The sequence below is a fragment of the Corvus moneduloides genome, chromosome 19, assembly GCF_009650955.1.
Source record: "Corvus moneduloides isolate bCorMon1 chromosome 19, bCorMon1.pri, whole genome shotgun sequence".
Classification (NCBI taxonomy): Eukaryota; Metazoa; Chordata; class Aves; order Passeriformes; family Corvidae; genus Corvus; species Corvus moneduloides.
This window is the reverse complement of record NC_045494.1, coordinates 5,436,844-5,508,932: the sequence shown is the minus strand read 5'-3', so window position 1 is coordinate 5,508,932 and position 72,089 is coordinate 5,436,844. Positions and strand designations below refer to the sequence as shown.

General features: G+C 41.6%; 1 long non-coding RNA gene across 1 annotated transcript; it reads right to left on the bottom strand.

Annotated features, from left to right (window-relative positions):
* Positions 1-12,172: 12,172 nt before the first annotated feature.
* LOC116453687 lies at positions 12,173-24,270 on the bottom strand. The gene is made up of 3 exons (XR_004243902.1): positions 23,964-24,270; positions 20,336-20,459; positions 12,173-14,540 (listed from the first exon to the last, which is right to left on the bottom strand). It is a non-coding gene; the product is annotated as an uncharacterized LOC116453687 (long non-coding RNA).
* Positions 24,271-72,089: the final 47,819 nt, after the last annotated feature.

The following is a 72,089-nucleotide window of genomic DNA, read 5'->3' as shown; positions in this document are numbered from 1 at the left end:
ATGGTGAACAGCTGCTGTGTAATAACCTGTCTGGTTTCCTCTGTGTCTCACCCTGAAATGGATGTTTAAATTCTTTCTCATTTGTTAGACTTCACTAGTTTTGTTCATCACCCAAAAGCTGGCTCTCCACAGATCTTGCTTGCAGCTGAGCAAAAGGGTACCACACTGCTCTGGAGCTTCATATATTGTTCACAGTCTAGTTTTCATATTTTTGCATCATTTCAAGCAGTGTTAAGAATTTTGAAATAGAACTTTAGAGCCCAAATTTTGCTTGGATACTTAATCCCATCCTCCTGCAGACTGCCCCCATCTTTCACTGCTGTGGGATGTTGCCTGTAATGCCTCTCCCTCATTTCTCTCAGTGCTTATAACCATGTCCTTTCCTTTTGGTCAGTTCCTATGGCCCATCCCTCATGTAATCATTCCAAGGAGAGAAGAATAAATATACTGCCCATCTCTTTGAAGGAAAGAAGTCTAAGCAGAACTGTTTCCATCTCTGGTATTTCTTCTGTTAAACTTTCCACATCCCTTTTGCTTTTCCCAGTTATGGGTAGCGGTGCTATTCTTGTGTGACCAATGTCCATAAAGCCATAGCAAAACAGGTTTTTAATTTTATTTAAACTGGCTTTTATTTTATTTTAGTATTTCTCTGTGTAATTTTATAGATGAAAAAACACAAGGAGGTACAGGATTCATGTTTAGAAAAGCATTGTGTGTCAGTGAGTGCTCTGGCTTTACTCTTTTGACTTAGCAGCTTTATGCAATGGAGGTTGAAACTACCAATACCTGTAAATATAACCCATTTTTATTGACATACAGTGACACCTATTGTTTGATATTATATACATCTGTGCCACTCTTAGCAACTGCATACAGGTATTGAACTATCACAATTTCATAAGGTACAAGCAGGCAAAGTCAAATTATTGATTTAAAGAATTAGGTAATGGCACATGTAGTAATGCCATTGGACAGCTATGCAAAATTAAACCTAATTTGTTTTGTCACAGCCTAATTTACAGATCAGTGTGGGCTGATGCACACAGAGAGGTGTCTCCCGTTTCAGAGTGTCAGCAGATGTTGTTTTGATGTCACACCAGCCACTCTGCATCACCCTCCTGGGGACAGCCAGAGGCTGGCAGCACCCAGCAGGGGATTCTCCCAGGAAATCTGCCTTTGCATTGCCCCACAACTCAGCTGCAGAACATCTGCCCTCTACTGTGGGAGCCCAGAGTGCAGAGAATATTTCTCTGCCTGTTTTGAAGGATTTTACCCCCCTGAACAACACTGTTTTTGACCTCTGTCCTTGGAAAAAACTGCCCACTCTTAGAGAAGAACTAGAAACTACACTGGTGTAAATTAGGTGATAGACTACTATGTAAGATTGTCACAGGGTGAAAAATTTAGAGGTTTTGGGTTTGTTAATGTAGTAAATAGATAAAAGCAAAAGACCATCAAAATGGAGGATTGGTGTTGTTCTCCAAACCTTATTCTTCTACTACTCCATGTTCTGCAGTAAAAGTAGTTTGGGATGACTAGACAAAGAATTCCGCAGTTCCTGGCTGTGTTACTGAATAATTGGTAGGAAAGTGAAAATAATATACATTTTTAGTAACCATTGGTTAATTTACCTTTTAAAAGGCTGTGTAGTCTTGATAATTCAGCTTTCTCCTGCATTCTCTGCTCTGTGCTATGTCTGGGTCATGCTAGTGACTCCATTTCTCTGATAAGACTTAATAAACAACTATCAAGAAGCAGTGAAGGCTGAGAGTCCCATTTGTCTCTTGAATTCCTGGCAAGGACTTTAAAAGATCTCTCCCATCAGGAGAGGCATAATTACAGCACAGTCAGTGTTACTCTGCCATCCCCATTCTGAACCAAGGGAACCTCAATATTGCAGGCACAGGAGATGAGTGGGGAGGGCAAGCAGTGAACAAAGCCCTGCCCATGGATTGCACTGAGCATCTGCTGCAAGGCAGAACCACAAACCAGGGCTGGTTCTTGCCCAGGCCAGCAAAGCTGAACCCTTCCAAGCCAGCCCCAGGAGAGTGTGAGGGCTGCACTATGCCAGGTACCAGTTCCAGGTATCTTCAGAGCAGCTCTTGCACTGGAAAGAGAATTCCAAAGCATCAGGCTGGGGGAGTTAGGAGAGTTACTTTAACTCCTCTCTTATTGCCCTCATTTGATTATCTGTTATTTCTTGCTTCTTTTAATAGAGAATACAGAATTCAAATAGGAAAGGTTATAATATAGCAGTAATGAAATACAGGGACTATCGAGTGTGTCAGACTCTGTGGCTGATTAGACTTTCTGATTCGTGGGCTGGCACTCAAGGGAACAGCAACTGTCTCTTTTACTGCCTTGTCTATGAAAACAGCAGAAGGCTATGTATGCTCATTACTATTTTATGTGATTCTGAACATTAGAAGAGAAGCGTAGAGACCAAAGCTATAGAAAAATATTTTTAATTATTTTAATGGAATACTGTGTTTAATTCTTATATAAGCAAACTCTGGATAAGCAATTAGTCTCAGTAACAATATTTGGTACTGGTAAGTGAAGCAACATAGTTCCCTTCTTTTTAAGCCATAAGCTGTAATACAAGGATGTAGAATTGTAAGAAGCATGGGTAAAGGGAACACATTTCCTATAGACCGTGCTGTGAAAATAGCACTGAAATATGTGCTAAACATTCAGCTCACACTTAAGAGTTCACTGGGGTACATAAATGCTGTCTTCAACAGCCATAGCACATTGCTAAACTGAGGATATAAAGTTGGGCTGCTGTGTAACCCACCAGGCTTTCCATCCTAAGAGTAAATACTGTCTACTTCTCCATGGATCTGTACATAAACAGACTTCCAAATCTCCATTCAGCTGCAAAGGCGGCAGGATGAAATATTCATATTAAAAATCTTGGATTAAAATCTACAGCCTTTCATGTATTGTTCTCTACAGTGATGCAAACTTGCTTCTAATTTCCTACACTCCAGCCTCCCTTTTAAGACCTCTCCACAGAGTAGCACCCAGCTGAAAAATAACAGCAGCTGCATTTCTAAGGGTCTGTGTTGAACTTCTGTGCTTTCCAAAGAAAGAGAAAAATAAATGTTATAGGAACAAGTAACACAGACTTCATAAATAAACAGGTTCTGGAAATTTCACTGTTCCCTCAGTGGAGAGGGAAAAGGAGAGTGTGTAATGAAAGCTCTGAGTCTATGCAGTGTTGGAGGGGCTGGAGATGCAGACAGGCACCAAACCCCAGAGGGACAGATTTTTTTTTTTTTTTTTTTTTTTTTTTTTTTTTTTTTTTTTTAACAAGAGCACTGAAAGATGACTGTTCGAAAAATTGACTGTTCCATGGGTGAAGAACTAAGAGACCTTGTGGTGGCTACAAGGATCTGTGGAGGGGACAAGGAAAATAGCTCTGCTCTCCCACCCCCAGATGCCTGAGAGAGAGGACTCTGGGTTTGCTGCAGGCATAAAAGAAAAGCTGCAAGGTTTTCAAAAAGACCCAAGGGATGTGGCAGCCTGTGTCATACTGAAATTCAGAGGGCACTGTGCTGTTAATTCCCCACACATCCCCTTGAGATTCAAGTCCTCTGTATTTATGTATTGTCTCTGAAGTTGCATCCCTCTAAATGGCAAAAGCTGGGAGTGAGTGATAGTAGGTTCTGAAAACTCAGCGTTAGCAACAAGCAGGCAGCCCCCAATCTGAGTGGAGGGCAGTAATTTATTATCCATTAGGTGCTCTGTCAGTCAAAAAGGACTAACAGAGCAATAAAGTCTGAAGTGATCAGTTGAGCTCATCCCATACCACTAGCTGGCTATCAGAAAGGTCAGGGTGGCAAGATGGATGGTTTCCTCTTCTCCACACACTCCATCTTTCTGTCTGGTGACACATGCAACTCACAATCTCAGCAAGTCAGATATCTCCTGTGTGTGAGGCCAGTTCCAACCCAACTGCGTATTTTACTGTTTCAGAGGAAAGAATACAAAGGTTTTACATTTTGCTGAAACATTTTCAAATTAGGACAATGGGCCCTGTTCTGGTGGTGGTGTAAATAGGCTGCAGCCTCCAATGCCAAACCCATCCTCCTTGCAAGGCTGATCCTCCACAGCTATGCAGGGCTCCAGGCCAGCAGCCAGGTACTGATGCAGGGAAGTTTCAGGGAGACTGTCAGAAGTTTTTCTCTGTTGTTCCACTATAATCAGTGCGCCAGGGCCTAGATAAGAGTCTTCTTACTTAGGACTCAAGGGGTGCAAGCTCGTTTCTTGTCTTTCACCTGATCCATCAACCTGTGGGCTCCTCCAGGGTGAGGCCCTGGTCATCCTTCAGTAAAGATCCTGATATTCTGGATTCATTAAGCCAGACAGAGATTCAGAGACTCCATCCCTGGGAAAGGAGAAAACTTAGATTTTGGTCCAAACCTGTGTCAAGTGTTTCATCCCCCATTTGTTCCAAGTAAAACAGGAGCATTCCTGGAGGCAGCTAGTAATATGTGTTTTGAGAGGCCCCTCTGAAGCAGGTGCAGCTTTCCCAGCCTGCTGCCCTAACACATTAATATTTCCAACAGACTTCCCTAAACTTCAACCAGACAGTCTCGCTCCTGGGTGGCCAAGGAAACACATTTCTCAGTCAGACTTGTAGCTCATCGGAGGGCTCTCTCCAAGCACTGCACACAGCAGCCTGGAGCACACTTGTGATGGGGAATTAATCCACACTCTGACACTCTCCCTGGCTCCATCCCTCCCTCCTCACTCCACATTGCACTGACAGTTGGTACCAGTCTCTGCCTTGCAGCTACAGGCAAAAGTGTAACCAAACTTCCAAGCCCCAGGGAGGGAACTGGAAATGGTCCCAGCATCAGATTCCAGCCCAAAATGCAGTTCTGGTATTCCCCATCCTTACTGTCACTGTAGTATCGTGCCTATGTTTATTTGTCATGTTCTAACAAGCTGAATGTGAACAGCCAGCTCGTTTGTTCTCAGAGGACAGATTAGAGCAGCCAGCCCCCTCCTGGAATAAGTGGAAGTTGAATTATTTATTTCCTTTTCTTCATAAGAAGCTTATAGCATGCTGGATGAAAAGTCAGAAATAATTAAGAAAAATGTTCTGCATTCAAACAGAAGAAGCACTCAGAGAGCAGGTCACAGATGGTCTGAGTGTGGGCTTGGGATGGGAAGGGAATCTCTCCTTGGTGTTGCAGGAATCAGCCTGGAAGGGTGTAGCAATTCTGTGGACGACCGACATTTTGCCTGGAACAATTTCTCCTGTTCACTTTCAGCAGTAAATTTCTGGGTGAGGCTTTTCCCCAGGTGCTGTGGAAGTGTTTCACTGCTGTCATGATGGGCGTTTCAGAGAAGGGATGACATTTGGGGGCTTGGAATATGTTAACCCTTTAATTATGCTGTCAGGTGTGGCTGTTTATTTTTAATATTTATTTAATAATATTTCTGTTATTTTCCACACAGAGGTAAAGTTTGGAAATACTCCTCCTCTTTATAGATGCGACTTTTTCCTTTTTTAAACACCAATGCCTCCCTCAGAGGAGAAATTCTGCCTTTATGAATTTCTATTCATTGGTCCCCCACCTAAAGTTGGAATTCTGAGTAAAAGACAACATTTCCTGACAATGGGAGTTAGAGTTGGTTTATAAGAGATAAACTAACATCCCTTAAAAAAAAACCCAAACAACTGTTGCTCTACTGATACTGAGTTGATTTTACATTGCCCAAATACAGGCTAGATGTGCCAGCTGGGAAGTATTACAAATACTGACAAGTCCTTTAGTTATGATTTTGATAGTACATGGAATAGGATTTTCTGAAAGAAATTTAAGGAAAAAATAAATTTCGGGGACTAAATCATCAGTAATGCCAATTGCTGGAATTCCATGTGGGAATAAAGAGTCCAGCATGCCCACTTCAGTTTCAGAAAGAAATACATTAGTGTAAAGGTGTTTTGAATGAAAAAAGTAATCTCCTTTCCTGTTTCAACACAAACTGAGTCTGGCCCACCTAATCATACTTTTTACTACATGGGTACTCTGTGATTACTCAAAAACAGTTTCTTTAAGTTTAAAGCCAATTGCTGCTCATGTTTAAGTGAAACAGCTCTTTCACATGAGGTATGGCAGAAAATATTCCTCTCGACCTATTACCAAGCCCTTACAGTTTAATTAGAGGCTGTGAGTGCTTGGCGATCATCAGGAAAAGGTAAATATGTGATGATGACTGCCTTGGCTCACCTGCCCCAGGAGTGGCTAGAGTTAAAAGCCTGAGCTGCTGCAGTGGAGAGGGAAAAGCAGGTCTGGGTTTTAACACCTTCCAGGCAACTCTGTGAGTGTCACACAACAGGGACCTATGACCACTGAATTATCCAAAGGTTATTCAATGCCACAGGCAGAGTCCTACAGAATCCTCATCAGGTAAGCAGAGTAAGCACCTACCCTTGGATTTGGCTATTTTTGAGGTTAAAATCCTATTAAAAATACTCGACATACATGTATTTTTCTAGAGCTGAGCAGAATTGAGCTGTTCAAAGAAACAGGGATTTACCAAGCTCCCCAAGATAGCTGGGTACACAGCCTCTACTGAAGCTCCCCAGATGCTAGCCCTAACTTCCTTGGAGTCCTTTAAAAATCCTGGATCTGGTAAAAACTGATTTACAAAGGTTTTTTAGAGTCTTAGGAAATAATAAATCATAGTCTGGATACTTCAAATGGGATCCACTTACAGCTGGGACAGATTCTTCTGTTTTTTCTCTTTCAGGTAAATCCTTCTGTATATATCTCAGGCTCCATAATTTATCATTTGTGAACTCCATAAATTACCATTCTAAAATTCACTGAGTGTTTCCCAGGCAGTGCAATATTCTTTGACCACCTTCCTGTGTATCCTTTTGCTGGTGGGTTTCACAAGTTCTCTTAAAGTAGGTCAGTGAAATGTCCTCTCTGCTGAGTTTTTTTTCCTTTGAATCAACCTCTCTAGAACAGCCTCGAGCTGCATTGTGAAATCCATCCAGGACATAATGTATAGCAGTATATGGGATACAAGATTCATTGACTTAGCTGGGTTTAAAAAACTAATCCTTGTTCCCTAAATCTTTGATGAGACATTATTTTAGCTTGAAATGTTGTGTTGTGTGGCATGTAGTAATTCTTCCTGGGGTATAAAATTTTATTTCTGCTTCAAGCCTGTTTTGGAAACCTTGGCACTTTCAGCTTACTGCAGTCAACTGCCACAGTATGAAAAGTCCTTTGTGATACTGAAAAAGCAAGGTGCCCCAGTGCTGTGTGATGTGAAAACTCAATTAATTACAGGAAGGAGCAATATATGATAATTTCAGAATTAAAATATTATCAGTGCTGGAAGCACAGAGGTAAATCCTCTGCTGAATCCAGTATGCAGAGCAGAGGAGTGACCGACAGATTCAGAGGATTGCTCTAATCCCAGGTTGCTGGGAAATCAGGCCACTGCATAGGTTAGAGGACCCACTGAGAACTGGTGTGACCCCCAGGAGATGGATGCATCAAGCTGCAGGGACACAGTGTGCTTGGAAAACACTGTCAAACACTGTCCCACCCAGTGGAGACCCTCCCATCCAGGAATGTGGGCAGCTCAACAGCAGGAGAGAGCCTGGATATTGTCAAGAACCCATCCTTATTTTATCTGAGCTGGCTCCTAACAGTTGGATCCCCTAATCTGCTTACAGCAGATGATATTTTCCTTACTTTGAAAGTTAAGTTTAAAAGAAATTGTCAGAAGTCTACAAGCTGAATATTTTGGGAACTTTTTAAAGCTAATGCTGTTATAAATGCAAGGTTGGAGATTTGGAGACCTCTCCTTTCTTGTTTTTGTTTCCCACTTAATTGTTCAGCATCACCTATTTTTGATTTGCAGGCAGATGTCCTAAGCTCAAGTACGTGTATTATCCTTATTACCTTAGCACATTCTTGTTTAATTATTTTGAAACATCCTGACCCATTATAGATTAAAAGTCATGAATGAGGTTAATGTATAATTAATGAGAAAGGATGTTCATGGTGACAGCTCAGAATAATGATGAATGAGCTGAACAAGAGATCTGACGAGCTGTCCAAGGTCAAATTGCACATGGGAGTGTTAATGTTGCCTGACACAGCTTTATTTCTTTCCGATTTCCTATTTTCAATGGATTTGTTATTCTTGCAGAGCTGTTAAGCCATTTAAAGGGATGGGAAGGTGTCCTCTGTAAGGACACCTCTAAGTAAGGAGTGCTCCTTGCTGGTAGTCCTTTACACCATCTGCCATGAGGTATCAGATCCAAAATCCACTCTTTTCTCTTGAAAATATCCATTAGATTCAGAGGACAGTTGATCAGAGGGGAGAGGAGGGAAGAAGGTAAGAAAAAACACCTGCAAAAGGCCTTAATTATTGACTCAAAGGAAAAAAACTCATACCCATTTCCATACAGCAAATACTCCATCTACTGGAATAGTTATTTGGTGACAGATTGCAAACAGCATTTTTCTGACTGATTTTTCTCACAATTTTTGTCAATATTTTGGGGTTTCTGATACCATGAGAGTCTTGCTGTTTTCCCCAGAGAAATCATGACCAAAATCCGATGTGGAATAGTAGCTGACTGGTGAGACTAGTATAGAAATTGTACGTTGAAAATCAGAATTCATGGAGCTGAGGTGTCCTGTGATCCAAGGTCCTGTCCTGTGACCCAAATCCCAAGGCTGCAGAACAAACACTGAAAAAAAAAAAAGTTTTACAGCAGCAGCAATTTCTGCCCTTTCTCCTAACTTAAAGGTAGGTTTCTTCACCAGTAGCTTTCCCTGGAAAACAAGGAGGATGGATAGATTGTGCATCAGAATTGAGGGCTGCCTGCTGACTTCAGGGTTTGTTGCTCTGGACTGTGGACCCAGCCTGGTGAGTGCCTTGGAAATGGGCAATTTGTCTCCTTGCCATGTTTTCCACCCAGTCTTAATTTACAGTTACCTGGGGGAGGAAGGAAAGGTTTTCTGTCTCTCCAATCATTTGCCATGTACGTTGCTGCTGCTTAATTTGTTTTCTTTGGTCACTGTTGTCCAAGTTTGTGCTCCTCTCTCAATCATGCATGGAGGTAACTGAGTGCACTCCCCATCTTTCTGCCCTCAGCATTCTGCTCTACCAAAAGGAAATAGCACAAAAATACTGAAGATTTTATTTTTTTTCCTGGACAGTCAAGATTCTGAAAACACTGAGACATTTCAAGCCAATCAGGAACATAACCCAGGGTCTTCCTGAGCTTCCCTCAGCGCTAAAAATGAAAGAGAAATCCCACAAGCTGTAGCCATGTATCAAATGTGATAATGATTGTGTTAAATTGCTAAGAAAAAAAAAATTCCCACAATGTATTAAATGTGCGAATTTAGGAATTGCTTTTGTTTTGTCACATTCATAAGTTTAGTGTTTGCTTAGATGAAGATGTATTTAGCAGAATATTTATCTGCTGGTTTTTGTCCATAAATAGGATTAAGGCAAGCTAGAAACAAGCAATCCGTTTATTTCCCACTGTGCCACCTGCAAAGTGTGGTAAATTACTCTGCACACACTGTATCACTGTGTGATTTTTTTTTTTTTTCAGTTAAAGGTTAAAAAGTATCTGAAAATGGGCAAAAGTAGCAAAATACAGCACAAGCGTGGCATTATGCATGCTGTATACAAAGAGCACCCTGTTCAAGTCAATCAGAGCATGTGAGACCAGCCTCAGGCTGGAACCTTTGCAAAGATTGGGTCCCTCCAAGGCAGGAGAGTGGATCCAGGGTCCTTGTGAGAGGAGGCATCAGTGGGATCACAGCACACCAGACAACTGCCCCAGCCCCTGATTTGTAGTTTAGGAACTTCCTTTGGTAGACAAAGTGTGCCTTCACTTCCATGAATGCTATCCCAGAAAACACCTGCAGTGTTTCATGCTCACACATCCAAGGACAGACCCTGAGTTCAGGTGTTTCTGTTGGAAGCCAGAGGGTCCCTTTACTACCTGGCAGAATAAAGAGGTTCTATAGGCAGATGCAAACTTGGCTGTCTCCTGCAGCTTCACTGGCTCCTGGCTCTGCTGGGGATCCAGGAAATTTTCCTTTGTTTTCTGCCTCAGTGGAGAGCAGAGCATTGATCCCACCCAGCTCTGCAGCCAAGAGGAGGCAAGGGCAGGAAGGAAATGAGTTTACTCTGCTTTCCACAGCACTTTCTGTCACTCTAAAACGTCATAGATACGAAATTTTGCCTGGAATAAAACACAACCATGTCACACATCTGACATCAGGGACTAAGTGTCCAAAATATATTTATTTTCTCCTGCTGGATTTTCCCTTCTGCTTCCTATATTTTCTTTCAGCTGCTAGGTTTGAGATTGACCCAGTATTCAGGTTAGACAAACCTCACATGTTCTTCTTTGAAGGTGTAATTCTTTATTCATGTTTATTGTTTTCCTGCAGTACTGTTTCCATTACCTTTTTTCTCCCTGTTTTTGCCATGAAGCCTGCTGAAGAAAAATCTTAAAAACAAGGAAGACAAGATAAGCAATACCCTCTCTAACAAAAAATATCCGTGAATTCTGGCAACTTTTGAAATGTGAGTTAAAGAGCAAATATTCTTCTTAGTTCTGAACAGAAACCTTCCCACCCATTTGGAAAAGGGCACTACCTCTGACATGACTTATTGTCATTTCTAGATGTCCTTCAGTAATGACTGATCCAACAGCACCCTCCAGGCATAAGACTTTATCTTGATTGGGATGAATTGCCACCAAGCACTTTTTTTTTAGGAGGGAATAAGAGAGCACCTGTCCCACAGGTACAACCCCACCTGGCACTGTGGAAGTTGTGATTGCAAGAACTAATCCTTGTGAGCAGTAACACAAGCGTCTGAAAGGATGAAAAAGCTGCGTTTGGGGTCTGGGTGGGGTTGGTTTTGTTTTCTTTGTTTTGTTTTTTGAAGGGAGTAGAATCAGGGCACCTACATTGGAAACCACAATAAGCAATGTCCCACTTGGAGAGGGTGGCAGCATTTTGGTGTGGGCCACGTGGCCATGTGGTGTGTATTGGTTGCTAACTCATTAATTCTGAGCAGAGTTTCAAAAGCTGGTTTGAAGCCTAAATGGCTGGCCTGTGCCCATCCTTCTCTTCTGTGCTGCCTCGTGGCAGAAAATGTTGAGTTTCACTATTCTTTTTAGCAAGTGAATCTCTCCTTTATTTTTGTGTTAGAATTAAAAAATCCCCATGTAACCAGACCCTGGGTCACTTATCAGTTAAGCCACAGGACACTGCAGGAGCTCTTTGCTGAGAAGGGCTCTGTTCATCCCCTCCCATCATTTCCTCTGCACTTGGTATCCCACAGCCTTTCCCCCTCCATGCAATGTCAGCTCTGAATAATTTTTTCCTGTCCATCTGAGCAAGTTTGAGGTGGGTAAACACTTGTGTTTCTAATTCAGGGGCTGGAAACTGTCACTGTCTCTCCCAGTTCAGTACCTGGAGTGTTAATCCGAGAAGTAATTAACAGGATGGAGTGTGATGCTAATGGAGTGAGCCCTGTGCCAAGGCTTGGAACCACACAGGAGGGAGGGGACCATGATTCTGGCATGTTTTCCTCCTCAGCATATGTGCCAGATCCTGGGCTCTGCCTTGTCAGTAAAAGCCTGGCTTCTAAGTAACACTTCAGGGTATTTTTGTCATTGATGCTGTGAATATTTGCAACAGCCAAAATAATTTGGATAAGCTTGTACTGGTTAGTTACCATGGTCACCTAATAGGCAGTGGCTTTGGGAAGCCTTTGGCCAGGTGTAAGGAAGGTTTTACTGTGCCTTCTGCTGGTAAATATGGATGGAAAACATGTAATGCGGTTTCAAGCAGTATTTATAGTTTTGCAAATAAAATTCCCTTAATCCAGACCAAATGTTAGGATTTCAAGGAGTTGTAACAGAGGTACAGACAAAGCTGGAGTTGCTTGTCAGTGAAATGGCTTCATGTTAGAAAACAAGACCGAATGTTTTCTCTTTCTTCTGATACTCAGTGTTGAGATAAAAGGCTTAATGCCCAAATTAGACAAGTCAAGTATTCTGTTTATGTTTGTCATCCTCAGCATTGACTCACAGAAGCTGTAGAACATGAGCACACATATTTTTGCATTACAATTTATTGAAAACTTTTTTTTTTTTTTTTTTTTTTTTTTTGGCAAGAGAAAAGCTAGAGCCCACTCTCCCAGCAACAGAATCAGCCAACCTTAAGGAGTGGAGGGCAGCTGGAAATGACATTGAAATATCCTGTAGGATGCTGGGAAAGGTAGAAAAGGGGAAATAAACCCATATTGCTTACTGGGGTTGTGGGAATGTTCTCAGTGTCATGTCAAGCCAGAAAGGTAGAAAAATGGAAATAAATCTAAATTCCTGATTGGGGTGGTGGGAAGTTTCTCAGTGTCTTGTCCTGCCTTTAACAATGTTTGGTGCCTTTAGAGGAGGGACAGACCTTGCTGCCTCTCAGTCAGCTTCAGCCAGTTGGTCCCTCTGGTCCTCAGCCTTCTCTGGCTCTGAGCCACCAGCATTTGGGCTCACAGCTGACACAGGGACACCAATGCTTTGGTGGCAGGGCATGAGCACCCAGTTATGTGACTTATGTGACTGCTACATGTGGCCCCTACATAGCCCAAGGGAGCTCACCCTTTACTCTCCAGCTCCCAATCTGATGATGAGCTTTTGAAGTTCATCCTGGAATTTTGACTGCTAAAAGAAACATTTCTCAAATCATCCCCCCTCACGGTTATTCCTTTTTCCATATCTAGTGAACATTCCTGCGCAGTTTGCTTCACAAAAAAAGAAGATATATTTGAAAAGTTCCACTGTTCAGTATGGAAGAAAAACTGTAGCTTGTAAAACAGAGCAGTCATTTTTGGGCCAGCTGTACTTGGTAGTCTGTTCAAGTTGGGGGATGCTGAGCTTGTGGGTAGAGCTTGGCAGAGTGAGGCAGCAAACTCGTTTGTAACACCCTCATTATTGTCCCTGTTCTGTTCTCTCACTAATTTCAGCTATTAAACAAATAAATGAGTGATTATGCCAGATGAGTTTTTTTTGTGTGAGAATATCTTCTCCTAGCACTGCCATCTTTTAGTGGTAATTATGCAGTCATACAGCTGTTGCTTGCAGGCAGGTTTGAAATAATATTTTTATAAGTTGTATAAATCACACCATAAAAATAAATTAAGAGACAAGAGCCTAGTCTGAAGACAACAGAGAAAAAAAAGCTGGGGATATGGATTATGGAATACCTGGAAAGAATACAGTCAGTGCTGACTATAACTGGGCTATGTAGTCACATGATTCCAAAATAGAATCATAGAATGGTTTGGGTTGGAAGGGACCTTAAACTTCATCTGGTTCCACCCCCCTGCCATAGGCAGGGGCACCCTCCACTATCCCACATTGCTCCAAGCCCTGTCCAACCTGGCCTTGGACACTCCCAGGGATGGGGCAGCCACAGCTTCTCTGGCCAACATGTGCCAGGGCCTCCCCACCCTCACAATGGAGATTTTCTTCTGTAAATCTAATCTGAATTTCCCCCCTTTCAATTTGAAAGCATTCCCTCTTGTTCTGTCATTACAGCTCCTGATGAAGAGTCCCACTCCAGTTCCCTGCAGCCCCTTCAGGTACTGGAAGGTGCTCTGAGGTCTCCACACAACCTCCTCTTTTCCAAGCTGAACAGCCTCAACTTTCTCAACTTGTCAAGTCTAAACCAATCAATTAAGGCTCTGGAGCTTAAAAAAGAATTCCACAGATGCTGAAGTGTCCACACCATGGGCAAGTCAAGTATTTTTAATTTCTCTGCTCAGATTCACAGTGAAGAGAGGGGGAAAAATTCCTGCTGCAGAAAGTCAAGTAGATGTGTCATGTTTTGGAAGATAAGAGCAGACCAGCATGAAAGTGCTGAGAAACCCAAGCCCCCAACAGTCCCAAGCTCACGAACTCCACATGCAACACTTTGCTAACACATTGACTCATACACTTGGATGCAGGTCCTTCCCAGCATATGGTCTGAAATGGGTCTCTCCTGTAAATTTCATGGAGTTATTTTCTTTATGGCTTTATTCTTCCAAAGCCCAGTAAAAATGCCTGTTCTGTTTATTCTGGCTATTTAGCCTAGCAATTATGTAATGCTCATGAAACAGAAGCAGCACATAATTTTTATGTTTCATAATATCTCTCCTCTGGAAAAAGCTGGCCACTTAGAGGAATTTTCTTCTCCCAGGATGCTTTTTTGGTGATGACTTTTTGGCAAAACCAAACTGCTGCAGTCTGGCGGGAGTCATTTTGTAACTGATTGACTATTCTGTTTTTGCTTAGGAGCATGCATAGCTTCCATTGCTTCTCTCTTCTGTTTCCCCTTTCTTCTTCCTGAGGTAAATAAGAGATAAATGTCTAATTTTGGCATTTAAAGCTGCCATATTTCAGGACGGTTTGGTTGGTTGGTTTGGTTGGTTTTTTCTTCATGGGCGTTCTCCTTTTCAAGAGATAATTGAAGAGACTACAAGTGAAAAAAGAAAAGAAAAGAATTTTGTGAGAATTTAGCATTCAGAGGTGTGGAAAGTTCATGGAAATTTTCTATTTCCTGGGTTACCATTCAGATATGTTTCCACCATACAGCTGTACTTACAATATCATGATGATTTTGTTTAAAAACCATGGATGTCTCAGTTTGGAGACAACTTTCAGGAGTAAACACCCTGGAATGAGCATTTCCTCTAAAGAGAAGGGGCTTCAATAACTCCCTTTTCTTCTGCCAATGAGAAAAATTGATACCAGCAGGTGAAAGTGAAAAAAAAAAGAGAACTGTTTATTAACAAAAAAATAAAGCAGGAGGGTGCCTACAAGGCACAGAAAAGGATTGAATGAATGCTAGATATGAATTCCTAGAAACTTAACCTACACACACACACACAACCACCCACAGCACAACAAAAAAATCTCAAAAACGCCTGCAGAAGAAAAATACACGGGCTGACCTCCTGGCCCAGAAAACAGAATGGTCACTGGTTCCTTTTGTCTCCGGCAAGGGGAAGAGGATGTTATAAATGAAGTCTGTAATTCATGCTGTTATGTATGAGAAAATGAACTGTAATGAAACTATACAGAGCCAGAGTTTCAACTCCCCCCCCCCACCCCACCAGCCTGGCTGAGAGGAAAATTTTACAACACTGGAGCAGTTGAAAAGGAAGTTCTTTCAGCACAGAAGTAATCAATAGGTGAGTACTCCACCCCAGGTGGGGTTGGATTTTATCACCGGGACATTAACACTATGATGACTTGATCACTATCTTCTGATATCTACATCTCAGCCGATAAGGAATTGGACATTCCGGGAACTCCATTGAGGGTTCCAGGAATCGAAGACAGACAAATTCATGACCGAAGCTGGACGATTCATCAGACCCAGGAAATGCTTTGTGCAGTCCAACTTCGGGACAAGAAAACATCATGAATATGCTAAATTGCAAGAAGAATAGAATTAATTCGGACTCTGCCCAAGAACTGTATAAGAAGGAACCAGCCGAAGCAGCATTTGTGAACTTGGGAGGTCTGATGCGATAGAGATCAGATCTATGCGTGTTCACCCAGCTCCGACCCCGGGCTCGGAGCTGCTTTTCTCGATCGTGGCTTTTGAGACCGATATTTCGGCCGCATAATAAATTTTATTTCTTTATTAATTCTGATTGGGCTATCTCGTTTATCTCAAGGAGTTCACAGAGCAGCATGGAGCAGAGCATGTGGGAAACCTCTGGCGTTGGTTTTCCTCCTCACAGCAGGCGAAACTGGTGGATTTTGATGGATTTCGCTGGCTCAGTCTTTCCCGGGGGTTTGGAGGCTCCCCGGTTCTCTGGCAGGCTCCCCGGGCCAGAGAGAAGGAAAAAACAACAAAACACTGCCGAGAGGATTTGCTGGTGAAAAGCCTCCAGGCCAGCGGAAGGGAAAAAAAACACCAAAAGAAAAACCAACCCCAGAAGCTTCTTGCCTAAATTGGTGAAAATTAACCGAGCAAAGGCAACGAAGTAACAATCCGTGTAGCCGTGGATGGAACCGAACCACGCAGGAGCCATCCTAAAGCTCCAGCAGCCGCTTCTGGGCACAAAGCAGACGGGGAATTAAGTACTGTCATAAAATCACCCCAAGGCAGTGGGACGCTAATAGAGGGATCCAATCCCAGACTTCTCTCTCATTTTCATGTAGACCCACAGCAGTTCCATTGAAGCCAAAGAATTAGTTGAAAGGAAAAAGACAAAGGAAAATTAAGAGAGTTTTTGGTGAGAAAAGTTTTACATCTGAATTTTAAGAAAATATAAATTAAGTGGAGGAAACAGGTGGAAAATTCTGATTATTAGGCTTGTATATGGAAAACAGACATGGATAAAGACAAAGCCTTTATTTGAATGAGTATTGTGGTTACAGGGATAAATATTTATAGGAAAGGTGTGAATTATTTATATGTGTTCCAAGACAGCAGAGTATAATAGCAGCCTTCCCCTGGATTTGTTACCCTGTAAGCTGGGGATTGCATGCACGGTGATACGGTATCTGATATTAGAGGATTTGTGTTTGACATGAGGAGATTGCAGTGGAGGGAGGGAGAAGCCTCATGTTTGAGTTTGTATTTGAAATTTGTGCAAAGGCCAACAAAAGCTCACAGCTCTGAGTAAAGAACATTCAGGGCCACATAAATCATCCATCTTATGTTATTATGCCACAGTGGCAAATTATGCTGGGTTTGTCTCTGCAGTTAGTGCAACAGATGGCAAAGATTTGCACAACCAGTTAAAATTCTTGGCAAAGCACATTTTTTAAATTTGTAGCTGAAGAGTTGTTTGGGATACACTGGAATATTTGTACCAAATGGGGGGGGAAAAAGCCTAACTTTTTTTATAGTCTCTCTTCCACTTAAAAAAATATAATTTTACACATTTGCCTAACAAGCAGCGCTGTTACACCAGCAGGTCCCATTCATGTTTGCACTGTGGTGGAGAAAACTGCCAGCCTCAAATTATCCAGGAAGCTGTTTTGAAAGGGGAAATGCAGAGCAGGGAGAAATTACCCCTCTTAGGGCTATTCAGGAAATTGGTAATAATACAGGCACATTGTATTTGGCTGCACAGAACAGGCTCACTCTGCTCCTCATTTGCAGATTGATGGTTCCCAAATCTGCCACTCTGGGCCCAGCAGGTGTAAAGGAAAGTTAGACCATATTCCTGAAAGTGGATTCACAAGGGGAAAAGTGCGGAGAGGTCTACTCAAACCAAAAACTGGTCTATAGGGTTGCTTCTCATCTTTAATTCATTGTTGTGTTACAGTCATACTCTATACTACAAAGGCTGCAATTATGTTGCAGTTCAGGTAAAAATTACAATGCATTTTCAGTGCATTTTAATACATAATTATCTGTTAGTTAATAAACCTGAACAGTTACCTGTTTAGAGGCCTTTTTACTCCAAAGGAATAATTCTGAATACAGGTACCAGCAAAAGCCAGGTATTACAATAAAACTGTACTCTCCCCCATTCATTCTCTGTTATTCAGTGGGAGAACTGGGGCTAATTTTGAAGTCAGTGCAAATCCCTGTTTAACAGCAGTGCAGTTTCCCAGTGATGTTCCAGGGCTTTTTGCTTTGCTGGTTGATTCCTGCACTGACTCACGTGTGCAGAGTTGTGTGGGACGTGGGTTTGGTCCTGCTCTAATTTGCTGTTTCTTGAGCAGGTTTTGCAGTGAGAACTGTGCTGAGCAGCACATCCAAAAATGGTGTGGAAAGTAATTTTCAGTGCCACAGGTGCCCTGACCTGCCCATATTCAATGCCATGGCTGAGGGCACTGTGGACCCAAACAGGAGAAGCTGGCATGAGGCTCACACAGGAGGTCTCACCAGACATTGAACAGACTCATAGAATCATTGTGGCCAGAAAATAATAGAATTGCAGAATCATTAAGGCTGGGAAAGAATAGAATCATGGAATCTTTAAGGCTGGAAAAGAATAGAATCATGGAATCATTACAGTTGGAAAAGACCTTCAAGATCATCAAGCCCAACCTTTGACCCAATCCAACCAGCACCCACTAAACCACATGGCAAAGGGTTGCACATCACACAGGCTGTTCTCATTTCCTTCCACTGTCAAAAAGAATCAGCCAAAGGGCTGGGGAGGCTCATGCAGCCTTCTCCATGGCCAAGGCCTCACTTGTATGTGAGGTGCTTCCTCCCACTGGTGCCTCAGTCAGGCAACCCTGAAAGAACTGAGAGGACCTGAAAAGTCCCCTGAAACGCTTGAGCCATGCAACAACATCCCAAGCCTGCCAAGGGCCTGGATTGGGGCAGCAGTGGGGCCAGCAGAACTATCAGCCCTTAGGAGGTTTCTCCAAGGAAGATTCTCCTTCATGCTCAGGGTCCTACCAGTGCCCCATGGTCATCCCCTGCTCGGCTGTGGATGAGCAGTGGGGGATGTGCCACAGAGACACTGTCACAAAAATATCAGAATACTTATTTTTTGGTGGAGAAAAAAATGGGCTATTACTCCTCTGAGGGCCATCAAACCTGGCTTCAAGCTAGGGCTATGTGGATAACTCATTTCTCTTTGATTTGGTTTTTATTTTGTCAGTAAAACACTGCACTGAGATAAAACACAACCCAGAGATAAAACAGATGATGTTTGTTCATTTCTATGAACTCACCCTCAGTAAGGACAGAGGCGAGCAGCCCAGCCTCACTCGAGAGAGGGATTTTTCAACACTTTTGATAAATTTTTTACAGAATTTCTCTCCCAGTTCTTCCACACGACTCCTGCATGCAAAGCAGCATTTCGAGCTTCACTGGATGGTGTGCTCTGTCCTGCTCTGTCCAATGAGCCAGCACATGCCTCTGCCCAAAGGGTAGGAAGTCCTTCCTGGCTCAGGCCTGGATTAGCTGAATTTAAGAACCCAATTCCCAATGAAGTCAATGTAACCTCTGTATCAAAAAGATTTTTGGGAGGCTGCATCTGCAGCACACTGCTGAGACAAAAGACAGAAGCTGCTGCCTCATAACATGCTGAAATAAGAGGCAAAATTATTTTTTTTAATATCGTAAATAATTAATTCCAGATTATGTGACTCCATAATCACACAGAGAATTTTCCTGCTTAATATCCCTCCTTCTCACAGAGTCTCCATGAGGGCAGACTGGATGTTTTAACCTTTAGTGGCAGCTGACCATTCTTCCTGGATTTACGTGGTGCTATGCTATTCGCAACTTTTATATCTTTGGCTGTAATAAATGTTGAGCCTTAACTTCCCTTCGCAGATAAGCTGTAGGTGGAAAAAACACTTGCTAATATTTTACTCATTTTGTTTATTGGAACAGCCCTGGATATTTGTTCAGCCTTGTGGATTTCTACCTAATACTTTCCACAACTTTAAACCACTTCTCAGCATTGCTTCTCAGACAAAAGAATTAAGTTTTGGGTTTCCTCAATCATCTATTTGGTTACAAACCAGTGATTTCCATGCTCCTGGTACCACTTTTTAGGTTTATAACATATTCCTTGGATTTTCATCTGACATATTTATTTCAGTGAGTAGCTGTGGCCTTACATAGCCTTGTACTAAATATGCAAATACTTTCCAGCCATATTCTGGCAATATAATTTAGTAGAAAAAAAAAGTATTTTTTAATCTCAACTAGAATTTTATATTCACTTTTAGCAATGAATTAACATGATACTTTTCCTACTATCTAGCTGCAAAATGAAACATTTCACCTTTGCAGTAGAAAATATTCAAAATAATAATTCAGAGTAATGGAAAATAAAATAATTTTAGGCTGGTTACAAGAATCCCTAAAGCTTTCTGGGGCAAATGTGCAACTGGAATTTTCCTCTTTTAGCTGAGAGTTTAAAAACTCTCTGTTGTTTGTATCACAGGATCTCCCAGTGAACTGCCCTCAACAAAAATCCAGCTGCAAAAGGCAGAACAGACACTGCTCATTATCCTCTTCTTCACTTTAACTGTAAGGCTTCTTTTTTTGGTTGTTATTGCCAGAAGCTGGAATAATTTGATTTGATGGCATCACAGGAGTTTCTCAGGTTCATATGGAATCATCTGGGTCTAATATGATCCAGCTCAATTTCCAAGAAAAAAATCTGATCTTCAGACTTTTCTTGTTCCATTTTTATCACCAGCTTGCTGTGTAAGGCATTTTTCAGCAACCTGGCCCATTTTTCCCCTTACCTGATAAAGGAACATCTTGACATGTTCACAAGAACAAGTAGGGGGAGATTAAAAATACCACAAAATGCAAAAACTTACTCAGCTGGATGAGGTTTTTCCAGTATTGTCATGAACTTCTTTATTCACAGCTGATTTCTCTAAGGATATGTATTCCAGTTAATCTGAGATCTTGCCCAAATGTTCAGTGCTGTAATCGAGGTTTCTGTTAGGGACAGGGGAAAAACAAACAAACAAAAAGAAATGTATGCAAAGCAGTTACCTAAATGAGCAGATATTCTGTGACAACACCACTTCTTTGTGATAAAGTAATTTTAGAAAGAAACTATTAAAACTGCATTCTTGTGCAATTCAAGAGATGGAACTGAAAGTAGTTCTCTTATAGGGTCGGCTTCTCTAAATTTGTATTAGTGCTTAAATTGGTCTGATTTTTGGTTGGAAAAGTGGGACATTCTTCCTGTTTTGTGGTTTTTTAACTTTAAAAAGCTGAAAACCATCCTTCTTTCGAGCAACTCATTAAAAAGGTGACAGAAACAAATCATTGTTTTTCTTCGGAATGAGTCAGTTGAGAGAGAAGGACTAAAAAGAAATCCTCAACCCTCTTATCTGCCATAAGGGGGTAACAAGGTCAAATTAACAACATGACACAGGAGGCCCTGGGGAATTAATTCAGGTCAGCACATGTATGACTCCTGGAGATAAAGAGGGCTGAGAAGGATGCAGGGCCACAGCTTTCCCAAAAAAATGAAAGCTTTGGGGGCTGGGAGGTGGCTGCTCTGTTGCCTATCAAAGGTTTCTTTGATGGGCTTCCTTTTAGGAAAAAAGATGCTGCCAGACCACTGGTTTCTTGTGCTGCCTTAATGACTCTGTTTAATTCTCCTGGTAAGCGCTTGAAATGTGAAACTGGGATGGAAAAGAAAGGGAGATAGGTGAACAAGATCAATGACTTTTAATTTTCTCTGATGTGTCTTTGGATAAAAAAATAAATTTCCTGGAACGGAATTTGTTAAAATAGAAATTGATAGTGCTATTTCTCATCCTGTGAGACTTTATTTACTACAAGAGTAGAAAATCTATTTCTTCCTATAATGGCAAGAGTTCCATTTTTAGCCTTTTTTCCTAAATGACCAATACTTGTCTCTTCCTTCATTCCCCCACTCCTCTCCTCCATGATTTGAGTGCATTGAGTGAGTCCAGCCCAGCCGGCAGAAGGGTCTCAGAGGCAATCAACTGCTGGGGATGTCACAGGAGGAGGTGGCTGGGTGAAGTCACTGAGAGCACTCTTTTGAGGAAGGGGCTTTTAGGAGAGCTCTGACCCTTTTCTACTGTCAAATAACCAGCACAGACAGAGGTGTTAGGAAGAATTGAGCTGCAGAGAGAGCCTGCAATTGGATCTGGCTTCTTCTCAGCCCTCAGGACAGGCACCCACAAGGTGCAGAGCCAGAGCTCTCCAGCCATCTCCCACTGCTTGAGGGCAGACCCTGTGCTCTGTAGCCAGGGCTGTGCAGGTAGTTTGTGTTTTCACAGTTGTTCAATCTTCTTGCTGTCCCTTTCTGTCAGCCTTGTTTTGGGCAGGTTGCTAACAAAAATTCCAAGCAGGATTTTAAGAGAGAGCAGGATTTTAAAAGCGGATGTTGACAAGAGAGGAAGCATCCAATTGTTGCAGTGGAATAGAGGGAGGCTGGCCGAAAGAGGAGAAACTCCATTGGGTCTGAGCAATTGATTTCCTGGCTCACAGGTGGCCTCCTCAACTCCTCAAAATAGTCTCGTGATCCTTTGACAGTGTTTCCTACAACAGAAAATTTGCCAAGAGCACCAAGAGCCTCATTAGGCAGGGTTTTTGGTCAGCCAGGGTTGAATTTGGGAGTGTTCAGGACTTCCTGGCAGGAATTGCTCTGTTCTCCTGTCCTGGCAGTAGGGAAAGGGGAATGAGAATAGCTTTGCTCCCCACTGCAGTAGCATGAAATTAATACCACTCACTGCCCTGCTCTCCACTGCATGGAAGCTGAAGCGGCTGAATCCCTCCAGCCAGAGATGGATAAAAAGCTGGAAAACCTTGTCCAGTTATTCCTCAAGCTAAAAAGGAAATAAGTCTGTTGTAAATGGGTAAAATTCTCCAAGATGAGTGCCCAGGAAGGAATAAACTAATAAAAGTGTCTACCCTGAAGAAGAATACTTATAACTTCTGAGGCTGAAGTGCTTTTCATGCTTTAAAGGATGGGGCATTTTGAACAACACTTAAGCTAAATTGTCTGGTTTATAATATGAGATGGTAAATCCCATCCTCCTCACAAATTAAGTCCATGCCCTGAAATATGTGAAGTAGTTAGCTTTTGAGTTGGGTCTTGTTAGGTCAATAATCAAATAATATCTTCATATCTGTTTTTCATGTTTCAGAATAATTATGCTTATAGGTATAAATATTAATTTCTGCTCAATATGTATGCGCTTTGGAATCCCGAGGTGTGAATAACATTATCTAATTGCAGAAGCTATAATATTAATTAAATTCTGTCAGATAATTTTTAACTGGGTGTATTATGAGTCAGATATGTGCCAGCAGGAGGGTTTTCTGCAGAGCTGTGTAATGCTCTTCGAAGTTTCCCTCTGGCCAGGAGGATATCACAATGTACAGCTGCTGGCATAACGGAAGAGAAATAGAAAAGGGCTTTGTGAGGCCAGAAAGGCTTTATAATTACTGTACCAGATATGTTCCGTGTAGTTAATTCTACTTCCCTAGCAACCTGATTAGTATCTTAAAAGCAGTAATTTTCAAAATCATTACAAGTTGACCAACACTGAGATAATAATGTTTATGTTATGATAAATGGGTGCTGTTCTAAAAATGATGTAAAGTGTATTTTGCTTCTTTCTGTCATTACCCAAAATCTCCAGAAAATTTGTACACTGTGGAGAACAGCAAGGAGAACAGTGGACATGACTGTGTGCACCCATTTGCTTCTTAGCAACAGATTAACATGCTAAAGTCAGTTTTGGGAGGGTTTCCTGAAATCATAGGAAATAAAACCTACAGGCTTTACCTACAGGAAAGAGCCACCCCAGCCAGAGTCAGTTCAGTGTGTTGCCACTCTCTGATATTTGACTTATATTGCTGTGCCACTTCCTTTGTATTTATAGAAATATACAACTTAATCATTTGCTAATGAGCAATGCATCTACATAATTAATAGCCCCAGTGTGTGTTTTGTCTCTCTCTTTTCCGAGTCCAGCTTCCCGCATAGAAAAATTTCATGGAGGGATCATACAAATGCAGGCACTTCATAACCTCTGGTTTTGAACTTCTGAGGTTCTTGTCTGAAGCTCCATGGGATCCTCCCCAAACAGAACTCCCAATATGTTCATCCTGGCTGAGTGTTTTAACTCTCAGAACAGCCAGAAGGTGTCTGTGACTTGATAAACACAGCACAGGCCAGGCAGCACATCCCAATCCCACACCACTCCCTGTCTGCTCTGTGCTTGGCAGTCATGCCCACATTTGTTACAGCTGATTCATCTTTAAGTGAGATTCATTGATACATCATTTATCTGCTTTTTCTGCTGGAAGAAACATTAAAGAAAAAAGAGATTCCTGTGCCATATGTAACCCAGAAATAGATTAGTTTAAGACAAGAGTTTTAAGGAGAACATCTGCTAGCCTAGCGTGGTTTTTTTTTTTTCCTTTCTTAAATATGCAAACAACAATGGTTACCTGATTTCAAATCGAGATGCATCATGAGTACCAGGCTGTTCATCCATTCGGACCAGCAGTCACTGTTTAACTCTCTTATTCTGGTCACAAAAGGCTTTGATTTTTTCTTCCCGTGAATTTTTTTGCTCAACTCTATAGTTGCCATACCTGAGTTTTGTCCCCTTTTTACTGTTTGCTGTTTGTGTGTGGTGGCATCCAGCTGGTTAATTGAGCCAGGTCACAGTGTTTCTGATTTCTGACTAAATGCCCCGAACTTTTTAAACAAGGAGTTAGCTGTGAACTAGCAAACATTCTGGCTCCCCCAGGAATATCTTTGTTTGCATGAGAATATATTCATACAGGAACAGCCACTCCCCAACCATTTGTGCAAACAAAACATGTTTTCTTGAATATTCATGAACAACACGGGGCACAAACACGGCTGAACCAAACAGCTGCTCAGAATTCATTAACCCGTTCTGTAAACAGAGTTTGGCAGCATTTGACCAGCTCTAGGTACTGCTGTCTGACAGGAGCACAAACGAGCTGAAATGTTGACAGTAGTAACAGCAGATTAAAAAGTAAAAGTAATCAACGATGCATTTACATGCCCACTACATCTTACTGTGTGTAAAGGCCAATGATGATTATGAGCCTAATTCCACTTTTTTTGCCTCTTCGATGATGAAAAGCACTAACAAAATAACACATCTCATTGGGAGCCTTTTCTCAGGCTACTTTGGCTGTTTCATCTCTTCAAGTATTTCCTTCATTATCTTATTTCCATCCTGCAGTCTTGATTGCTGGAATAAATTTGTTGCTTGAAAATGGTTCCTTTATTAAATATTCTGCTTGATTTCTTGGTCTTTTTCCACCACTGGTGTCCATTGTTTCCAGCAATGAGCAGAATGGTGTCCCAGGACTGGAAGTGGAACAAAAATCACCTTTTTTAGTTTGTGCTGTCTCATCTGTCTCTTGTTCAGCTGCCCAGGATGGTGCTGCTCTGCTCAGAAATGCCAGTATTTCAGCTGGAGAGAAGCAGAATGTGGCTCTTTAACAATGAGCAAAACTTTCCAGGTTGGTGAAGAAAGTGGCAAGGAAAAACAAGTCTATGAGGGCTGTGGTGATTAAAAAGGCAGACAAGTTTTGAAGCGTAAACTGGAAACTATCCTCAATTAATTCTTGAACTGCTGACTTCCTAAACCAATTTAGTCATTCATCCATGAAGCTAAAAGGAGTTAGTTGCTGTTTATGTCTAGGAGAGTTGTGGAAGCTCCTTTTTGTTGGGTTTGTTTTGTTTTGCTTGAATCTGCATGTAATCACTTTGCCTGCTATGGTTTTTTTTGTGTGCAAAAGTGCAAATTAAAAGTGTTTCTGTGATTTCTGGAACTGTAAGTGAAAGTCTCCGAGAGAGAAATTAAATTCATTGCCCTAAATTGAGCAGATCCTAATTTTTCTGGTATTGTACAAACAGAAATAAAATGCAGTGTTGTTACCTGTGGGGTGTGACATGATTCAATTGGTGTGATGCTGACCTAATAATGGCAAGGTCTGTATTTTAATAATTGCACCACAACCAATTTGTCGTGTTGGCTTGTGCAAACTGTGGTTGCCCCATACACAAGAATAGGGAAAGAGAACTGTAATTATTTTTTTGGATTTACATGAAGCTAAATTAATCATATCATTATATGTATTTTCCAAAATAAGTGAAAGACAAGGCACTGTGTGAATCTCACTTGTGACCCTCTGGGGCTTTTTCCTCCCTTTCAATCATGTCATCTGTGCTAAACAGGAAAATTCTTGCTCCATCCTCACTGTCCACTTCCTATGGAGCACCCCCCCTTTTTTGCTATTGCTCAGTTACCCTGTTATGATAGCAAGGCAGATGCAGGTACTAACAAGTTGGAGATTTGTACAAAATAATACAATTAAGTTGCCTCTGCTTGTTCAGTTTGCCACATTAAGTAAACATTCATGAGAATTATTCACAAGAAGGTGGAATACATTTGGGAAAAAAAAGTGCATATTTGCATAATGCAGTGAATTTTTCAGCTTTTGTGCCCTGCTGAATGTAGATGAGATATTCATTTAAGGAGTTTACAATTCTGCATCTATTCTAACATCTGTTTATAATAAATAGCTGTGACTAGTTTGAAACAAGGAAGGTGATCTCCACAGCCCTTGGGCATTAACTGCTGCCAGCAGATACATTTTTAGCCTACCCTGTTTATACTGAAAGAAGATGTTTGCCATGGAAACCTACATGTTACAATAAACCATCACATTCCAAAGGGCAGGGAAGCTTTGCAGTGAGCACCAGGAATGTATCATCCAGTGCTTTTTTTCTAAAATTATCTCTTCTAAATAGGGTTTCTTAATATTTCTGATTGATTTGATGAGGATTGTTCTGATCACTCAGTTTGTGCGGAGAATGGGAACTCCCATCTACAAAGCATTAACTTCCTTTGAATCCTCTTTTCCCTCCAAATTCCAGATTTTTCTGTAAAGGAAAAGCCTGAAAAATATTTTGAAGTAGGTGGATCTGTTTCTCATGGACAGCAAAAATAGTTTTGCTTTTTATTTTGATTTCCCATGAGATGATGTATAATTGAATATTAAAAAATACAAAATCATTGAAATTTTCAATTTGAGAAATGTGGATGTGAGTTGTTTTGGATTTGCCCTTATGTTCTTTTTGCTCTCTTATTGAAAAAAAATCTAGTGAATTTCACATAATTCTCTTTCTTTCCCTTCCACTTCATGTAATGGAAAATCCAACTTCTGGAGGGCATGGGGTGCTTATCAAAAGAATATAATAAAGATTGAAACAATGGGAGCACATTTTTCTTCTTTTTCTTTCCCTCACTTCCCTCCCCACTGCTCATTTTTTGTCTGTAACTGTCTGAGCAAGTCAGTGTTTGGCAGATACCCTGGTGGGTCTCATGTTCTGGTGTCCTGTGGCCATTGCGCAGCCCCACAGCCTATTTTGGGAGCTGCGTAATGGACTCCCACGCTGGAATTCCATCCCCTCCTGCACCCAGATGACTTTTCCTGAGCTGCTTTGCCACAGGACACTCTGACAGGATGTGATGGTGCTGAGCTGAACAGTGTGCAGGAAACCTGCTTTGTGAGAGATGGAACAGGCTGAACCCAGCCGCTCTGAGATCACAGGAACCATGTGTGAGGCACAGACATCCACTGATTATTTCTTATACCCAATCCTCTTTCTGCTGGCTTACACCTCACTTTTGAAGTAGTTTCTTTCAAAAAGTATTTCAGTGCATGGAGGGGGTAAACAGGGCTTTGCTGCAGCCAAAACAGATGAATAAATTAAAGCCATAACTCTTACAGAAAGCAGGTTAATAACCAATGTGGCAGACACTGCTGATGTTAAACCTGCTTTGAAGTCTGTTAAGTAGTTAAACTGGGATTTCACATTAAAAAAAAATGTTATTTACATTTGCACATGCTAGCCCAGCTTTTGTTAACAGCATTGGAAGATTAGATGTAAATGATCTGAGGCCAGTAATATAAATGCAACGGTCTGAAGACATTTCTCAAGGAGGCTATTTCAAGACTGGAGGAAAAAAAACCCATTCAAATTCCCAACCATGTTCCAATCATCCAAAGCATATTTCCAGATGCCAAAACAATCTCAGCCAGCAAAAGTGAAACTCATTTGCTCAAGCTTCCCATTTGCTGAGCTTGCCTAATAAGACACTTGAGACCTAAGTTTACATTTTTACAATGAAAATTAGATGGAATGATGCAAAGCCCTTCTTGATGTCTCTTCCCTTGATGTTTCTGCTTCTCTGATTTGGGGTGGTTTAACTACAACATCTGCATCTTCCTCAAACTCTGGACTGCAGTGCTGTTCTGATTACTGCTTTGGAGGGGGGGGGCGGTTGGAAATAATTCTGGGAAGTATTGGGATTTTAAGAGAATAATGGGTAATGTATGGAATCTATCATGTTGTTTTCCTGTTTCAAATCTTTGACCTGAGTTGGGTATGACAGATGTGGTTGGATTTGTTGTCTGTCCTTTAGGTTAAAACTTCTTCTTAGGCCTGGAGTCAGGTCTTGGATGAAGTATTTGATTTTAGGTGTCTAAGAACTTGGGTTAGGAATTCAGTCCTCACCAGCAGCATGGGATCCACACTGTGCCTGTGTGGACTCATGGACCTCTCCCAGATTGTGGAGGGGGTGTTTTTATTGCAGACAGGCTGATCAGCAGCTGAAAGGGAAGTAGGGTACAGCCTGTTCTCTGGGGATAATTGTGCCAGCAGTTACACTATTTTTCTCCAAAGCCTTATAAAAACATCAATTTATTCTCACAAAGGACAGTCAAGATGAGTGGGGCCTTGGGTCATATTTTGGCATGAAATCACTCTTATTTTAACTCTGGGCAACTTTTAGTGACTTTTCTTTCTCCTACCATGAAAAGCTCAAATAATCATACTTCTACTTAGAATAAGACTTGCTCTATTCTCTTTTGCCTGATCAGTGACCACTTTCTAGATACCCAAAGAAGAGTTTCCATTCTGAAAACAGGTTAGATTTTCTGCAGTATTTCCTGCATTTTAAGGCAAACCAGAAGCTTGACCACTTTTGAACCACACACCAGATTCTTCAATCACGACCAATCTCAAGCAAAAAACAGTACAAACCTAATTTTGCTTTCAATGGGAACAGTAAGGAAAAAAGGATTATTTTACTAAATATAATTCAAATAATAGACATCTTCTGCAAGTGATAATTGAACGTGCTATTAGGAATGCAAATTAAAATGGAGAAATAAGAAAAGATTTTAAAAAGTTAAACTAAGCAAATATTAAAATTAAAAGAGCCAATTGAGGTCCTTATAATCTGGTTTTGAAAGGTTTTCATCAATCAAGCTCTATTGGGCTTCACTGAGAGCCCTGGTCCCCCAGTACTACTGATAATCAAACCACTACTGCTTTTAACTTTTAAGCAACTATCAGATGTTTTTTGGCTGGATCAGATTAAAGAGAAAAGATACCCCGAAGGAATTTGCCTCTCACTGATTTTAGCTTCATTTGAAAAATCTTAGTCTCTTTGTTTACTCTAGCTTTAAATACCTTAAGTCACATCTTCTATTTGCTTTTCTTAAGGTGAAAATTGATATTTGAAGCACCTCAACAAATTAAAATTTCTTATGTGTGAATTTCTGAGGTTTTTAGACTACACTTTTGTTTCTTTTTTTCTCTCTTTTTTTTAGTGCACTTTCATTATCATTGCACCTTTTTCCATTTTGGGGGCTAGGTTGGATTATAGCCCCACTCTATCACTTAAAAAGAGTTTTAAAACCAGAAGACACAGCACAGTTTTCAATAAATACCTTCATTAAAATCCTGAAATGAAAGTTCCTCACATAATTTATGAGGCCTTTGAATAGCATCAGATGAATATCCCAGTGATTGATTCTGGTCACAATCCACATATTAAAGAGTTTTTCAGCACTCTGGAAGTCGTGCAGCCTTTCACAGGGGCTTTGTGCATGCCTGTTCCCTGAGAGGTTCATAAAGTCAGGCCTTTGGGAGCATGGCTGGCCTGAATACCAAGGAGTAGACCACAAAAAATGTGACTGTTTGGGTCAAATTGATTTTGTATTGTACCAGTGTGAATCTGGCTTCAAAAAGGATAGAGGCAAAATAGAGGTATTCTGTCCAAAATTTATTGGAAACACATCTCAAGCCAAATCACAGATCACGTGTCCCTGTCTGAAAACCCAAAGCTGTGTCACTAAACTGGTGTCTGTGCCATGTCCATCAGTCAGTTCCCTAAAAACCAGACTGCCACAGATGGATGCCCATTCCTATAAAGCTCCTTTTTGTTATAGCTCTCGTTTTACCCAAAGTGGTAAAACCTCACTTTGTTAGAGGAAATTTTCTGGAAAGAGGGGATCACTGATCCCCAATGGTTTCAGAGAAAAAGAGCTTGGGATTTTCAACAACTCATACAAATGTTAGTGCCTGGCTCCCAGCCTTGGGCATCATGCTTACTTTGGACTTTTGAAAATGTCAGTCCCAATACGTTTATGCTTCTTCTTTTCCTGTTTGTCAAACTGAAAGTATTTCCACCTTTTAATTGTCAAGATGAGCTCAATCAGATAAATACATGTGGAAATCCTTATTTACTGGACTCTAACTGTATAATGCATCCATAATGTTTTAACAGTTAACATAAAACATAATGGTCACTCAGCTATTTTCGGAAAGCAGTGCATTACAGGAGGGTTGTCCATTTGATTAAATTGAAACATGGTTTAAACATTTATTTGCTGCTGGCTAGAAGGCAGAGCAGCTGGTGTGGAGCATTTTGACATTATCCTTCCACGACTGCTGCAAAGCTCCTGCTGACATTAAACCTCTTGATGCTCAGCAGAGATGACACCACCAGCACTGGTCAAATACCAGGTGACTCCTGGTGTAATTCCATACCAAACTGGGTGGGTGGAACTAAAGCAGTTGGAAAACTAGAGACACCATTAAATGGCAAGGTGGCCTATCCTGCAAAGTAGAGAAATGTCTCTCTGAAATGAGGCTTGAGTCAAGCTCAGTGAGCTTGTAGAAACTGAAAGGACTCCAGTTTAGGCTTTCTGGGATGTGCTGCTGCAGCTGGTGGACGTTTGCAGTGGCATGTAGGAGGTGTCAGCAGAAGTGTCCTGCTAAAAAGTCTCCCTGACAGGACTACGCTTGGAATGACTCCTTCAGGAAAATGGGGAATAGGTTCCCCTGACAGGAACCCACCAGCAGATGTCTGTTGCTCAGTGAGTTGCTGCCTTATGGTCCTTTTATAGTTGGCACTTGGAAGAAGAGATTCACCTGACTTATCTTCAGTGTTTACTGAAAGATGAGGTAAATCTTGACCTAGAAATGCTCTGTCTTTACTTTGACTGGATGGGGCTGGGGACTATTTCCGGTCTTACCATCCAGCTTCAATCAGTTATTTATATTTCAACACTATGAAAAGGTATGGGGAAATTTTAATTTCTACAGCACAGGCCAAAGTAATGTTTCTATAAATAAGTGGACATCAAGGGAAAGCAAATTACGTAGTGAGAGAAACATCATTCTGACTTTCTTCTTTCTTTGATTTGCTGTGACCGTGAGTTAGACTGGAGGGTCCCATAGTTCTTGGAGTCTGGGACTGGGCTCTTACTAGAGCAAAATCCCTGGGAATTGTTTGTCTGGCTCAGGAGAACAGAATATAACTTGCCTGCATAAGCAAAGAAAGAAATTATAACTCATTTGAAATCCTGACACTCAGTGGTGTTTCTCTATGTGGCAGCTGAAATAAGTGGAGGGATCATTAAGCCCCTGCCATGGTGTTGCCATACACAGATCTCTGATTTCTGCCACTTGTATCTCTTGTCACCATTCAAACCCTGAGGTGATTTCTTAGAGGACACTGTTCTTTAGCAGAAATAACAAGAGCACCCCATGGCCTGGGTGCTTGTGGTGCTGCTCCTGAGCACTCCCCTGGGTGTGACTGAGCAGTTGTTTCTGGACCTGTTGCTATTTCTATGCTAAGAAGGAATCTGAGGTTCCAAGACAGATAATCAGATCTATGTTCAGTTTGGTGTGTTTCATGCCAAAGGAGAAGAAAGGGGATATAAATTCATTTTCTGTTCTGCCCACTCTTCACTGATGACACATAACTGACAACTTTCAAAAACTTTCTGACATACAAATGCACACTCATATCTTTCCTGACTGTTCATCCATAGTGGATGATAGTAATGATATCTGAGCCCATTTTAAAACATGTCCTAAGCCATCTTTTTGTCTGTTTTATTTGCTCTTCTTCATTTTAATTTGCAATGAGTCTTGCAGATTCTCATTTTTCCTCCTTGGCACTTCAGTTGCAGTATTTATCAGCTTTAACTAAGTGGAAGCAATATACTGGGTAAAGAGATCCATGAGCTATATTGATCTCCTACTTCTTTCCCTGTCAGTCCTGGGGGATGATGACAAAATTGTAGCAAAATCAAATGGCAATTTACAATTGTCTTTTTAGAGCATCTCCACCTCAGTCTTGTCACATGTAAAATGTCAGTGACATTTTTAAGTGTCCTAAGTGCCAGCTTTGAAGTTCCTCCTTTGAGTTACTTAAATTGAGCATCTCACAAGATGTTTGTATATCAAAAATAAAACCAGCATCAATCTTTCTTCTAAAAATCAGAATTGGAGTCTTCATGAACAGCATCACTGTTCCCTTAACACAGGTTAGATGAGAGGCAGCTGAAAGGAAACCTATCCATGCAAAGGATCTCCATCAAGGACAGTAATTTTAAAAGCAATGGGCATTTGCTGTGAATGTCTTACAGGAAGTTAGAAAAACTGTAGAATTTCTCTATTAATCCATTGCTGACAACAAAGATCCCAACCATTGCTGCTGGTACCAAGAGTAGTTGCTCTGTGACACATCATCATTCCAGGAAATGAACAGAAAGAAAATAAGAGATATGACATCAAATTTTTCTGAAATCAGATTTCCTGGAAGCAACACTGCTTCCTTCAAAAGACAAGAGTTTCCCTGGAAATGAAAAGAGAGCACAGGAGAATGGTATGCATGATTTTTAATTTTTTTTTTTTCTTAGAAGCTAATGGCTCCCTTATAACTATGTACTTTCCCTGTGGCAGATAGTAAAAAATAATTTACTGATTTGACTACTCCTCCTGTAGTTCTTCTTTCCTTCCCATGAGATGGACCTGATCACCGCAGTGATTATACAGAGTTATTTATTTCCTTTAGAGAAAAAAAAAATTGAAATCTTACTAAGCATATTTCTCAGGGGTTTATTTTCCATGTTTCTCACTTTTTTTTTGCTCAGACCCTTTTTATAGATCTGATTTTGTTGTGTTCCTGTGTCAGTCTGAAGCCTGTCATCTGCCACGGCAGCTGGCTAGTTGGTGGAGGCAGCAGATGGACCTGGGTGTGCTCCTGCCAAGGACTGGACGTGTGCACCAGGCTCTAGTGTGGCCCAACCAGCATGGAAAAACAGCTACCTGTGGGGGACTCCTGCATCTGTCCCAACAAGACCTGCCAGGAGTCCTGTGATTTGGAGCAGGGTTTGTGTCAGAGCTCTTTTAATGCACACAAAACCGGAGCAGTGATCCCTGAGCTTGGGGTGATTCACCCCAGCTTATGGTGCACAGAGCTGGGCTCAGAAAGGCACTAAAGGAGAGAGTGCTGAGGGAGCCAGGGCTGGTTTAGAGTGGTTCCAGAAATTCCTTGCTCTCTTACATGGTATGGGAATATGAAAATCCATTTGGATGAGTGGGGAGTTTCAGGAGATGTCCAGGGGAACAGGTGCAAAGGGAAGGTGCTTTATCAGCAGCTGGCACAGGAGGGAGGAAGCAGAGGATGCTGGATCCACTGGTGGGAAGCAGCTTCTCCAGTCACATTCCTGGCATTTTTACATAAACTGGAGCACTTGCCGGCTTGGCTTTCACCTTCATCAACACGACTGTTTCAAACAAATTTTTCCTTCCATAGGGCTTTTCTCTTAAGGAATAAACAAAAGTTGAAGAACTCCTTCTAGAAAATATTTTCACCTCTCCATTTTATTTATCTAGCACTAGCTGTCTGGTCTTTTGTTTCCTGTTACAAATAATCCCTAAAATTTTCTCAGACATTCTGAAACTGCTGCAATAAAGGCATAGCTCCTGCCCTTTGGAAGAGACAAGAACCATTTCTGTCTGCACCTGCTTCTTGCCAATGAAGTTAAAAATGCTTTGGAACCTTTTCCACAATAAAAGTTGAAATGATTGCTCTATTCTGGGTGGTTTTTCCTTGTTGTTCTAGTGCTTTTACTCTCAAAAGCCAAATGGCATTTAGAATGATGAATGTTTTGCTTCCTCTTTCCTTCCCTAAAATACATGGCAATAATGTCTACTGGAGATTTCTGGTATTACCAAAAATGCATTTTCCTGATCAGTTTTACATCCATTTTAAATAGCCCTTCCTGGGATATGTAGGAAATTATCAAATCAAGTGGCTTTCTTTTTGGTTTTCTGTGATGGTACTCAGTCCTGTAAACTGGCATTAATAATTTGTGGTAAAATAGAGTAACTATTGAGATCCATGGAATCCTGCTTTGTGGCACAGTTCATCCCACAGCAACACCATGATTCAAACATTCTTTTGCTCAATTTTACACTTTTTTTGCTGCATACCTTTATGTTTAAGAGATTTAAGTGGTCATTTGGGTCCAAAGAGCGTGGGATGAGTTTCTTTAAACTGTTAATTTCTACTCCCCTTTTATTTTGAAAAGAAATCTCAGATTCTTGGGTATCACTTTTCATTCCTACTTTGCTTATGTCCCATGTCTCTGTAAATCTCCTGTCCTGGCTTTGACTTTAGGTGGATGTAGAGTGACCATTACATCAGCCTGTACTAAAATAAGGGCAAGAGAAATGCACTGAAGTCACATCAATATGTTGTAGCTAATACAAACCACTTACAAAAAACCAAAGTAACCTGAGGGTGCTATTAATTTTAGACTAAAAATGCATCAAGGAATGAAGGCTAATCCATTAAACCAGGATTGTTTTGCCATGATTCTAATGTAAATCACTGTCAGAAAAGTAAATATATTAGCAGCAACTAAGCAGTTTTACCAAGATCAAGCCAAGGTTTGAGAGATGTCCTCGTCATTCTAGTGGGTTTGCAATTGCTTTTCTTATTCCTCATAAAAAATTAATCAGTAGCACTGGAAATAATTCAGTTCTAGACATGAAAAAGCCAACTCCATTTGAGACTCCCCTGATGTCTACACAGAACTCATAGAAAACCCTTGGACTAGGTAATTATGTACAAGAAGAAAAGTAGTAATGAAACAAGAACTAATTTTATTTCTTTCCTGACAGTTATTTTAAGTACTGGAGCAGGTCAACACTACAGGGAGGAGCGTGACTTTTAAGTCAGAAATATCCTTTAAATTTTTGCTGTTTATTATGCATTACCTTTAACTGCTGGAGTGCACCACACACAAAGAGCTGTCCCTGTGAGCCTCTCCCTTCCCCTTTGAAGGTGAGGCCCCCACCTGCCATGGAAGTCTGCACCCACAGCCCCTAAGCTTCACAAGAACAGCTACTCCTTCCCCCTTTTTTTGTCTTTAGGGAGAGATGTTTTCATGAGGAAACCCTTATTTTTAGTATTTTCTTTTATCAGAGTATTTCTAGCAGTTTCCCTTCAATCCTGATGCTGCAGCACATTCAGCCATTGCTGGGACGAGGCTCCAAACAGCCAGAGCCTTTGACTGGGCACAAAGGAAGAGGTTTCCTTGGCAACTGCAACACCAGAAAGGTCCCAAAACAGCACTTCCACCTGCCTGAGATTTCTTTTTAATTTAGGAGTCTGCACATTGGCTTTGCATGGAGAATTGGGTTCTGTCTTTAGGCTTTATTCATAACACAAGTTGCTTATAGGAGTAATGTAATTTTTGCATATGAATTCATTCTTTGGGCTGGCTGGCTTGCTGGGAAGACTGTTGACTTAGGGAGTCACAGAGGATGCTGCAGTGCCGCGTGGTGGGATTTGGGAAGGACATCCAGCACTTAAGCTACAAAAATTAAAGTGCTGCATGGGAGAAAAATATTCTGTCTAGAGAAGAATTCGTTTGTTCCTGTGTCTGTGTTAGAAATTATGAGATCAGGGAAACTGCCAAACCAGCAGAGATCTTTGGAGTTTACTACATTTGTGGAATTTTAAGGTGAAACAGCCAAGAGAAGGCTATGGCATAAGGAAATAAAACCCCAGGTGGTGTGACAATATTAACACAGGGCCAGGATTTAGCCTGTAATTATCCCAATTAACCCAGAGCCTGGGCTGCCACTCCTCAGCCTCACTGCAAAGGTCCCAGAAGGATGGGCACTTCATAAAGGGAGGCCCTCATGCACTTCTGGAGTCACTCACAGCCACTCCAGGCAGTTTTTGGATGGCAGAGGTGAGATCACTGTGGATTTAGCAGAGCTTGTCTCCTTTCACCCCCACACAGGGTGTGCCACCCACATGAGGTCTGCCCAAAGGTCTGGGAGCTGCTTCTCCAGGGAGTAGGATAATAAATCAAACCCTGCTGCTGGTTACTGCGGGGTTGCAGATTGCTATAGAAGCCCTGCTACCCAAAGGGCTGGGAAGAGAAGGGATGTTCCTCCAGCATGGGCAACATGCCAGCAGAGCCCCCTGGTCCCACAGGGCCAGGAAACAGTTTTCCCACTGGGGGAAACTGGGGATGGTCCTCTGGTTTCAACACCCCCATGAGCAACAGAAACATGAACTAAAAGATGCCACAAATGACACAAAGACACCGTGAATGACACAAACTCAAGGATGCCTTGAGTGTTGTAGCACTCTGGGCAGGCTGACTCTGGGCAGCCATTCTATTCCAACACACAAATGCAATTTAAAGCCCAAATATGTTTAATGAGCTCCTAGCACCCAAATATCATCAAAAAGAGCTGCATGTGAAAGGAACTGAGCCTGTGCTCTGTGCCCTGGGTGCTATGGGAATGAATCCTTGAGGAGAAACAGCTGTGCCACATGGGTGACAGATACCCACCCACCGCCCCAATTAACCCCACTTGGACCCTGCCAGCTGGGGGGAATTGAAAAGAGCTGCAGAAAGAAGGGCTTGGGGCAGTTTGAGGTACCCAGGACCTGAACTAAGGGAGAGGAGGTGAAGGAAATAATCCTGAACCTCAAATGTACTTAGAAACACAGCCTGGATGGGTAGAGCTCTGCCCATAGTTATGAGCTAGGCCTAAGGGATTAAGGTGAAGCCTAAAGTGTTTCTTATAAAGACACTTGTTCCTCACAGGTACATCATTGCCTTTTCATACTGTATTTTTAGTTTGATTTTGTAGGACTGTCCTGCCGGGATGGGGCCCCTCAGCTTTGGCTGGGGCTGTTGCTCTGGTGATGCCTGTTTCTGTTCTGTGGTGTTTGTGTGCCCAACAGGGTTACTTTCATGCTGGTGTGGACTAAAGCTTACCAGGATATGCTGAAAGAGTCACCATCATTTTATTCTGCTTTTGGTGTTAGGCTCCTGCTCCACTTTTTTACATTTTGTAAAAGGTCTTTGCTACAGTGAATTGTCTATCCCAAGGCTAGACAAGGCTAATCCTTTCTAGATTGTGTATCACCTTCAGATTTATCAATGTCCAATTTCATAACCAATCATGGGGTTTTTGCTGTTGTCTTATTGGGGTGAGGTTTTCTCCTATGTAAGAAATGTCTTTGTGCAGTACCTGGATATTAGATCTTAAGTGAAGAGATTTTCACTCACTGCTTTTAACATGGGGAAATGAAATCAAAAATCATGTTCTACTGCTTTGACAAAACTGTATTTATTTTATAAATCTCTATCTAATATGGCCTTTTTCATGAAGTGCACCTGGAGAGTGGCTGTTTGTGGTTTTTTAGCTTTATGTATTGCACTCAGAGCAGGCAGGTAACCCCTCCAGCAGCTCTGCTCAGGGCCACAAAGGTGCAGGTGCCAACCAACGCACTGAAGGAGATAACTAAAACTAAGTGGTGTGACTGTCCTTTTACCAGCCCAGTTCCCAGCAGCCAATTAATATTTTCTGAACCTGAGTGAGGAGACTCAGAGTGCAGCCCTGTGCTGAACAAGGAGAAGAAGAAAAATTCTTCCTGGTTGCAGCAGCTCTTTCAATCCCCCTTTGACAGAATTCTTTCAAGGTGACACTCTTTTCTCCCTGGCAGGGATGGGTCCTGCTGAATGGAAGTGTATGTCATGTTGTTCAGAGACTTTGTGACCTTGGTTTTGTTGCTGTTATGGCAATAATTAAAATGTCACTTATTGGTAACTCTTGGCAACATAACTGGGTTTTGGTGACTGAAATAAAGTCAGCTCCAGAAGCAGATTTTCAGACTTCAGGTTTAAGTGTGGGTGGAGGGGAGGAGACATTTCTTCTTTTCCAAGCCTATGCCTGGAAAATGATTCTAATGCCCAGAGGAAGTGCTTTGTCAATAGAGAAAAACAAATGAAAACGTTCTCAGGTGCATCAGGAGTCATAGCTGTGTCTGCTCTCCAAAGCACTGACTTAACCAGCCTTTCCCTTCCTGGTCATCCTCGTAAGAGCATTTCTTGTTTTCATATCGTGCTTCAGTAGAACTTGTGAGTCCTCAGCCTAAATACCAGCATATGTGATCTCCATGTATTAATATCTCCCTCTGGTTTCCATGTCACTAAAATACTGCCAACCTGCTGGGTTGTTTGGTTATATATATGTGTATGAAAGAATAAATCAGGATAATAAACTGAGTGACAGCAGTGTAAGGAGGAAGCAGGGAATGCTCAGCCTGATGGGAGGGTCAGAGACACAGCCCAATAAATAAAGGGGACATGGAAGTGTTCCCGTCAGCAAATCTGTGTGCATGCTGCTGTGTGTTTAGCAGCTGCAGGGTCAGAAGGGGCTCTATGCTACTGCTGCCCTGGCCAGTGTGACAGTCTCCAGCTGGAGGTCCCAGTTCCGTTCCTCTGGCACTTGGGCCCCCAACTCCTCTCTCTTAGAGAAACTGATGGTGCCCTTTGTAAGCTTTCCCTCCTGGGCTCACTGCAGGTACTCTTAGCTGCTTTGTTCTCTTGCTTGGGCAACTTCTGTGGCACAGATCATCCTTCAGACTTTGTAATTTAGATAAAGGGACCATATCATGTTGCTAGATACTTAGGAGCCTTCAAAGGAAGCCACCACAGTAATGGTCACACATCTCAGTACCAAGGGGACCTTCTTCATCATCAGACACAAAAATGATTGGGCAGGAGTAATGAGCACAATGATTTATATATTTTTTTGGGTTTTAATCTTTTTTGTCAGTGTTTGAGCTTTAACTATGATTCTCTCCACTGTGAAGAGCATGTACAAGGATTCTTGTGATAACATTTGCTTTGTATCATGTCCTCTCAGCCCACTTATTAGTGCCGTGCAACAGGGAGGCAGAAATAGCACATTTTTAAACCACAGAGAAAAATTTTGTTGAAATATATAAAGCTCTTGAAAACAAATCAGTTACATGGAAGTAAAAGCCACTAAATCAATGCTGTGCTCCTCTATTTAGTAATTTCTATCTTGTACTGATACAGAGATAAACATGATTTTAAAAGCCAACAGATACATGAACATTGTGGGACAACCCAAAATATCTGTATATGACAAAAAGATAATCAGCAGATCAATAAGCCTGTCTGAAATGGCTGTCTTGCAGCAGTATTGAATTTTATTTTTTGCACCAGTCGTCGTTTTGAAGGGATGATTTTCCAGTAAAGCAGAATCATGTCATGAGCAGTTGCTGGGCCACTGCTTTTTACGGCTGAGGAAGAAGAAACAATCAGAACAGATCTATCTCCTAATTATCAGGGATCTTGATCTGAGTCCAGAGCTTATTCACAGGAGGCCAGCCAGCCTGCCTGAATGGAGAAATTACACATCTCAAATGACCTTGGATCCAAACCATGCTTCCAGCGACCCTGGTCTGCCCTGGCTTCAGCTGCGCCGAGCAGGAGCTGCACCATATGGTGCAGAAGTGCTGTGCAGAGAAGGTGTCAGCTGATGACTAAAAATCACTTTTTAATTCTGTCTCTACACAAGAGGAAAAAGAGGAGAGGGTGGAGTTCTTCAGCTCTGGCTTAATTGTTACACATTCTCCAAATTGGATCTTTTCTTTCCATATCTAGAAGGCATCCAAGGAGCCAGGGGACAGATCAGCACGTGCTGATTGCTGGAGCTCATTAAGAAATGCCTGGGCTGAAGCCATAGGATCTGTCCATGCAATTCCACACCTGAAATGGTGCAGAGCTGATGGAAATTAAAGCAGTGTTGACTTTGAGTCTGCTTTTAACGCTGATACCTAATTTGAATAAATACCAGATGGGATAGAGGCAATTTGTCTAGGTAATTTTGTGGTCCCCACTTGCACAATTCTGTGCTCTGGTAAGGATATGAATGGGAGCATTCAACAGCTGGGATGCTGCCACAGCAAGGAGAGCTCAGGAAACACCAGACAAAGTGGAGAAAGAGGGAGGAAGATGGGTTTGGTACAGCCCGGAGAAGCTTTTGAATGTCTAGGAATAATTAAAATTAATGCAAAAAATATGCATGTAAAAATAAATGCTTTTCTAGAAATTGCACAAGGTGTGAAATTTCAGGTAGTTTTGCAAACACCAAAAGAAGTGGCTGGGAGCTTATGAGGCCTTTGTTTTATAGCAATAGAAATGGAAAAGGGAGTTCAACATAAATTGAGAAAGGACATTTAATTAGTAAAAATCTGACTAGCAACAAATCAGTCCAACTAATGTATTTTAGATTTCCTACTTGGAGACATCAACTATCACTGAAATTTCATTAAACGTGACTAGTTTAATTATTTTGTCCTTAATGAAGAGTGTTAATTAACTTGGCTATGATAAATACACATCTTAATATCATTTGGAATCCCTACAGATCCTAATTATTCTTAAAGACTGAGGTGTAGACCTTGCTATAATAATTATTTTCTAAAGTAAGGATTTCTTCAAGGATACCAGCAATTCCAAAGGTGAGTAGTTTTTTGGTTTTTCTTCTCCTGAAAAAATAGGAGGCAATTTTTGATCAAAATCTGAGGTGAAATTATGAGGGCTCTGAAAATAACCTTGAAGTGTGTATCTTGCTCCTGGCCGTGGGTTCTGCCTATGAATTGAAGCCAAATGAAAATCTGCAAAGGGGGATTGGTTAACCACTAACCATTGTAGAAGCTTTGAATATGTAATCAGGGCATACGTGAGAATAGCATTCCTTACACTTGAAGGGGAAAAGGGAGGAAGTGGCAAACCCTCTGAAGCATCCATCAGGCCTTAATTTGGGACTATTGTCTCGTAATCACCGCGGAGTGAAGACTTTCCTTCAAAATCATTGTGTCTTTTCTGGCAACTTGGAGTTCGTGATCTCCCTGACTGTTGGCTGGATCCATGGCTCTCTTATGACTGAGAGGGGAAAAAAAAGCAAAAGATCTTGCTCTGAAAACTTTTAATCATTTCTCTTTACATTTACTATCTGGAAAACTTTTACTAGAATAAACCTTTTTGCATCCAAATACACGGACTATTGATACTGTTGGTTAATCTGTTCTATGGTTTCCTTTCTTGGCTTCTTGACAAGAAAACATCAATTAGAATAGATGTAATAATGAAGTCAAGGTGTGCTAATTAAAAACTGAGTCAGTATAGGTGTGCGAAGATGTTTCATGGATTTGCTTCGGTCTTTTATTATTGAAATATTTGTGTCAGGACATGTTACTTTGTAATCCTCGACCCTGTCAGCTAGTCAAAAAAAAGCATGCCTGTCTTCTAATTACCAAAATAATTTCCCTTGTGGGTGCAGATGTTCCAGTAAATCTAAGATAAACATTAATGCAATTCAAGCGCAGTTCAAGTTTCTGAAATTTAGTTTGGAATACCAATATGCCATAGTATTAAGTGTTTAAGGAACTGTTGTTACTCAATGACTCAAATATTTCATGGTGGGGTTGGGAGTTTTTTTGGTTTTGTTTTGTTTTTTGTTTGTTTTAGTTTTTCATAGTAAAAAGGAGTGTTTTGCATAAATTTTAGTATCACTACTAAAAACAGTGCTCTGACTACGTTGTGGCCAGGAAATACTCTCTGTCTTCAAATGAGATAATTATAAGCTGAAAATATAAGATGAGTCTGATTTTTTTTCATCAATGATCTTTCACTGGAGCCTCTTAAAATTGCAATAATACAAGGGACATGAAAAGCAAAAAGGATATAAATACCTTGGCTTACAATGGTAATAAGCACAACAGTTTGCTGGAGTAGCAGTAAATCAAATGTACTGTAGCTATGAAAAGCCCATAAGACATTTGGATGTGATCCTGGACTGCTCCTGTAACAGAGGCACTGTGCATACAAATGAGAACCCATCCATATCGTGTTACGGGGAGCACTGCATTATTGAAGCTGGAGGGATGATAATAGGAAGTTGTTTCTGGAAAACTACTGAAGCTGGGATTCCTTCTATTGGCACCAATATAGGGCAATTACATTTGGGACAACATTAATATCAGTTAAATAGAGGAAATTCAATAAGGAAGGAATATGGAATCATTAAGACTATAAATTATATTAAATTCTGCAGAATAGAGGACTGTATATTTGAGCTTCATTTTAATCTGATTTTTCCCCCTCATTATTTATTTCACTTTATGCTTTATTACTCTTAACTTTTTTTCTTTCTGATGGTCTACCTAATGCTTATGACTCCTTCCTCCTGCATGCTAAGCTTAATAAAATTCTTTAAACAAAGAAAACTCTTGGAGCAGACATTCAAAAATCAATGTACTGTATAGAACATAGGGCTGAAAAATGAAGGAAGACGGACAGGCGTGAGGAGAGCTAAGATAGAATTGAGCTGCGGGCTGTGGAATGCGCCTGCAGAGGAGCTCATGGTGGCAGAACAAAGGAGCTCATGGGGGCACAGAGGAGCTCATGGGGGCACAGAGGAGCTCATGGGGGCACAAAGAAGCACGTGGCAGCACAAAGGAGCACATGGGGGCACAGAGGAGCTCATGGGGGCACAAAGGAGCACGTGGCAGCACAAAGGAGCTCATGGGGGCACAAAGGAGCACGTGGCAGCACAGAGGAGCTCATGGGGGCACAAAGGAGCACGTGGCAGCACAAAGGAGCTCATGGGGGCACAAAGAAGCACGTGGCAGCACAAAGGAGCACATGGGGGCACAAAGAAGCACGTGGCAGCACAGAGAGGCTTGTCTCCATGGGACCCTGGGGGGAGGAGGTGTCACACGGCAGACCCTACAGAGAGGAGCCTGCCGGGAGCTGACGGACGACTGAACCGCGAGTGATCACCCCATAAAAGGACATTGAGAAAGGGTGTTGCTGATGTGGCAACATGGGATAGCTCACATAGTGAAGATTGCCATATAAGGAAGTACTGTGCCTTAGAAAAGAGTATAAAACCAGCTCATTCCTTTGAATAAACGATTCTGATTCCCTGCTGGTCTGGGTCTGTGTCTGAGTCGCTACAAAATTGATGGATTTTCTCACCCGAGCATTATGGTGGGACAAGGCTGGGGCTGCCTGTACCTGGACTTGTCTGAACTGCTCCGTAGTGTCCATAGGTTAGATCTAATGGGAAAAACCTATAAAAACAAAAATGGCTCCTACAAAATTTTACTTTGTTTTCTCTCTGATATGATTTTAGAAGTTGTTTTGAAGGTGGAAATTCTCACCCAACCGTAGCTGATTATTTTTTTCAACACATGCAGACATCTAAAACAGCCATTTAAAATTGTTGCAATTGAGTGTTCAATTCATAGATTAGTATGTCAAAAAGTAATTGTTGGAAGATGTTCCTGTTGTATCAGGTAATGTCTAATTTGATTTAGCCACGACACCTCTCTTTTCCTGCAGTGCTGGCTTTCGAATTTTTTTTAGCTTCTCATATTTGGGAAATGCCAGTAGACAAAAGGTTGCACTTTAGAGGGGGCCATGAGAAAATATCAGGTGTAATATTTAGGTGATATATCTGCTGAGGTCTTTAACAGCTTTATTGATTTTTATCTGGTGATATTTCTGTCAGGAAGAGACACCTAATCCAACTTAAAGTGGTGTTATGTATAACCCTGGCAAAAATAATTATAAACTCCTTATCTGCAGTCAGTATATTTATGTACTGTGCTGTGAGTGTGGGTTCCCTTCTCTTCACTACCTTGGAGGGCTCAAATAGTCCTGTGTGCCCCAGAGCCTGCGTGTTATTGGTGTGTTTATGCGCTCTTTATTGTGTTTATGTGCTTCTTAGGGTATCTTCATGTGCTCTTTCCACATATGTGACCCCCTGGTGATTAATGGGAGCCAGGTGCATTAATACCCATAAAACACTAATTCCTAGATGAGTGGAACATCCTGGAATAGGCATCAGAAAGCCAAATCCCCCTCATAAGCTGATTTTATAGACATCCTTATTGATTTCCTCACATTTGGTGGAGTTAGAAGGCATCTGAGAGTGCCCTGAAGCATCCAAGGGGTAGATAAACCCCCCAAATTGTGTCATTTACTTTCAAGAGACTTTTCTTCCGGCTTTCACCAAATTTCTGCTTCTGGCTTCAACTTGTCCAGGCAGGCAGGGAGCAGCAGGATTTCCTCTACATTTTGTTCTCCTGTAGCACTGGTGGGTTTTTTCCTCAATTGTGTTGTTTGCAATTGGTAGATGCAGAGCAAAATCCACCAGTGGGCAAGATCCATGCCCCAGGCTATCTTTTCCTTGTGAACCTGGCCAGTGCCAGCAGGTTTGTGGGGAACAGGTGAGTTGAGTGCCTGTGGGGACACATGGTAGTGCAGGTCAGGATCTTCAGACTTTATTTCTGGAAGTCAGTAAAATGGCAATATCAAATTCATTAATTCCATTCTATCTACCACGCTGGGTTTCTTTGCTCATTATTAGTAGCTGACTGGCTCTTACAACTAGAAGAGCTCTAATTCAGCCTGTGTTGCATCTGACAGAATGCTTTCTTCCAGCTGGGTATTCTTTAACAGAAAGGACAGACTTATCTTTTTTTTTCTTTCCAACTTCATTGGTATTATTTACCTCTTGAAATGCTGTTACTCTCCTAGGTCTCCTTATTTTCATGCCAGAGCTAGTTGGCAAGGATGGATACCTGTCATGACTTAACACACATCAAAATAAATTGAAATGGGAACTTTGCCATTTGTCAGGAATGGGAACTATTGAAGAGAGACATTCTCATCTATAGTTCTAAAAAAAGGGGGGGAGAAGGGAAAGCTCTCACCTGTTAGAGTATGTAAAAAATATTATTAAAAATGTTCAAGTTTCATCCTTTTTTCTGTCCCTGCCGAAGTGGGCTGGAAGGAAAGCTGGCCCTGTGTCAGTGATGGGGTTGGATACAGGCAGAGTTAGGGTACTGCCACCAAATCCTGATGTGTTAGAAATACTGATTTCTCCAGATCAAACCTCCTGTGTATGTGAGGAAAAATAATGAGAGAAATTAAGGGAGAAGCAGTATCATTACTTTGTAATGTCCTTATTTAAATTCCTTTCACAGCTTTTCTAAAAATAAATAAATATTTGAGGGGAACCTTTTGGGCTGTTGTGTGTAAATTCTATATCACTGAGAGGCTTTAGACGTGTTCTGTTAGGGTAATTGTAAGGAGGAGAAACAAAAGTGGTATTAGCACTACCAAATTACTGCATAACTGACATAACCTGAAATACTGTGAGCAAATGTAAGTAAAGCATCCAAATCCTGAAAAAGATGGCAAGTGTACTAAAAAGATGAAAATCTAGAATCTCAGCAGGAAAACTGATGAAGAAGGGAGAGAAACCATAGAATGCCTTGAGTTGAAGGGACCTTAAAGTTCTTCTAACCCCTTGCCATGGGTAGGGACAAGTTTTGACTAGGTAGTGTTTGTCCTAGACAATAAGCCATTTTGGTGAAAAAAACCATTGTATCATTCTTTAGAGAGGCCTGATTTCTGTTACACACAGAAATTGTATAAAAGCATGAAAATACGCATTAATATAACAGGTACACACATACAGTGAGCAAATATCTACTCCAAAAAATGTTACTTTGCTATTTGAATGGGGGTTTTTTTTGCACTGAGTTGTGTGTTGATGAAAACTGGAACATAAATCTAGGGGAAATATGTGACAGAAGGAAAAAAATGCAATGCATTTATCCCATTTATTAGAAACCTGCTAATGATAGTGGATGGTCCTCCCTGAGATGCTCTTGGTAAACTGAAGGAAGTAGCAAAATTTATTTTGTATAAATGAGTTGCAGCTTTGGATTCAGGACCCTTATCCCTCTCTCAGGTATGTGCAGGATACAGTGAGCCACTCCTCACTTAAACCTTTGAGGTTAAAGGCTGAGGGCACTTGAGGCAGACGCTTCCAGTCAAAACTTACTGCGCTTTACATAAAATCCCTGGCTGGATTCCCGGACATCACATTAAATATTTATCAAAGGTGATCTGTCACTGGGGTACCTGTGTGGTTCTAAGGCTGTAAAAGTGCCTCCTTTTGTGTTTAATCCCCCCAGGCCCATGAAGAAGACAAGTGTTATCAGCTTTATTTATCGATGAAGGATCTGCAATGTCCCCTGAGTTGAGTTCCCCTAAAACAGCCCACAAACTAATCTGATTATTGCAACACCAGCACTGCAATGCCCAATATCAAGCACAACCCCAGGCTTGGGTCCAGATCCTCTCCTCAGGATGGAGGGAGATCTCCTGGGGTGATTCACTGCCTACAGGAGGAATGCAGGACCTTGGTGTGGAACTGCTGAGCAATGTCCCCAAACTGTGACCCAGAGGGGGAATGCTGATACCCTGCTAATGGCAGTGAAAGGGTTGAGCGTTTCTCAGAGAAAGGAAACTTTGATTTTGTTCAGTAAGTACCCAGTTTCAAGCCTACCCCAGTGTGCAGCCAGGCTGCTGCTGTGTGCTAGTGGCTTGTGGAACTGAGGGTGTTTTTGCTGAAAAACAGGGCCCTCTTCTGTTAGCTGCCACCAAGACAAGAAATTGTACCTTTGCGCCTCAGCAATTAGATGGAAACATATTCACAAGCACCCAGAAGTCACCCATCACTGGGCAATGACGCACATCTACCCTGATGGATGGCAGTTGTTCTATTATTTATCCATTAGCTGCTCCCAGAATCTAACCTTTTCCCTCAAAATTCAGCGTCAATATTTTTGGTGCGACTGTTTGTTTCGTGAGAAGCTTGAACTGTGCCTATCCCTTTTATGGGATTTGAATTGTTAGTATGAACATCTGAGCTCATTATAACTCTGAAATGTTTCCTTTGTTACCAGTAGTTGAAAAACCTGTGCACAGTGTCAAAAACCAGTAAGTGCTATTTCTGGGATTGTATTTTTTTCACTGCTGTGCCCAACGTGTTCCTGCCTTCACTAATGAAGCTTTTCTTTAATGAACACAATTAGAGCTAGGCAAACAATGCAGAAATATTTTTCCATGAATATTCATTCAGAGTCTTAAATGAGTTCCCTTCAGTTATGTTTGCACCCATTCATTGTCCTCTTTTAGTGAAAATTTCCAAGATTCAATCTTTGATGCTTGAGTAATGAGGGAGGAAATTGAGTTTCGGCTGAGGGGTTACCCTTCTATTGTCCAAGTCATTAATTCCTATGGGGACTCACATTTCTGCAGGAATATCTCGGTGGGGAATTAGTGCTGGACAAGAAATACACATCTGGCCACTGACACAGTAAGTCTGGAGGTAGCACAGAGCCAAAAGCAGGAATTTCTGGAGGAGAAAAGGGAGTGAAGAGGTAGGTTCAAATGGTTACTCCACAAGTAGAGCAACAGCTGCTGGGGATAGGGCTTCTGTGAAGGGGGAGGTTTATGTTTTTTCTTTTTTTTCTTGCTTTCTTTTTTTGTTTTTTAACAGCCATTTCAAAAACTTCAGGTGCTGTCACTGCTGAACAGAACCCTGTTCAATGCAGATATACACACAGCACCTTGAGAAGCAGTACTTCAGATTTCAGCATTTATATAACAAAATAAAATTTAAAACTTCTGAGAAATGCCACTGAATAAGCCCAGACAGCAGAGAAAGATGATGGGTTAATGTCCTGGTTTCAGATGTTTCCCTGAAGAGAAAAACAGCAGCAATTAAATCAATTACAGACTCTTTGCTAAATTCTAACTACATGTAGCAGTGTGGAAGAGAGCAGAGCCTCAGCTTAGGGCTGCAAGGGGGATGTGGAACCTTTCATGTTCACATACTGAGTGTTGGTGCAACATCTCCTGGGGGAGCATCTGCAGTGTCAGATCCTGTCAGACCTGCCTGGCGGTCCATGGGAAGCCCCAGCCCATCTGCAGTGAGTGAGGATGTGTTTGACCAGGGAAGGGGAACTACTGGTGGTGCTCTCATTCTAAAGGGATCCCCAAAAAAGAGATGAACCACTCCTATCATTTCTGGATAACTTTTTTATCCTCTTGTTCTCCTCTTCAAAGCACAAATCACAGTTTCATTGTTAAATTTCCATGAAATTTCAATGAAGAAATGGGTTTTCTTTTAAATTCTCCCTTCCTAACTTCCCCATGACTTTACTGTTCCTAAAGTTTATCCTAGGCTGCTCAGGCTTCCTGACCAAGAAGAGTCTAAACACACTTCATGTCTGTACTGTAAGAGTTCAGTGGTTAAATCAGAAAATGAGTAAATATAATAATCAAGATTAGGTGAAGAGGCTTCCTGGCCAGTTTTACCAGCATGTTTCATAAAGACAATTTTAAAAAGCAAAGCTATCAAACACTTCCAAGGCAAGGGGTCACTGACTGATGCCCAAATCAGCTCCATTTTTGGAGTTTGAGGTTTGGGATAAATGCTGAAAGATGAATGTGAAGACTTAGCCATAAATACAGAGAGCTGTTGTCTTGAGAGCTTTAGGAATTAAAGCTTAAAGCCAAACAACTGATGTATAAGCCAGGTGTGTAAAAGAAGATTATTATGCATTTCATATAGAAATCTCCTGCAAGGTCATTTCAAGTTATAAACCATTTGGGTTTTTCAATTTTACATAGTTTCTTCCAGTCCTTGAGTTCAGAGACATTCAATAAATATGATATAACAAAAAGATCTTTTATTTTGCATGTGTGGTAACTGAAGAGAAATAGAAGAGCCTCTATGGAGCAAATTTTGAGATAGTTTTAGATTGCAAGGTAAACAGCTGCAGAAATCCTCTTACTGCAAAGAAATTATTAAAATGAAAAAGTCCAAATGTATTCAAAGGACACTGCTTAATATCCTGGTGTTTGGTTGTAGTTAAACCAGCCACTTCTTTTTGTTTTGTTCATTATCTAGCTTGGTAGAAGCTTGTAAATCAACAAGACGGTGGCAATCGCTTTTAAACGTTACTTGCATTGCAGCCTTGACACAAGATGGTTTAATGTTAAAAGCTGCTGCACTGTGCTCCCTTGTTCCCTCCTTGGTGAGGTGATTGCAGGGCAACACCTGAATTCTGCTCATGGTGTAATGGTTATGAGAATATACATTCAATGTGGTGAAGGGGGCAGGAGGATCCTGGAAAGCATGGCTTAGTGTCTGGTTTGCTCATATAAATCAAATATTTTTGTTGGGGACACCAGGAAAGGCGGTGGAGCCGCAGCTGGAGAGGGAAGAGGGGTGTTGTAGAAGGGGGGGAGTTGCTGCCTACACCTGCTTGAATGTAATGGAGCACTTATGGTGTTTCTGTTCGTTCCTATTCAAGAGAAGCATTAGGAATGCAAATGATGCCACGTTAAAGTGCAGTGGCTGTGCAGGTTAAAGTGCTCCCCAAGCAAGGCCAGCTGGCAGTGCTGCCAAGGTGTCTCTCCTGTCCCTGCTGTCTCTGACTCCCCCTTACACTGCCAAAGAACGCAGAGAAACTCAAATCTCCCCTGGGCCCTCCTTGCCTTGCTGCCTCAGAACTGGCTGCTAAAATCCTCACAGTTTTGCCTGGTTCATGTTGGATCTGGTTTTTGCAGACATGAGAAGACTCATTACCTCCAGTACTGACTGTGGATCTTGGTTGATTGGTCTTGATGGGAAGGCTGGTGTCTACTTTTGTACAAAAATAAGGCACGAGGGTCCCCTGTGACAAAACTTGGTGCATCAGAAATTCTTTGAGGTTGGTAAGAATGTCTTTGAATTATTTTCAGCTTCCTCTGTGTTAATTCTGTTTCTCTGTGTTAATCCAAATCCCACTGGCTTCTTCAATATCAATAATATTTGGCCTGCTCCAAACGGTTTTCCAAGGTCCAGATTGAATACTTAGATTCATTAGTGTAAAATACTTAATTTTTACATCACATATATCTTCTTTATTTTCTCCCCTCTGGTTCCCATTTCATAATTTTTGTCCTAGAAAGGCTTTCCACTTTGTGTCAGCTCATTGCCAGAGGAACAGTGTTGAAGCCTCCAGTTGAGGAAGTTCAGTAATAAACATTGGGGAGAACAGAAGTGGTTGAGAAAATGCACTTGAGCAGAAAGGGTTTTCCTTGAGACTTGCTTTTAAATAAAAGTTCCAGTAAACTCATTGCTAGATCAGCAGCTGCTCTGAATTATGTTCTGGGAAAAATGACTTTTGAGAGAGTCTTTGTTGCCATAATGAGAAATCTTTTAAGAAACAGACACACGCAGATTGTTTTTCCTATGGGAAATACGTATTTGACTTTGGTAAACTCCAAGGGTTTGTATTTTGTTCATGACAAAAGCAAAAGGACAGGATGGTGTGTGCCCTACTAACACTGGTCCAACAGAGAATTTCACTGGCAGCATGACCACTACAATTCAGAAGCTACAATTACTTTTTCCTGTGCTTTGCTATTTCAGGGTCTGAAGCTGATGATGATGGGCACTTCTGAAAAGCTCCTGTTACCCCTCTCCAGCAGAGTGGTTCCAGACTATTGCTTTTATGAACCCATTGTCACTGGTGCATCGTGCTGGCTGGGTTGTTCTGAAAGGAAATATAATCAGCCAGCCTGGCACAGTGATAGCTGCAAAGACTTGTTCAACAAATCATAAACAACCCATTTCCTGCCTTTGACATGTAGTATCAAAATATGCAAGGCATTAGTAACTAATTACTACTTTTTATCTAAGCCTTCAGCAAAAGGTGTGAGCTGTGTTTGCTGTGTAAATTTAGTATAAAAATATCATGGTAGTTTGTGTAGTTACAAGTCATCACTTGTGTATTCCTCTTTCTAATCCATGAGCATCCTTTGTTACAGGTGTTTGTAAAGCACTGGGTGTATTGTGAGAGCAATGTGAATGATAAATAATACTCACATACAGAAGGATAACAATGCACTATTCAAACCAACAGCTAAATCCCTGAGTTTAGATTATTTCTCTCCCTTTATGCACAAGGACTTGTAACACCAGGCAGTTCAGAAGCTGTATTGCTTCCCTTTCTCCAACAGGTAGAAATATACCAACCTGACTGATGTAAACATTTTTTTCAGGTGTTTCTTGGCAACCTGTGGGGTTTGTGCAGCATCCACGAGAATTTAGGATTTGGGAGGTTGAGCTGAACGACTCAATTTGCACTTTCATGCTAATCAAATCAACTTCATGTGATCTGCAAACAGCAAAGCTGAGCCATGGAAGGTTTCTAGAGCTTCTCTCAGTTGAGATGAAGAATTGCAATTCTGGTTACATGACAAATCTCTTCTGTCTTGGTGACCCTTTTCTCCTCTCCTCCCACTGAGATTTGTGGTGGGAAACCAGCATTTCTGGAAGCTGCAGTCTGGGGGAAGAGCTGGCGTTAATTTACTCCCTGCTCAGTGTCTACTTCTATATGTCTTCTCCTAACAGTGCTCTGAAATTACTGACTTTCACAGTCATTATCACCCAAATTTGGATGCTGCTTAGTTGTGTTGTGTGGAAACCACATAACTCTTTGAAGTGAATTATTTTAGTGCTGTGAATTCTCTTTAGAATGAGACTCATGACCTTTTTTTTCTCACATGATGCCTCTTTGCCCTGCTCCTGTTAAGGGCTAAGAAAGCAACTAAACCAGCAGACCTGTAAAATGATGGCTGGTTTGCAGCATAAATTGCCATTTTTCACCTCAGCACAAAAAGTAGTGGTTTCCATAGCAGTGTTTTTCAGAGTGAATACTGACTGATCTCTCTTCTTTATTTTGAATTGGATTTTTAAATTAATTATGATTGTTTGTTTCTCTGCACTCTGTTTTGTACTTTCCCCATGTAATATTTTAGCAAATTAATTAATTGGTCAACCACAGCTGTTGCCCTTTGTAATGTATTGACCCTCCTAATCACTTCTTACAGAAGTTTGGAATTTGTTCCAAGTGACACCTTTGCCATGCACCCACCCTTTTTTTCTTTCTTTTTCTTTTTTCCCCAAATTGATTCTTTTCACAGTAAGGCTATAGGTCATAGCATAATTTGAAAACTAACTTTCAGAAACTGTATGTTTCAAGTGAGTGTTTAAAATGAAACTTTGAGTGTTTGTGGTTTTCTTTTTTAATTTATACTCAAACATCTGCACTGGCTGCTGCGCTGTTGCTAGTCTGGAATTAACAGCACATCCCCATATGCCCAAGTACTTAGAGACTTTTAAATGTGTTAATATGATTTTTTTTTTCCCTACAAAGTAACAAATTTAAGTTTTCCCAAGTGTGACCTGTTAGGACTTGGAAGTATGTCGTCAGGGGTGGCAGGTAACTTCAGTCTAGTCCAAAGTGTGTCCCTTTTCACATCTGGATAAAGACCAGAACCAAAGCCAGATGTCTGCTGGTGAACACTTCCAGGAAGAAGCCATGCCGGGAAGTCTGTGACCTGCTCCTGGGTGATGTGCAAAACACAACTTCAGCTGCAGATGCTTCTCCTTATTTCCCATTTGCCTTCTGAAGGGTTCATTAGCATGGATTTTTGCAAACCCCATTAGCACACTTCCCTTCCCCCCATTATGTACTGCTCTTTATTCATCATTGTAGCTCTGCAAATATGTGTCAGGGCTGGCAGAGATGCAATGAAGGCACCCTAATTAGCCATTAGTGTTCACTTTTTTTTTTCCCTAGTTTTACCTCAGGTGTCAAAAACCAGAGGCAAGGTTCTTCAGGCTGTAGTTGAGAGCATTCACCATGGGTCAGACTCTGCTGTGCTGCTCCCAGAATGAAGCTTCTCTCAGTCTCTCTAATTAACACAGGCAGATTTACTGGAAAGATAATTTCATAAAATTCAAATGGAGTCACTGGAAGATGCTACAGACAACTCAAGTGGTCTGCCAACAAACAGCATTTTTATTCCAACTAATTATTTTTTAATGATACTATCAGTAATTGGAACTCACTGTACACAGCACACTCCAGATAAAGATCTCAGCAAGTTTTACATAGCAGTAATGTGAAGCCTCACAGAACACTTAACATAAGGGTGAGTGAGTTTCTTTTATAGGCATTTTTAGACACAACTCACAGGCTCATTCTCTACTCCCAAATCCAACGGTGTCAGAGCCATAAGCTGGAGCTTCAACATTGCCTTGGCTCCATGCCCTGATCTCTGATGGCTGTTTTATTTCATCATTTGGTTTGGTTCTCTCAAGATGCTGATGCCCTTGAGTCTCCCAAGGACTCTGATGCCCCAGTTTACTTCTGCGCCTTTCACCTGTGCAAGAAATGGCTGCTGGAGATCCCCCTGCTCTGGCAGCAGCCAATTTGACCCTGATCAAGAAACCACAGACAGGGAAGAAGTCTTTGCATGTAGTGTGCTAGTGATCAATACATCTCTGTTGGGGGTTTTGGAGTTCCTCTTCTGTTTTCTTTTTTCTCTTGAGGAATTTTTCCCATATATGTTGCCAGGGCGACAAATTGCTGGGTGCTTGGGAGAAACAAAAGACCTGGCCACAGAAGGAGGGGTCCAGGGGCTACTCTCTTTCACCTGGGCTCGTGGGCTGTTGTTCTTGGCATTGGGATGGAGAGAGAGGCTGCCATCGTTGTGGAGGGATTTCGTCTGCTGCGGGCTTCTGCTTTCGGCTGCCCTCCTTCTACAGTGAGTGGAGCCTGCTCACTGGAGCGGCTGTTGCACCGGGATCCTAACACCCCACCTTACTAAAAGAGGGCCCTGTTCACCATCTGCTCGGGTGCCTCAGGGAGAAACCCCGGGATTCCCAAGCCCGCCTTTCCCTGCCCCGCTGGGAGCTGGGCTGTGGCCGCCCTGCCCCTGTTGCTGCTTCGAGCTTTCGCTACACTGTGGCCCCGCACGTCCTGCCTGCTGAGACATCCCGGGGTTCCCGCTGCAGCTCCGCAGTTCGATACATCTCATCTGCCACCCGGGATTTCTGCTCGCCCCTGCTGTTCCAGCCTGCTGTTCCCGAGGGTCCGGCCGGACACCGGGATCGGCTGCCCAGGGCTTTGTGAAGCTTCTTTGTTCCATCCCTCCCCGGGATCCCAGGCCACCAGTGCCGCGTGCTCCCCGAGCTCGCTCCGGAGCGCCCCCTGCAGCCGCGGGGGAACCATCGCACCTGCCCTGCTCACCGGGAGCCGCCAGCGCCCCTGCCGGCTGCGAGCGGAACTGCACCCGAGGGGAAAGGGCCTGACAGCCGAAAGGCTGGGACTGGGTTTGTGATTGTTTGCTGTTACTGCCAGAGTTATTGCTGTTTGTTTGACTTGTTATACACATATGGATATATAATAGTAAGGAACTGTTATTCCTATTTCCCATATCTTTGCCTGGAAGCCCCTTGATTTCAAAATTATAATAACTTGGAGGGAAGGGGGTTGAATTCTTCATTTCAAGGGAGGCTCCTGCCTTCTTTGGCAGACACCTGTCTTTCAAACCAAGACAATCTCCTTCACTCAGAAATGAACAAGAACAAAATGAATCGTGATTTTTGCAAATTGTTAAGCTGCTGAAAGAATAAAATGAAACCCAAGCAGTGTAATGTGTGGCTAAACTGATCTGCTCTGAGTGCCAAGTGGTCCAGACCAGCAAGTGGTAGATGTGTCTGGCCCCCCCAGATGTCTGTAATTGTTATTCATAAATATCTCTGCCCCAGCAATAAATCATCCCTCAGTGCTCCAGAGCAGCAGCCTTTATCCTGACAGCTGGGAAAACCTGTCCGCTATAAGCATGTTCATTCATAAAGGCTGCAGGTTTGGGGCCTGCCTTTGTTTCAAAATAGGAATTTTAAAAAAGAATAAGCAGAAACATTCAAAGCTCTGTCATGCTCTGCTAATTGCATTTATGATGAAAGATGATTAGGAAAGCTGAGTTTTTCCTGGTTTGAGGGGAGATAGGACTTGGTTGGGACTGAGGATGGGAGAGATGACTTGTCTGCTTGGAAAACTCTCTGGCTTTGCTCTAGGAAGAGCTTCTTTCCAAGGCATCAGGAAAATTTCTAGAGATAAATTCAACCTGAGTACAGGAGAAAGGCTTGTCCAAGGACATATTTATGTCTCTGGAGATAAGGTTGTGGATAAGAAGATCCTCTGTATGTTACAGTAGGATTAGCTTGGAAAACAGGGACCTGCCATCCCCCTCTTAGTGTTTCCTGTATGAGAAGAAAAAAAAAAAGCCCACAGCTCTGCTCAGTTCTTTCCTTCAGAGATGCCATGACCTTCTCTTCCACTTTTTTATTCAAATCTATGCAAAGTTAGAAGTTGCAGTGCATGAAGTTGCTATTGTCCCTTCCATATAAAATAAGCTGTTCTCATGGTCCTGTCCAGGTCTTAGAATTTAGCTTGCTTTTTTTTTTTTTTTTTTTTTTTAATGGTTAGGCTATCCTTCAAGGCAAGTGGTTCTCTAGCAATGTTTATTTTAGGCAGGGAGAGACATATCTTTCACTACCAGTGTCAAGATATTTTCAGTGTTTGAATTTGTGCATGCAAGAAGAAAGATCCATTTGCCCTGTCCTCTCTACACGTGTTTCGAATTTAGGTTTGTTTTCATCCTTAAGTCATGTTTAAGGCATATCCTTAAGGCACATTTACACAGAAGGAAAAAACAAGTTTGAGATTTTTTTCTGCTCACAGGAAAAAGAGATTCAGAAGTCATTAATTCCAAAAATTAAATCATTTCATTGTAAATCTGTCGCTGCAGTAGGTGGTTTTCCTTGGTTGTTATTTTGTTTATCTGTCTGCACTTGAGAGATAAACCATAGGGAGAGGATTTTAGCAATATGTCATTCTGCTTAACTACTTGTTATCTTTCGTATTGAAAAACAAACCCAAAATACAATAAAGAAGCAAATCAGCTCTTCCAAGAGCAGTCCTTGGTGCTGGTCAAAAAGTTTGCTGAAAGGCAAACACAGGCCTTAGGTTTTAACTTTAATATTTTTCAGATCCTGTACTGCTTAGTATGCAACGCTGAAACTTCATATAGCCTGTTAGCTATTGTTCTCTCATTCTGGTTAGACGTAACAAACCCTCTTTAGGTTTGCACTTCATCGACACCTTGTTGTCCCAAACCCTGAAATACGTAAGCTAAAGCCTCTGAATGGGGGGGCAAACTTGGGGTAATTACTTCATTGACTGAAATTGTAATTGGAGAATTAACCCTGATATGCAAATGGACCAAACTTATAAAAGTGTGAAAAACCTGTGACCAAGCATCCATCTTGGGTGTAGCCTCTTGACTGTTCAAGGTGTACCTTTGAAGGTCCTTCAATAAATAACTGCTTTTATTCTCTTAATCTTGTCTAGCCTCTGTTTTCAGGTAGCCACTTCAAGGCATCATGGCCACACACTAATCACAGGAGGGAGAAATTCTGAATCAAGAGCAACATTTTAAGGCTGGAAAGAATTGCTTTTGTCTTCCATCCCTGTTCAAGCTGAAAACAAGGGATTGAAGCTCATTACTGGTTAGTCAGAAAGGTAAACCATAGTGGAAAAATCAATGCAAATCATGGTGGTTCCTCTGTACATGTGACTGTTGAGGGACTGGATGCACCCTGACCCGGGGGTGAGACAGCAGAAACTCTCAGAAACTGTTTTCTTTATGATTCTTGCTGCTTTGGTGTGCATTGCCAAGTGGAATAGGTGGTGAGGCACAGTACCCAGCAATGATTCCTTTTTTAGAGGGTGCTAAGCCACCTAAGTATTCTTTCTATTCATTTCTATTTCATAGCATTATTATTTGCAATGATTGATTTTTTATCCTTTTTTTTTTAAAGTCATCTCCTAGATGTGTGACTGTGGATACAAAAATGCTGCTAGAAAGGATTTTCTTGCTATTTTCTAAGCTGTGAGAGATTTTTCTCTCTCACAGAAGAGGTAGCAGAGTTATATAAACAACCAAACACCTGCAACCTTGAAAAGTCTTCTTTATAGTACAGTAAGAAAATATTTTGACAATGGATGTTTTAGGATTTTAGCCAATCACCCAAGGGGTGGCTGATCCTTTGTCCAATTAGACTATGAAAAAAAAAGTCTATAAAAGAGTTTGTAAAATAATTAAATCAATCAATCTTGCTGCACAATTCCTGCTTGCTGGATCTTCTCTCCTCCTCTCTACAGCTGTGGGACACGGTGATAGGGCCTAGGGCTTAGGGCATTTTTATTTTTTAAATAAAAATTTGTACCTGCTGTACAAATCTGTTATCCCTCAGATACCAGACTAATGTACTAATGCCAGGTGCCAGGTCAGATAATGGGGCCAGATCAGTCACAGCAGCTCTGAAGTGGCATTAGATCACTTCATGGTGCTGCTGAGCGATCAGTACTGCTGGAGCCTGCTGCCTCTCAGACATCTGTAAGAATTTGCTGTGTTGGCTGATTTGATTTCTTCCGAACATAATCTGAGTTTTTACTTTTATCTTTACTGTTTTCTTAGTGTCAGTTGCAAGAAAACACATCAAAGAATAAAACGCTTCATAACTTTCTATAGCTTCTTCCTATTTTTTAACTCATTTCTGCCCGTTCCTTGAGGACAGAATTGCTGTGCCTTTTGTAGCTGTTATAGGTGGATCTTATGCTGAATTTGAGCCAGACTTTGTGGAAGTCAGCAGTGTTGTGGCTCTCTGAATGGCCATGTGCCCTTTGGGGGCATTGTTCTGAAAGTTTCAGAATGCTGAATTTGTCTTAGCCTGGCCATGATGGTATTATCTGGTATAATTGGTGATATTATTGCCTGCTGTGCAAATGGTTCATGGCTTGTCAAGATCTTTCCTAACTGAGCTGTGTGATCTGTGCCCACCCTCTCTCACATGGTTGTAATGTAGACCCGAACTTCTTGGCAGCTTTTCTTAAAAACGTAAGTCTCTTCCCTTTTGTCTTGGAAAGCTTCTCATTACTGGGGAGCTCCCACAGACTAAGGAGGCATTAAAGTCATGATGGATTTTAAGAAAGCCACCTATCCATGATATTAAAGAGCTTTTGGTAGCATTGTTCAGGCCCCTGCACGTTACACCTTGGGACACTTTTTGCTTTATGCAATCTTTGTGTGAGATATGTCTTTATTCACACTTTCAGCACACATCTACCTGGCACTACCAAAGACGTAAAGGGTCTCAGATTTGGTGTTTGGGGAGCAGAAACACAGTAATGAGAATGTACTTTAGAAGAAGTGAAGATCAATGGGTTGTGCCAGCAGAAATTTAGTGGTTGTATTCCTGTATTTTACAAAGACTAAAAGAATAGAAACATTTTAAAAATTATTTGCAGTTTTCAGTTGATATAATATTATTGAAAGGCTGATTATTAGATGGGAAAGAAAATGTAGAGAAGTCCTATGAAGCATATGTCAAACACTGTATCTTGGATGTGCAGCCCAAATTAGGATTAGTGTGTTCTTGGGTATAGAGCTATACCACATTTGCCTTTATGTCGCAATGACCGCCACTGACCACTGCCCAGGCTAGCCCCTGTGGTGTGCGACAGGAGTGGGGAGCAGCTGGAGGCTCTTGGCTTTAAAGCTGCTCCTCAGGAGTTCAGCTCTGCCCAGGGGAGCTGAAGCTCCAGGCACAGTGGCTCTCAACAGCCTGGATGAGGGAGAGGATAAAAAGTAGCAAGGAGGCTTGCCACACCGGATAACTCAAGTTTATTGGAGGCAACTCACAGGAGATGAGCCTCGAGCAGCTCCACGGAACCTCTTATAAAGGGAGGTGTTACAATGGGGATGGCTTAACTGGGGACCAATAGAAATCTCTAAGGGAGGGATATGGACAAGGATAGACATTTCCTTGGGCCAATAGCCTCAAGGGGAGGAGGGAAAGGGATCACATGCCCCAATGGGGCATCGAGGTTTGGGGGATTTCCAAAGAGGGAGGTATCTAGAGGGGTAGGGTCTCGGGGGATTGATGGGGACCACATAAGGGTAAATTGGGAGGTTTCACATGATGGACACTGGACCTTCGGGAACAACAAGAGGGGTTTGGGTGATTGATAGGGAAAGAGCTAGAACAAGGGGAGGAGAACAACCATGTAGGGAGCACCGGGGGAGAGGCTTGGGGTCTGGGGGAAACCAGCTGGGAATAGGAGTGGGGAAGGTAGGGATGAACCACTGGGGTACAGAAAATTTATATAAAAATACTAAAGGCATCGCATCACCACACCTTTAGAAAGGTTGTAGCACAGCTACATAGTAAACTCTAAAGAAAATACTTCCAAATTAGTGATTTGGTATCAGGAAGCTTCAGCCCACGTCTTCTACAGAAAATGTCACACCAAGTATTGCTAAAGACAGATGCAGAACTGTGTGAGCAGAAATTCCTGTGCCTCACCAAGGCATCATCATGTGGGCTGGAATTCAGGCAGGTGAAGTGACCAGAGCTAACTTATGTTTGGTAAAGCTAGATTGTAGCTTAGTCTTTCAAGGCAGTTTTCCCCAGAAGTTGGGTTTTAATTGCTCCACGTTTTTAAAGCAAGCAAATCTTCACAGGAGCATCTGTGACAAAAATGGACTGAAAATGTCGACACTGTTGAAATTAAACAGTCTTTTCAAGCCTTTCTGTCCTTGAAGGTGCAATTTTGCTCTGTTCCACCAGGTCCAGTTCTCATTAGTTCATATGGAATCACTTTTGAAAGTGAAGAGTGGTTTGACCTCATGGTTATCATTATTCCTGTTTTGTCTGCAATTACAACAGAGATCCATCTGGAAAAAGCATGTACCTACTTTAATTTTCATAGACAGCTGAACCATCCCATGTTTCTAAAGGGGCAAGGCCTAGTAAACACATTGCTCATGTCTCTCTTCTATTTTATTTTTAATGTCACTTGAATGCTCACCTACAGACACATCAGTAGGTAATCAAGATATCCTTAATTAAAAAATCTACTTAACTGGGACATCTTCTAGGGAAATGAATTAAGCCAAGTGGTATTTAATTATGCTGCTTAGGGAAGCTTTGGTTTCTCTTATCTACAATTCCATTGACTGTGTTTTTGGAAACTCTACCCCTACGGAAAATTCCTCTTATCTGGGACAAACCCCCGGCTCATCAGAGTGAGTGGATGCTGCTCGTAGATTCTCTGCAGTCAAATTCTGTATTTTCCAGAGCAGCTCCTTCAGTTATGTGCACACCAGGATCCTAAGCTGGATCCGGCCAAGGTACAATTCACCCCTGGACAGAGAATTTGGAGCAGGGAGCTGCTTTACATCATTTCTCAGAGTGGCTGAGGGTGAAGCATTGCCAGGCTCCTGTACCTCTGGGGTTTAGCTGTGGCACTTTTCAAACTGCATAAGCTAAATTTTTGTTTCTTAATGCTGTTCCTTACCAACTAAAGCTTTGTGGAGCTTGAGTACTGCTTGGTATTGGGTGTTGCATGGTACTGGTCGATCTGAGCTTTAAACTGGATCAGGTCTGTACCTCTGTGATACATAAACTCATATTCAGATCCATGCCTCAGTGTTTTCCAGGGTTGTTGTCACACATGTGACAGTGAAAAATGAGAATCTGAGCATCAGTGCTGCTGCCAGAATTAATTTGTGGTGCCCAGTGTGAACTGTTGTGTGTGATGACCATATATTTATGTTAAAAACGTTATTGCAATAGAATAGTGTTTTAATTAACTGGGTCCACTTTCAAATGAAAGCATCAAACTTGCAAATCTAGCAGTTTGTTGTTAATTGCTGCATTTTAATGTGTCTTATAATAAAAGATATTGTGTCTCTCTGCATAATTCAAAACATTAAAAATGCTGAACTAGAATGTCTGGAATATCTGCTGGCACTGGGAATTTTTGGATAGGCGCTAAAATAAAAAAAAAACCCTGAGCTTCCCTCAAATTAACACACAAGAATTTTACTGTTGGAGATATTACTTCTTAACTAAGAGGTACATACTTAAAACAAACTTTCTTTGAATAAGCCTTGTGACATCTCTGCTTTCCTAATTTTCTAGTCTGCCTCCAGCAAAAAACTTTTTAATGTATCCAGGAGCTTGCAATGTTTAATTAATTTGCATTCTCTTTCTTTTAAAGGACAAACTATGTGGTCAATTTTGACAAAAAACTCTTTGTTTAAAAAGTTAGCATTTGTGAAATCAAACACCAGCAGCTCGGTAATTCCAGTGTCATTATTTGCACTAGGAGCCTTCTTCCTCTCCCAAATGAGAGAGAGAGCTCTCCTATACAAAAATCAAACACTGCAACCTACAGCAAGCGCATGTGAATGAAGAAGTGGAAAAGATCCAAGATTAGTTACACACAAAAGTGAAGCCAATTAGGCTGTTTCATTTCTCAGTGAAGAGTAACTCAGAGAAGTTGAGCATCATGGCAAATTTTCAATTAAGTGCAAGAGTTATTTTTCTATTTTAACAGTCACTTTTGGTACTTGGTTGTTATAATTAGTGACATACCTGGCATTTTAAAGACTGGCATGAATAATGTAAAGGCCTTTATTTCAGCCTTCCAGTTGTGATACTTGGCTTTTAGTCTTAATGACTGCATGAGATCAGGTTTTGTTAGTGCTTCATGTGCAAAACAGTGCCGCTCATTTTGAAGAGCAGATGTCCAGCTACACGAAGTGTTAAATCCTAATTTGGGACGTGCAGAGGTAGGTGTGCACAGACTTGATACCCTTCAACTCCTGACCCACCCTCAGAGGCTTCCAGACTGACAAGAGGAGCTGCTGTTTCCCCATATATGACCCAAAACAGGCTCCAGCTGTGTGAGTCAGTGCTACCCACCCAGCAAACCCTCCTTTCCATCCCTCCCCCTCCCTCTTTACATACATGTGCTTCTCTGGTAATGTGTTGCTCGTGTCCATGTGGTTTTTGGAGGTAACTGCCAGGAGCAGCTCAAAGCCGTATAAACCCAATTTGAACTGGCATTCAGGTAGCCAAAGTGCAGGTTGAACTGGAATGAATTAGGCTTCCAACTGACTTAAAACTTGCACAGATGCTGAGCATAAAGGAAGCTGGGAGTCAGACTTGGGTCTGTGGTGTTCCATCTCCAAGCAGCTGCCTCCTGCAAGACACTGTTTTTTTCACAGCAATTGTCCCATTGATAGGAAGGGCTGTCCTGACATGAAGAGGTTTGAAACCTAGCTTGAAGTACATTCAGCAGCAGGCTGAAGCCAGGCAGTCAGCCAGATTGGTTCATCCTTCATTAAACAGAAAACCATGTTTCCCATAGTAGTTTGTGAAAACATTAACCAAGCTCAGTGTTTTGTGCTTTGAATTACCTTAAAAATCAATCCAACTTTTCATCTCTTCCTTCTTGGTTTTCAAAAATTGCATTTAATGCTGGTTCTGGAGATGAGAAATTGCAGCAATATCTCTGAACCTGGCCATATCTGGAATTTTGTTTGAGATAAAATCCTATAGGAATGGAGGGAAGGGGCTGGGGGTGACACAGCTGGGCTCAAACCTTAGCCCAGGCTCTCTGTGAGCTGGGGCAGCTTCAGCTCCTGTGGTAAAGATTTCTGGCAACCAAAGAGCACAAATGCAGAATGAATTTGCGTAATTAAATCCTTGTTTATGCACCAGTGGTGCATAATAGATATTTACAAATCAGGCTGTTTTTCAGATATCAACACAATTTTATGTTTGGAAGATGGAGCTGTGCTAATTTCAGTTTATACTCCAAACTGAGAATGAGTAAAATGAAATGAGGTTCAGTACTGACTCTGTGCAAACCTTCCCTCTGTAGTTTGCTATAAACAAAAGAAGTACATGTAACTCCTTTTGTTTGGCCTTCATGGATGAGATCTGAAATAGGTTTTATTATATGTTGGAGCTTGTGGTACTGAGTAAAGCAGATGTGCTCTAACTCAAAGCATGGCTATGAAGTGGTTTTGATCATGGAAGCTTTTTCTACTGCTGGCTTGGACTGTGCTGGCTGGAGTGCAAGCAAACTTAAAATCTTCAGGTTTAGCCCTGGATCTGCTATTTACATGCTTATTTCACTGGAAGTGTTTCTGAAAATAAAAATATGTTTTTGCAATACTCTGTGTTTTCCACTCTGGATTGAAGGGAGGAAGGGGGGAAAAGTGAGATCCAAACTACTCACTCCATGTATTGAAATAGGACATTTAATAATGGATCTGGATGTGCTGCTTTGTTCACAGCCTTAATTTGGCATTGGGCGGGGGGGGGGGGGGGGGCAGGGAGGGTGCTTTTGACAGAGGCAGTCAAATCCTGGAGGAAGGTGGAAAAAAAAACCCAAGCCAAACACACACAAAACAAATCAGCAATAAAATCTGACATATTGAGCTTTAACTGTTTGCTTGCACTGGAGCTGCTCTGGTGAGCTCGGCAACTTGTGACTCTCTTTCCTTTCTCTGTATGCTCAAGCAATCAGGTTTTATTTGCACGAGTGCCTGCCAGCAGCACTTTTGCAGCTGTGTTACAGACAGGCTGTGGTAAAATACAGGACAGGGACATTTTCTGAGACAGTCACATCATCTCCTCTCTTCTCTGTTCTTGCTCAGGTTCTTTCCCCTTTCTTTCTTGCCTCATCCCATCCCTTCAAATTTTAGTGACCCCATATAACACAATTTTTGCTCAAGAAATAAATTCTTTTGAAGGCATAAGAGAGTCTTGCTGCTGTGGATTGCCCTTTCCCCTGTTACAGTGTGTGAATAACTCCCCTGGAAGAGGAGCTGCTCATCAGCTGTGGCGGCAGAGTGGGGTCTCAGGGTTTAATCCAGTGACTCAGTGATTTAAAAGGCTTTTCTCTAGAGGGGAAAATGTTTCAAAAGTTTAATACTTTGTAGAGATAAACTGTTCCTTTTAAAGTCATTGTTGTCTTGTTCTGATACATCATCTCGGAAGAAATAATTCAAAGTGCTTTTATGTCCCTCTCTGCGCTGCCTGCAAGCGAAATACTTAGAGCAGGCAGTGTGCTGTAATCCTGAATTCAGAGTGGGGACTTTGCTGAGGTTAGAGCTCACATTTCACTTTTTTCCCCACTATTTTTGTCTTGTGTTTTCTCTTTCTTTTTTTCTTCTTTGTTTTCCTCAGATTATCCTAAGGTTGTAGGAGGTCAGAGCAAACACAAAGTACTTTCTTGAGAGAAACAGGGTTATTCAGCAATGGATGATGTAAAGTAACAGAAGCAGATCTGTGGGGAACTTGTGGCTTCATGAAATGCTACTTCTTGGTCCTCCCTTCCTACCCAGAAACAGCAGTGGGAAGGTTAGAAAGGGCCCAGCATCAACACTTCCTGGGATATTGTTTTTAAAAAAAAAAATATCCAAATGGGAATGAAAAAGCAAAGAATCTCCTATCACCTAAAAACCAAACCTAAATAATTATAGGTCTGTTGCTATATTTAACATCAGCAATATAGCTGTACCATAGAAGAAGTACCTGAACAGAGGTACTTGAAGTACAGGAGAAATTCCTTGCTCAAAAGAAACCAAATTGAAACATTTTAATCTTTACTAAATGCTCTTATTTTTGTCCTGAAGGGAAGTTGCCTTGAAACACTCACCTGCTGCGGGAAGTGTGTTTCTAACAAAATACCTTTGAAGAGGAACTTTTTGTTGAGAAACCTGAAAGGATTTTAAATATAAATATATATATATTTAAAGATCACAGTCTTGTTGTACTAGTGTAGTACAGGAACCAGCTGCAGATTGCCTCATTTTAAGGGGAAAACACCTCTCCAAGCAGCTGATCCCTTAGTCTGGGTTCCCTGGGATGTCCTACATGTCCTCCTAATGCCACTGGCCTTGACTCTGAGCTGAGTGTGCCTTCTTGATGAAACACTGAGTCCTTCTGCCTGTGAAATCACCAGAAAAATATGGGGAAACGTGACATTTTATTAGTTATTGTGTTCTGTATCCATCTAACCCCAGTTTTGAATGTTGACAAGAAGCCATTCTCAGGCATGTTAAATGATTAGGTTGTTAATGCGACGAGTGTGTCAGCACACAGGGACTGCCCTGGATTCCCAGTCCTGCCTTCAGCCAAAATAAACTGGGAAGGGTTTTGGTTTTCTCCATGGTTGGTTGTGGTCAGAGGTTGAGATCAGTGGTTTGCAGGCACATGAGCAGATTTCCAGTGGGTAAAACACGCAGAGGATGGAACTGAACAAAGCCTGAGGAGTAAATCCTTTATTATGGATGTGCATCTTAAAATGCAGGATACCCAAGGTGGCATTAAAGACTGGGCGAGTTTCCAGTGAATAATGAACACTGACATTATTCTGGCAACCACAAAAAGAGGAAAACATCATTGCACTTTCAGATTTGGGAACTGAGAGCTTTTACATGTGATAGGGACTTAAGAACCACAGCTGATGCTCTTTCTGACCTTTTTTGCACTAAAAGTTGCCATACGCAATAAGCTTTGAGAGCTGCAGAGTTTCACTTTAAAAGCTAAATCATGTTTAAATTGTGGGGGCACATAATAGCCCATGGAAATGTTAATGTTATTTTTCTGCTGTTTAAATGCCAACCAGGAAAAAACTGAGGCAAAGACTTGTGAATCCCCATTGAACAGCCCAGTTTTTTGTTTGTGGGGTTTTTTTTCCTCTTACTCTGCGCAAGGTACAACTTTCTCACTAATTCAATAAGAAGAAAATTCTTTTGGGGGCATCAGCTCCAACCAGAGGACTTCAGCTCAATCACAGTAACAGCAAAATGTTAATTGTGTAGTTTACACACAGTGGTATGGGCAGGCCATATTTTAGGGGTTTATCAATGAAAATTAATCCTTGTGTGTATCAGAAAAATCTCTGGACTAGGAAATAATTGCAGAAGACTCCATACCGTCACATAGGATTGAACATAAAGGGAGCAGGCTTACAGGAGACCTGAGTTCTGAGTTTGGGACTGCCAAACTGAACTTCATTGGGGTGCACCCAGCCATGTCACTTAGAAGTTCTGGGATACAAACTTTGGCACATTATTCTTTCATAAGAAACCTCAGTATTAGACACAGGAGTGCGAAACTTCAATATTTATGTGCCCTTTCATTTCTGTCAAGTCACCTGTCAGCAGCTACAGGAGAGATCAGGACAGGGTACAGCAGGTTTCAGTGTGCCTGGATGTGTTTTGAACAGGTAGGGTGTTGCCAACCCAAATAATTGAAAAATAAGCTCCATCTCCCCTTCTATCCTCAAATAGATAAATTTCTTTAAACTGCAACTTTGAAAAAGAAATGCAATAATGCTGTTACTTTTTAGGCTGGTTTTATTCCATTTTTTTTCTTTTTCTTTATTTTTTTTAAGGTACTCTAGGGAAGAATGTATGGTAAACCAGCTAAACAAAAATGTAGTGATTTAAAAGGTAGGAGGCTCATAATGGCACCCTTCAGATACATACAATCCAAATTCCATGTTCATCTTTCTTCTTTTATACCAATATTTTCTTTGATTATTGCTTCCTGAAGCCTTGCAGCCACTGGACTCAATGACAGCTATTAGCAGGAAGAGAATAAAGAAGTGGGGCTGGGAGAACCCCACTTTATTTTCTGTAGTTAAAAATAATTAGAAATTTAGAAAATAGCCTTTCTAAAAGGAGGAAGCAGTGCAGGGTAGTTTTGCCACACTCCTAAATAGCTCAATATTTTTATACATTCTTAAGTCTCTCCCTGTTTTAATAAATCTTCCCTGGGTAAGTGAAATAAATGAAGTCCATGAATACCCTCCCTGTAATACACCTTCATAAGGACAAGGAATTTTTAATAAGGAATAGAGATATCTTTTTAAGGTTTTGGAACCTCTTCACGTAGGAAACGAAGACAATCTTGATGAATCAGGTCAATGTTTCTGTTGCATGTTTGAAAGCAGTGCATGTATATTTAGTATGTTCTGCTATTTGATCTTTTGCGTATCTGGCTTATCTGGATTACATGGTAAAACTCTCATTTGATGCCTGGTTCCACCAGAGCTCACAGCAGACACTGCTGGGTGTTGAGATCAGGTTAATGAGACAAACTGCTTTCTGTTAGTCATTGCTAGAAGTAACTTGGGACATTTAGAGGATGGGCCTGCCCTCCTCTCTGAAGCATTATTTTCTCTGAATGATGAGCTGATTGCATTTGAGACTTGTTCCTGAACGAGCCTCTGTTGTCAGGTCCAGCAACACGCTGGAGGCAAAGACATGGCCAGTGTGTGATTTGCTTTGGTGCCGGCTTGGTTTGGAGGGGGAAACCCTCTGAGAGAGCAGGGAGAATGAGAGTACACTAAAAGGCAATAGATTTAGTGGTGATTCCTGTTAGAAAATATGTAGGTCCATGTGCTGCCCTGATGGAGCCACACTTAACACTGGGTAGGGTTGAGGGCACAAATGGGTGCCCTGTGTGACCCATGTGAAGCCTCTTTGCTCTGGGGCTTCAGTGCACAGCACATGCAATCCCCATGAATTTGAGGAGATTGTGTCCTCTCTCCTCCTCCTAGCAATTCAGGCCCCGAAATGGCTCCTGCTTTTCTGCTGCTGAGGTGAAGTGCGACAAGGAAAGAGCGTTTTCCACTCAGATACACAGGATCCATCACACTTCCCGTGGCAGTGCCCTGTTCCCTGGCACAGCAGTGCTAATGAGAACAGCAGATGACAATTAAGCATTCAGGTGCACTCACTGGAATGAAGAATGTGTGTCAGAATAGCCTCTGTTGTCATTTCCATCACATTAAATTGTGAGCCTGGCATCTCGTATGCCTTCCTCCAATGCTGATCCTGACTGTTAAGGACAAGGCTGCTGGGAGCTCCTCAAGCAGCTGTTTGGTGGCTCTGGCTGGGAAGCACTCTGCCCACCAGCAGTATCACGTTCTGCTCACTTAGTTAAATGCACAGTGAGGGATTTGCAGGCTCAGGCTGGAAGAGATTGTTAGCATAGAGTTTTATCATGAAAAAAGAAGATAGTGTCCCAAGAAATAACAAACTTTTCCAGAGTTCTGTGGTTCCAAAGGATGCTGAGTGCATGTTTCCCCACTGCCAGCCAGCATGGAGAATGGAGTGAAGCATTCTTGCAGCCTTTCTTATGCTCTTCAAAGAGAAAACACACAGTATAAGCAGAACAAATATGTATTTCTGCTGGCTGACGTTACGTGGAGATGATTTCTTGCTGGCAAGAATTGTTCAGTTTCGTAGGGACAGACACCTTCTGTTTTGTTGATTATGGACCTGCTCTGCCCATGTACCCAACTGACCCAAGTAGTGCTGGAACATGAGAAAAACATTTACCCAATTTAAAAATTAAAAGGGTTTTAGTAACAAAAAACTTAATAATTGACAGTTAGAGACCTCAGGCAGCAAGCTGGCTACCTACAAAACAAGGAATAACAGCGCTGAGCGCTCGGCTCCGAAGGTCTGCCAGAGACACACCCCTCAGGCCTTGTGCAAGGCCTTTTCTAACTGCCATCGGTCAGTCAGGGGCCGGGTTGGTCGGGCCGTCCCTCATGCCTGCCCATAGGGGCAGGACCATCCCTCTGGAGCATGCCCGATTGCTTCCCAAAGGAGGGGCCCCGGCCTGAGTGACAAGTACTGGTGGTTTTGACTGGCACTTGCACACTGCCCCCTGAGAAAGTTCCAGAAAGTTATTCCCGTCAGCCATTTTGTTTTCTATTAACCATTGACAATTAAACATTAAAAACATTGAACATTAAAAACATTAAACATTAAAAAACTCCCTAACATACAATCTAACGCCAGCCATCGCTCTCGACTCCCAATCATCTTCAAACCTGAAATCAAAAAACTTTAACAGTCTTAAACTTATTAACTAACTCATTAACTTGATTAACCCCTTGAATCAATAACCCCAAATATGAAAGCCAACTTCCCCCTTCACTGTTTATAACAGACATCTAAAAAAACCAAATTCTGCTTGAACCTGGACATGTATTTGGTCATATCTAGCAGTGTCTCTTTCCTCAAACAAATAATTTAAACCAGCACCTACCTTCCCCCTTTGATTTGGGGACTTCCTGGGGAAGTGGTGCTGGTCCATAAGAATGAATTATACAAATCCAGCTCCTCATGTAACACCTCCAACCACCCAGGCAATATCACAGTACCAGGGGGCCAGGCAGGCTGTTGAATTGAATTGGATCTTGTCCTTTTGCTGTTCTCACTCAGATAATCAATCCCCAAGTGAGTGTGTGCATCTGCCAATACATGTGCTGCCAAAACACCCATACAGCTGTGTTAAGAGGAAAACTCCCTCTCATTACAGGTTACAATTTTTCTTGGTTACCAGCAGGTTTTTGCTGAAACTTGAAAATAAGACTCAAATTGCCAATGTGGGCCCTTGCTGCTCTATCTTGTTCTCTTGCCAGCTATTTCCTTGAATATCAGCTGAGTATTACACTGTTTAACAAGGCTGGCACTGTAAATATATCCTTTATTTCCATGCAAACAGCTTTGAAAGAAAAAGTATGAGACAGTGAGAATTAATAGGAAGGCAGTATCATATGTTAATTCCACTTTACTTTTAGCTGTTTTACTGAAAAAACAATGAGCTTTTTATTTTTGTGACAAGGCCTGTGACTTGGCAGCATAATTGGTGCAAAATAGACTGCCTGAACAAGCTTGATTTAACGGGATTTAACTCTAGGAGGTAGGAATATTGCACTGTGCAGAATCTAGTTTTCAAGAGTTTTTGGAGAAGCCTGAAGCTGAAAAAATTCCAAAAGTGATTGGTGAATCACAGGGTAATACCAAGTTTTCTTTGTCTAAGAATTTAAAACTAAAAAGCACAAAAATAACAAAACCCCTTTCTTCATCCTTTTGCTTTGCCTCTTGTTTCCACAGTGACTTTACAGCTGCCCTGGCTTCTCTGAGATCTTTTCAGCCTGGGTTCACTCTGAACTTCAACCTTGAATTGAATCTGTGTCAGTTCTCACAGGAAGGAAAGAAGAAAATGCATAAGCCTCAACCATGGCCTTAGGAAATGCCACCTGGGCATGAAGCTTAAGTATTAATCTTCCAACAATTAAATGGCACTATTTCTCAGGACATACAGGTGACCCTCCTGCAATCACTCTATCCAATAGGCAACGTCTCTGCTTAATTCTCTCATTTCTGTCTTTGAGCTTTCCCAACCACCCACACAGCAACAAATCTAGTTCATCCCTAAAGCTCCATGTGCAACAATTGGACAGGTGATCCCTAAATACTTTCCTGCTCATAATGCAAGTAAAACAAGGCACTTTAAAACCCCCAAATGCTTGTTTCTTTTCCTTGATGTGTGTTCCTTCTTTTTGTCTTGGCATCCCCTGCTCCAGCTGATTACTCCCGACTCCCTGTCCCCACTGCCTCATAATTCTCTGGGGATAGTGAAATGCCTTTGTCCCCTTCTTGGAATAGCCACCTCCAGCTCCTCTGAGGGTGCTGCTGCTGCCAGAGCTCATCCTGGCTCCAGCCACAGCTTAGAATTCCATGGGCTCAGCAGCCTGGCCCCAGGGCAGGGATGATTCTGCTGGGACAGGAAGGGTGAGAAGGACAGGGGCAGAGGAGGGAAAGAGGAAAGGGCTGTGAAGGACCAGCTTAGTAACTCCAGCAGCTGGCACGGAGTGTAGCTGCACTTTAAACATGTGTTTGACTGCGTGATCCACTGTGGTGCAAAGACACCTGAGCTGGCTCTGATTGAGCTGCCTTCTTCATGTGCCAAGTCCCAGTTGCAGTAGAGCTCCCTTAGCATGGCAGAACACCCAAATCAAGCTGCTGCTGCTGCATTGCCTTCCCTTCTGGTGCTGGCTTATTTCCAGCCAGTTCAAAGCCTCCTAAGTGCTGCTTTGTAAGGTTCGGGTAAACCCTAAATAATCTGTACAAGGTAAGTACGGAGTCCAAGCCCAGTTAGACACAGATAATTCTGAGCTATCCCTCTGATCACCAGAGCCTCTAATATAGCATTTTATATATAAGGTGGGTATACTGTTGTGTGCAGCCATTGCACTACTTGCTTTCTTGTCAAATCTTTTGGAGGTTACTGACCAGAGCAGAAGGGAAAGGTCTCAGATAGGAAATTCTGGAGTTGGAAGGAAAAATTTTTCTCAGTGCAGTCATTTCAGTTTAGCTGGAGATTTTTCTTTTTTTCCTTTTTGTTTTCTTACTTTTTTTCTCTCTCCCCTCCTCTATCCCCAATACACTCACCAGATGTTGAGAGCATTCTTTGTTGTTCCTTCACTAACTTGAAAGCCTCAGGTATTCAGTGCTTCTCTAAGCTGTAAATCTGGGAAGCCCCTTCAGAAATAGCAGTTACAATATGCTAACAATGACTGCATCACACAATGCGTCAAGATGAAAAGGAGGTCATTTCCTTGATCTCACTTCAGAAGACTGGCATGTCTCTTGGCAGAACTCATTTGGATGTTGCTCTCTGTAATTAAAGGCTGTATCATCATGCACACAGGAAGGTCTCCAAAAAGCTGAATTCAAGTTGCACAGACAACCTCAATTTTGGCATTGCCTGGCATTCAAATACTTGACTGGCAACTTTAATAGTGTTTCCCCCTAAAAAATTATTTATAAGGAGTTTCCTAGAGGAATTGATTTTCTTGTTTAACTTTCAGCTGACATTAAGTAGCATGTAATTTTGGTCACATAAAGCATCAGCAGGGCTGGACACACTTGTCACATGGGTTGCTGATAGACTAACCATGGCTGTAGGCTGTCATTCAATGATTGGATCCAGGTTAATTGGAGATAGGCACTTAGCTGTGGGTTTAACAGATGGTGAATATCAGAAGTTGAGAAACTTGGTTTCCATTTTTTATGCTGGTTTACTCAAACTCTCTGTCCCAAATTTTTTTGTTCCTTTGATTTTTTGGGGGTGTTATGAAAAATTACTTTCACAGTTTAAGACCAGGAGTTATGAATTTCTTTCATTAAAGTACACTCTTCTCAAATCTGGAAGAGCTATTTTCACCTTTCCTCTTGTATCTGGCGTCCTACTTTACATGTTTCTCTGAAATGTTTATGATTATTAGTGCAATCAGCCACCTTTCTTTTTGGAGTAATTAATTAGAATAGTCCTCATTATTTTCTTCTGGAAGAACAAAACCAGCTGTGAGTAGGTAGGAACCAAGGAAAATGAGTTACCAGATCAAGACCTTCTTTTGCACTCCAGTCATACCATGTTCACACATTTACAATGTACACATTTTCTTTTAAAAATAATACAGTAATAATTCAGCACGTGAGCACATATTTTTTCAGTAGCAATATCTAGGACTTAAAACTGAAAATATGGCTGCAACCTTGTCTCTCTCT